We start from the raw sequence: 72,089 nt of genomic DNA on the forward strand, positions 1-72,089 counted from the left end.
CATGCTTACTTGGAAGGGGTGGTGACAGATCATAAAATATTATGTTTCAATGTATCAGTGTTGCATTTGGCTGTCAGAATCTTGATGTGTGGGCAGGTGCTTTCAAATCTGGCTAAGTGCACGCTTTAGTTAGCAATGTATAGCACAAAATTGAAGTTACAAGTGCAACCTTTTAATACGTTTTAGTAGGAAAAGAGCCAAGTTTAAAAAATAACTGTTAGGAAACTTTAAAGTTAGCAAAAACATTTTGAAGTAACACATCCTCAACAACACACATACACAACACACACACACACACACACATATACACATTAACATTTTCATTCATCTGTATTTTTCTGGCAGCTTGTTCAAAGCCCCATGTTTATCTCAAGTCCATATCCTCCCACCCTGTTCCTTTAAAAAAAATTCAAGATTAACAGATAAAAACAGATGTTCCCAAAACTTCTTTTTGCAGAGCAAGTTACTGTACATCGTATTTCAAGCCCCACTCAACCCTTGAAGAACATAAGTTAAATGACTGTTTTCCTGAGGTGAATGCCACCACACCAGTTAATCCTCATGAAATGAGGTAAAAGTTTTTGTTAGGTACTTTTCCTTTTGTTTCTAGAAAAAAATATCCCAGATATTCTCACAGGCCAAAATTGGAGACGCAAATCAGTCAGATGTATTATACAAAATGAACATAGTAGCAGTGCATTCTCAGTGCTGATGTACATTGTTCATGCCACAAAAATTCCCAGAATATTAGTGAAGATGAACTTGCAAACTCTATTATGTTGTGTAGCTCCTTACAGTAAATACCAATACCACAAAAAAAAAAAAAAAAAGCCAACTAAAATTTATGAGTCTGGGAGTTGTTTATTAAAAATAAGTAGTCTTTATGACCACTTCTGTATCCTTTTAAAACTGTCTGACTCATTAGTTGTATTTGCACATTTATGAGTTCTTTAAGAGTATCAGGGGCTTTGGTAACACTTTGAGTATGCCTTCTTCCTGTTTTGTTCGTCAGCCCACAGCTGAATAAACTGACAGTGTTAACATGTGGGATGGGAGCCTGGAAAACACGTATTTGAAACAAACTGTGAAGGGGCAGTGTGTCTTGCTAGTAATAGTTCCAAGTTTTTTTTAAGCAGATCAGATGTCTGACTTAATGACCTGTAAAAGTACTACAGTGGCTACCTCAGAGGTGAAAGGCAAGAATGTTACCCTTTCAATTTTCTGTCTAGCTAGGTAGTGAGGGCAGGGCTTTCATCCAGAAGAAGGAATTTCAACCTGTCTGATATCCAATAGCTCCTTTACTAAAAGGCAGTATATTTAAATGAATGTAACTCATGCTGCAGTGGCAGAACTAGGTTTAAGTTCCAGCAAAGCCATTTGATGTTCAACTTTGGTAAATTCATTTAAACTTGGACAGCATGTCTGCCAGTACTTGCTTGCTAGGAATCAGTATAACTAAAATTAAGATAGAAGCATAAAAACAAGAGTGCACCAATGACTGTGTTGATTCGAAGATATCACAAAAAAACGAACAGCTAAAGCTGGTTGGCCATTTATTATAAAACACGAAACATTAGTTTCTATTTTTATTTTCGTGTACTATAGGACATATACATAAGTATATATATATATATATTTTTTATATACTTTATATAAACCAGTTTTTAATGATGTATCTATGTTTTATAAGGTTTAGATGTTCCAGCAATGTATGAGTTAAACTGAGTTTTATTGAAAACTGAATGTACTAAATACTTGCAATTAACTCATTTTAACACATGACATAAGTTGTATATAAAGAGCGCACTTTTTTAGTAATTTATGAAGTCTGATGAAGCGTCACTGTTGGACGTGAAAGCGCTTACTAACTTTTGGATTCTGTTTCGTGTTTTATAATAAATGGTCAACCAGCTTTAGCTGTTCGTTTTTTTGTGATATCTTCGAATCAACACAGTCATTGGTGCACTCTTGTTTTTATGCTTCTATCTTGACTGCCACTACTACAGAGTGCTTTACCCGGTAATTTTCATTTCTGTTCCTGATAACTAAAATTAAGCAATTCTGAGGAAATAAAATGCACAGAATCAGTATATAGCCCTAGCCTCACTGAGAATGTATTTTAATACCTTTGCATCAAGCAAATTCCTGCTTCTGCTGCATGTTAAGTCTAAGGAGTAATCAGCATATTAGACAGCAATTGTTATACATTATTTTGTCCTCTGTGCTGAGGGTTTAAGAGTTCAGATTTATGTAATAAATATCTGTGATATGTATGAACAAGTAAAATCTTTTTATAAATGATCTTGTACAATATATTTTTCCCAAAGTCTGCACTGAAAAAGGGACATTGACCAAGCTTGACACCTTGTTAACAGTGCAGTAAATAAAGAAAAGTGTTTCAATAACTTGGGGGAGGGTGGAGAGTGGAGGGCAGGCAGTATTTTAGCAACGTCTACATATTCAACAGACTTATCTTCTTGATCTTATCATTATGGTTACAGACCTTAGTGAATGACTTATCTTTTTACTGACCAGCATTTGAGAAAAAAGAGCAATTAATATCGGTGTAATTGCAGTCCTTGGCTCATGACTCCCAGATTAATTTACAAGCCTCTGAACTGGCCCTGATGGCATTCCCAGGGATTCACAGCCCAATAGAGCGGAAGGCACTTTCCTTACATCTGTGAGAAAATGAGGCTTTTCCCAGGATGTGGGATTCCTCGGCCAGCAGCCCAGGAAAGGGGAGAGGCCCTCCCTCCCTTCCTTCCCTCCTCCATGCAGTGAGCTTGAGTCTTACTGCCTGTTGTCTCATACACATCATCCTGAGTAAGTTGCAGGAGTGGTTAGAGATACCAGCATAACATTTGTAGAACAAAACAATATATATCCAGGGTAGTCTGCTAAATTCACTGTCTTGCTAAAAAATGCCCCCCCCCCCTCCATATTACCATATTAGGGCAGAGAGAATGAAGGGGAACTTTCAGTTACAGCAAAATAAAACCATGTGGTGTACAAGTCCTAGCTTCCAGACTGTGTGATAAAGGAAGATCGTGAGAATGATGATTTTACTCACAGCTGTGAAAACCCTTTTTAAGTCATGGCTGGGAGCATCCCTTATCAGGAGCAGCAATATTTGTAATTTAATTCCCTTTACTTATTTATTGTTTTCCTGCTACCAGGTGTTTTCTCACACCTCCTTTGCATCACCTGCCCAGTAAGTACTTTCTGAACAATCCTGTGAAATGATGACATTTTATATTACCCCAAGTTTGAAAATAGTATGGCTTGCTTAAAGTAAGGTTGTTTTTTTACATATTTTTTTTCCTTTTTGTGGTAGACACTTCTGTTTGCTTCTGTCCACCTTTTTTGCCTTGATATTTTCCCTTTCCAGCCCCCCATTACACAAGCTCTTTAAGTCCCTGTTGGCCCTGAGTGGCAGTATCTAATCCACGGTAAAGGTATAACAAAAAAATTGAATTTTTCTCACCCCTACATTTAAGCAGTTATCTTGTATGTTTGTTACTTAACAAAGCAAATGATTCCTAACTTAGTCTGTGCACACTTGTTGAAAGGAAGAAAAGTAGTGAGATGACAAAAAACTTAAAATGTCTTAAAGTAATCATCAGTAATGTTTAGGAGTACAGGAGCTTTCATAAAGGGAACTGTGCATGAACTAAGCACATCAGCATAAAATATAGGCTGGATGATTTGGAGGATAGGCAAAAATATATTTCTACCAGTAGGTTTGTGAAGTATGGCCTAGCATCACATAAATGGCAGTAGATTCAGCAGCAGGGGGAGTATTCATGATGGTATAGAACAGACTGAGCTCCACTGGAAAAGAGCACGTTGAATACAAGTTGCATTACACACTGTCTTCACAGGGTGGGAAGAGGGTAGACTAGATGGACCAGTTTTCATTTTTTTTTAAAAATGTATTGCTTTGTCATCTGGGTAACAGAACTGATCAGTATGGCCCCATTCCAGTCATGACCTGAACCAAAAGAGCATGGGAAAATACTATATATATATATATATATATATATATATGTGTGTGTGTGTGTGTGTGTGTGTGTGTGTGTGTGTGTGTGTGTGTGTGCATATTTATCTGTCTCTTTCTCTGTGACCAATTAACCTGCATATTTTTTTGGAAGTGGGAGGAAACCTGAATACCCACAAACCCCCCTACAAACAGATGGAGAGCGTGCAAATATGCATACTATGAGTGGAGGTCAGAACTGAACCCCAGACACTGGAGCTTTGAGGCAGATAATTAACCCTGTGAGTCACCATGCTGCTCCATAAAGACCAAGAAGTTCATATCTGCCATCATTCTTTATGGTTCAGTATTCAGATTTTCAATATTTTTATTTACGCAATGTTATGACTTTTCTGAAAGCGGATCAGTGAGTATGTAATACTAGACTTCAATACTCATGACTTAATGTATTTTCTGATGCCTGCTATGCTGTACAAGTGCTGGACATGATACCAGTCCATCACAGGATGCACACAGGCAAAAAGACAGATGCACGCACATGTACACAGACACACACGCACGTGCGTGCGCGCGCGCGCACATACACACACACCCACACACACACATACACACATACACAAACTCACATGCACACACACACACACACACACACACCTACTGACAGTTTGGAGAATCATCAGTTCTCCTACTGGTAAGTCTTTGGAATGTGAGAGAGGACTGAACCATCTTGCAAAGCCCCACATAGGCAGAGAGAGGATATGCAGGCTCAGCACATAAGGTACACTAGTCAAGAACCAAACCAGAGAACCAAGCACTGTGAGACAGCAGCACTAACTATTATACCACTACAGCACCATATCTCTGATCAATTTAGCTTAGTAGAGTGAATGAAAACTGTATACTTTATTAGAAAATGCTGTTCTTCAATTTTCTAGGGGTGAAAAAGAAAACACCTCTGCTACTTTATATAACGTTGTTTGGCAACAGTCTCTGAATGAAAAGTCTGACTTCAGTAAAACAGTAATTTCCATATCTTTGGTATTCTACTTGTGTAGACATGTTATGAAGTATCATATGTGCAACTGGTCTAGTTCTGACCTCTTCCTTCTGCCTAGCTGAAACATAGATAAAGCGTCTGCTACCTGTAGGCGTAGCTACATACTAACTGGATAACTGTCCTCACTTCTCCAAAAAACATCTCTGCCTTTTCACCCCCACACCCAACCAGTTCTTTAGTATCACAGGTGAGTACTTTGTCACTGCATATGCAGGAAGGTAGTCCTCAAAGTGTTAACTGTTTCCACAGCAAAAGGCACTCAGACATCAATATCTCATGCTTGCTGGCACCAAAGTGGAGTTAACTGGCAAGACTGCTAAAGAAGGAGATGCTAACCTTTAAGAACCATTTTTTTCCAAAGGCGATTTCACCATCATATCAAAAATCAGAGAGCCCTTAGCATATACTCAGCCTACTGCCTGAAGCAACATAAGTAGAATGAATGTGGCAAACCCTCCCACAATAGTACCTTCCAAGGCTACTGAAAATATCTTGAATTCAGCCCTAAATCAAGGGCACCTACCACCACTGTAGCAATATAGCAATATGTTGGAGCTACAGCTATTACTGTGTCCTTGTTTATTGTATGCTATTACTGAAAGTCAGTCATTAAACACACGCAAGTTATTACCTGTCAGAATATTGTATAAAATCAGTATAATGCAGTATAGCGATATTTTCTATTGCAACACTCTGCTGCATGACTTTGTTGTTTAATCCAGCAAGGTGTTGCAGTATACAAATATTTTATACTGCAACATTTTGCTGGATTACAGAACAAATATGAAACACTGAAACACAGAAATGTAAATTCTGACAGGAGATAGGGACTGTTTGCCCTATCTAGTCTCTCATTTTCTTCTAGGTAAAATGATCCTCTGTACCAAACATATTATTTCTTTCTATCTCCATACAGTATTACAATTGTCTTATGTCTGTTGCATGCATTCTTAAATTTTGCCAGGTGTTTGTGATTCTACAGCCTCTTATTTCTTCCAGTCATCTACCACCCTTTCTTTGAAATAAGTTGCTTAGTGTCACAGTTTTATTTTAATTTATCTTATGTGTGCTTCTGCTGACCAGCTTAGCCTCATTAGGGCTATGGCCGCTTTTCTGGGAAGATGAAAGATGTATTCATACTGACTAGGGGAAATTTGGCCAAGCCACTGGTGAAATTCCTCTGCTCTTTTCGATAAGTGACACCAATTCGGGCAAATGAGCTATGAGTTCAACATTTCATCTGAAGGACAATACACTCTATAATGCAGCACACCAACCCGTTTCTGCACTGCACTGCATTGTCAATACTGGAAAATGAACCCAAGCACCTGGTGTGAGAATAGAAGCCACAGTCATTTGATCATGTAGCATTAAAGGCAAATGTAGTACTTTTTGAAACACTGATGTTAAACCTTCCACCTTGTATCTTATGACTGTGTTCCCTTGTTGTCATGTCTCATTTTTTGAAAGAGTGCATCTGCTGGGTCTCCATTTATTCCCCTGGAGAACTTCAGTGCTTATATAATTTTGCCAGCCCCCCCCCCCCCCCCCCCCCATTGACCCAACAGTTTACACATTAAGATGATGTATATTTAATGTATATTTTGGAGGAGAACTTGTGACATTTTTATTGCCCATTTCTGTTTTGTCGGTCCTGTATGTTAAGGAAAAAATTAGATTTTCTGAAGTGAACACAATACTGCAGATGGGGTTATACCCACTTTTTTATACACAAAGTGGTATTACTTTCATATTTTCTGCTGATGCTTCTTCTTATGCAACAGTGTATTGGACCAGCCTTCTTTGTCACTTTGGCACACTGCCTGCTTACCTTTACATAATTTCATATGAGCACCCCAACATCCCTTTCTACTGCTTTTGTTGCTCTTGCTGTTACTGCTTCCCTTCCGGATGTTTACTCCTTTCACAAGTTGCAGCTTTCCAAATGCACTGTTTTGCATTTTTTTCCACTGAGTTCAGCTTGCTGTGGTTTTGCATATTCCTTCTACCTTGAAAAGTTCTGTGTTATCTCTTCTATGCATTCTTATATCATCATTGATGTATCTTTTTCTGCACCAGCAAAAATAGTATGTTTGCTTCCAGACCTTCTCAGGTTAAAGGGTTAGTCTCATTATTGATCTTGTGACATCGTGTCAGGAACCATACCTTTGTCTGAGTAGACTCCTTTTATTGAGGTCCTCTGGTTCCTTTTTTTTGAACCAGTCTTTACCCATGTTTCCCCATGACCCACTCTTAAGCTGTTTAATTTAGTCTTTCTCATAATGCCATGAAGCATTTGGTGGAGTTCACTGCTGTCTTTTAAATATACCAAAGTTGTCTCTTAGCGATATTTCATTATGTGTTTCTTTTAAAGTCATGCTATCTGTTCAGAAGTCTTCAGCTGCTCTCTTGATTCCACCTTTGTGAAGATAATTCACATCTACCTTTTTCTGTTCTTCAGGAATTGCTTTTTCCTTGAATTATTTGTTGGAAATGTTAGAAGTACTTCCAGTTCCCTTATCCATTCAACAAGAATTATCAGGTGACTCCCTTGAAGCCTTGGTGTCCCTCTGCCTTTAGTTTTTGAAGTTCCTTCACAACCTTTTATTTCTTTTATGAAAGGATTACGATCTGTATAATTTTCCTCACCACTTCTGAGTGGATATAATGAATCTCCCTTCAGTTCCTCTGTAAATACTTAGAAGTATTTATTCATTTGATTAGTGGAATGTGTGTGCTGAGCACAGTTTGCACTGCTGCTTCACTTTACTTGACTCTTCAGTTCAGTTCTTAGCTGGAGTGCTTTCTTTGTAGAGTCTGCATATCTTTCCTGGATCTGCATGGGGTTTTCATGAGGGATTTGGTTACCTACCACATCTCAAAGATATGCCGAAGAAGAATTGCTGTTTATCCAAATTACCCACAGATGTGCAAGACATATGTGAGTAACTGTGTGTCCTATCCACAAGTCTTTTATTCACTGAATTGTACCCTTCCACCAACTCCTTGATCCTTAGAAGACCTTATGTACAGTTGCATCATCTTAGGATGACAGTTTCACCTCCTGCAGACTAGATGTTCTCTTCCAAAATGTATGCCTGGACATACTTTGTTGGGGTGCTGTGATCAACACCCCTCTCCAACATTGCATGGAAGGCTAGGACAGTACCTGTGGTGTGGGAAATGGAGTAGTGATACTCATTTTGAAAACAAGAACAGGAGACTGATTTTCAATTATAACGCCTTCTGTCATAGTGTTGGAAAGGAGAATTTGTCCATAAGATGAGCTTCTGATTCTGCAGAAGCTGTGTGGATTCTGTCTTGAATGTGGAACAATGACTTGACTATTTGCCATTATACAGATATTGGAGGGACTATGGGAGTTTGTCAATATTGTCTACTTATATTTTTGTGGTCATAATGAATTCATATAACCATATATCTTTTGGGATGTGGTGCTACAGTATAAGGTCTCAGGGCTGCTGCTGGCCCTATATGGCATTTGATCCCTAGAGTGAGGAGTGAATGCATTGTCCACATTCTTGGAGTTTAGGGTGGACATAAGACTTCAACAATGGGGTGCCTTATCTGCCCTTTTGTATGGGACTCTTGTTTATATAATATCGAAGTACAGCCAAGATGCGGAGAGTATTCATTTGGGTAATATGAGCTTTGCTTCTTTGTTGTTTGTAGATGATGTTGTCTTTGTAGCCTCAAATGACTGTGATCTCAGCGTGCATTGGAATAATTTGCTGTTAAGTATGATAAAAATCATTCTCTCTAAATCAGAGGTCTTCATTCTCTCCTGACAAAGCATTGTTTGCCTTCTGCAGGTAAAGAGGTAGTATCTACCTTAAGTGGATGAGTTTAAGTATCTTGTTTTCTTGTTCACAAGTAAGGGTAGAGTTGATCAGAAGACTGACAAGTAGATTTGTACAGAGTCGACAATATTGCAGACACTATGAAACTCTCATTTTAACTGTCAGTCTTTGTCCTCATCTCACGTATAATTATGACTTTTATGTAGTAACAGAAATGATGAGAATACCGATTCAAGTGTCAGAAGCAAGGCTCTTTCATAGCATAGATGGACTCACCCTTCCATGACAGAATGAACAGTTTGGCAATCCAGATGGACCTCGGAGTGCAGCCACTGTTGAAAGGAGTCAGTTGATATGACTTGGGCACCTTGGGAGGATGCCCCCTAAGTTCTTCCCATGGGAGGTATACTAGGCAAAGCCCTGCAGGAAGAGGACTACATGCAGATCCAGGACATGTTGGAGAGATTGTATCATTGAGCTTTTATATAAATGCTTGGGGGTCCCACATTATGAACTAGAGAAAGCTGCTAGGAAGAAAGAAGTCTGGTCTACCCTGCTTAGCTACATTTGTGTGTGTTTTGTGTGCAGATGTCTACCTGGAAGCAAATAAAGAGGTGATAAGTACAGGGGCTGTAGATAAATCAAGGAAGGCTAAAGCACTGTGGTACTCTAGAGTGGCAGAAACTATTGCTTTCATGGTGGTGGAGAATTGTTTTAATTGAGAGAAGTCTAAAATCAGGTCCAGAATTAGAAATATGCATGCAAAGGTCAATGAATGGCTGTGGTAGGGAAAAACAATAACAAGAATGCTGTGATCTGAGTTTGTTTGTCTTTTCAGATTTTCCCGGTTAGGGGTCGCCACAGTGGAACTCTGGCCCGCTAATGATTGGCAGTAGATTTTTATGGTGCCGAGTTGCCAGCCCGATGCCCAACCTTCAGCAAAGGCACGCCCATTCATGCATGTCTTTCGGAGGCCACTCGACCACGGGGAGGACATGCAGACTGCACACAGATGGCACTCCAGCCGAGAATCGAACATCAGAACCTCTTGCTGTGAGGTAACAATGCTACCGCTGTATCACCGCTGTTATCTGAGTATTCAGTCTAAAAATGGTCTCCAAACCGCATATAAATGAGGACCAAGCAGTCACACCAAGTAAGATAAAAAAAGCTCCAATACCTACTAAGGTGCAAAGCAACTGTGGTGGTGGTGCTGCGGTAGCGCTGTCGCCTGACAGTAAGACGTCCCATTCAGTTCTCAGTTAGAGCGTCTCCTGTCTGGAGACATGCGTGAATGGGCGTACCTTCATTGAAGGTTGTGTGTCAGGGCTGGCAACTCGGCACATAAAAATCTACTGCCACTCATTAGCGGACCGGAGTTCTGCTGTGGCGACCCCTAACCGAGAAAAGCCAAAAGACACAACAACCTAAGGTGCAAAGCAGTTGTTAAGAGAGTGCCAAGATGAAGTCTCAGGGGAAATGCAAACAGAAGGGATGCTGTCAGATCATTCTGCTGCCCTAACTTTACACCAAGTCTGAAACATTGAAATAAAATTAGATGTTTGTGTTGTGATAGAAACACTACCACCAAACGATTAGCACTACAGAGGAAAGTAGTGCTTGTTTCTTTCTCAGAAAAGAGTGTTGTCTTGGGAAGCTACGTCCATGTGAAGTTAATGTAGTTGTGGTCTGAACACCAACTATGTACCTGTATCTCAGGACAGTAGAACAGAGGAATTTTCTCACTAAACATTACTATCAGTTACTTACTTGTTTATTTCCTAATTTTACGCACCACAGTCATTTTGCATCTTACAAAACAACAAAAAAGAAAAAACACTGATCTATTGAAGGTAGTTTCGGTGTTATGTGAGATAATTTTGTTTCTAAAGGGCAGTGAAGGTCTTTTGCTAGAGAAGCAGGCTGATATGGGGGTGGAGAGAGAATCTGACAGTGTAATTAGAGCAAAAAAACATTTTTTTTTCCCTCAGTAGTTATCATTAGTGATTCCCCCACCTACCCTCTTCACCCACACATGCAAATGATTATTTCAGTCTTTGCATGTCATGCCTGAGCAGAGTTCCACAGCATAGTATCAACATCTGGCAGAATTTTATCTGTATGATGAACCCAGATGTGAGACAGTCCACATGTATGCAGGTGGATGTCTACATTTTTTTCTTTTTTAGTAATATGGTTTCCTGCTTTATTTTCTGTGCTTCCTCTGCAGTAATTGTATTCCGTTAGCTGTTGGTCTTGCTGCTGTGTTTACAAAGGACAGTGGATTTAAAAAGCTCTTTAAAAGGTACCTTTATAGCAACAGTGAGTAGAGCCAGGGAATGGCTCATTGCCTGAAAAGTTGCAGCCTTTGAGAACCATTCTTTACCTCACATTGACATCAGAAAATTTGTGTGGCAAAAAGACGCAGGAGTTTCATGTCAGACAGGAAAAGCTCTGACCTGTCCAACAAGGAAGGACATGAAATCCTGTTCCCATTTGTAACATTTAGCCACATGAAAGACTTCTGAGATACTGGTCAGGGAGTTTGGCTCACATCCCAGCTATTGCTTTGCCTGCCTTCAGCTGAGACGCTATTTGATCATTCTGGCATACAAGTGATGGTTAAGGGTGTACTCTTACTGGAAGAAATCCTTAAGCTGTTGCTTGACAGTAGTTAAACTAAGCAGGATGTCTGCATGCCTGTATGAAATAAAGAAGCACATGGGAAAATAGCAGCAAAGATCCCGATGTCCAACAGTCACTTTCCAAGCCTGAACATGAAAGAATTATCATAGCTGTCACAGCAGTACACTTTACTTCAAAACCTTCAGCCTCAGAGTGTTGAAATTTCTTTGCTCCCAAAAATGGGTGTACTGTCTTCTGATTAATGCTTGTAGAGAATGATGGAGATTGGGAAGGAGAGGTTCAGTCACCTGGTCTGGATGTGCCACAGGGTATCAGTTCATTAGCTGAAGATGGCAGGTACTTGCTGAAGGACATCCTGCATCTACATATGTTTGACTTGATAAAAGCATTGGCTTCGTTGCTTTTGAAAAATAAATCAGTTGGACGTAATTTGGAGCAATTGTAGTTATTTTGGTTTAGGTGAATCACTGCTCGCCTATGAAGTCTTTACAGTTAGTCTGCAAAGGCTCAGGTGTAATTACTCAGGTGATCCCTTCAAAGGAATGCATAGGACTTTATTCTCCTCAGTTGTGCTAGCTACACTAGCCCTGGTGAAAAAAATCTAGTTCAAGAGGAACTGGCTGTTGTGGTGCGTTCTGAGCAAAGGAGGGTAACTTCTTTGTATATAAATATGCAGTAATATTCACTCCTGAATAAACAAGGCAAATGCCCTCGAGAGGTTTGTGTAACCTTGTCTATGAATATATTTTGCATAATTTGCTTATACATTTTGCAAGTAGGTTAGTGGAACAAATACAACTGTGCAAAATTTGTATATGTGTCAAAATGGCTAAACCTTGACATTCTTTTCCATTTCCCCCAAGGTGGAGTGATGTCAGAGGTGACTAAATTAAAGAAAGGGTCTATATTACATAGTCGGAGTTATGTAACTTCAAACACCTGATGGTCGAACCATTATGTTCGAAATTACATAACTTTGACTACCTAAAAAAAATCCAGAACGGACAACAGAATAAACTGTTGTAAACAGGGGGGCAAGCCCCCTGCACCCCCCACATCGCTACTTAAATATACCAACTCCGGGATCGCACCACATTGAAGTGAATGGAAACCTCCGCCTATGGAGATTTCCATTCACACGCTCAAACTTTTACAAATTCGAACATATGGTCTCGACCATATGTGGTTTGAACTTGTAAAGGTTCGATGACGTGATAGGAACCCTTAAAGAAAGAACAATGGTATTATCTCCATACAGGGGAGAGTGGTGCTTGATTTTGGCTGTTTAGGCAATGGCCAAGTTTTTTGGCTGATTTGCCACTCAGCTACTTTCTCTTTATCCAGCAAACCCATATTCCAAAGATTTTTGGCCAAAAAATATATCCGCATGGCAATTCAAGGAACAAATTACTGAAGGCCAGAATCTTGAGCCTGTTTTGTTGAAAAGATAATTCTTAAGTGAAATACACTTATGAGGTTGAAGACATCTGAGCTCACAACTTTTAATTATCTGTATGTTGTACCAGTCTCAAATCTGAATATTATTTATGAGCACAGAAAGTATAGCCACTAGTTGGATGCCTTTTTTTTAGGGGGGGGGGGGGGCTCTTGTAGCAGAAAAACATATTACTGTTTTGTTTGAAAGGCATTGCTCTTGTTGTTCAATCTTATTTTTAATGCATCTGTTAAGGTAACACTACCATCACTTTTTTTCTTCAGCACAGTGAGCCAGGTACTACTACACAGGCTGATTATATGTTCAAACATAACACATTTTGTCTTTGTTATGCTAGTTATGTGATGTCCTTAGGGCAGTAAAATTGCCCTTCTGACAGGATATCAGTGACTCAACAATATTACATAAAAGATTACATGCCCAGGTCCAGGTTAAATTTTTATCTGTTCATTTAGAAACTAGCTTGGGATTTCCTAGTGAAGGAGTTCTAGGCCAAATGGAAACTACACAAAAATCAAAGTGAAGTAAATATGAATGCATGAAATTCCATTGTCTGTAATGCTGTACTACACACTATAATTTCTTAAAAGTATTATGTCCGCTTAGAGTTGGTAAACGTGGAAAACCTCAGGGAACACACATGGCTGATTTTAGGAGTAATCCAAGACCTTTGGTCTGATTCAGTGACTCAGTTAGACTCATAGTGTATATGACAGGCAGTTGTGGGAATCTAACAAAGGATGAGTGATATGTCTGTAGCTCTTTGCATAACAACCGAGGATTCTCGTCAGCTAAAGTGATCAGAAATATGCAGGAGCTCCATTTCTAAACCTTTGATGTGATGTTGTCCTATCCCACCTTCATTTTGTACTGGTTGGGGTTTGGAACCGATCATCGGTTCCGACTCAGCTTGTACAAAAGCTTGAGGACTTCTACCGGCTCGTGGCTATAACCCTGTCCCATCATGCTTAGGGAAGACTACCCAGATCTTGTTTGCCGCTAAACATGATCGGGTGCTTCCATTTAGGCTCTGGCTAAGTGGAAATCTTTTTTCTTCACTATTTGTTAAAATTGTACTCATAACTGTTATAAAGCTTTCTAGAGTGTTAGTAGGTTAGATTGAGCTTAATTATAGTGTTTGCTTACTTGTTTGCTGTTACCTTTGGCCATTGTTTCTTCTTCTAGGCCTTTTTTTTAACCTTCCTATCCCGGCTATTTTTAAAAATGATTATCCAAGCTCGTTTAAGTTAGAGAGCTTGGAAATAAGTTTTCAATCTTGGTTTAACTTTACTGTTCTTTCTCCTGGTAAGCTTGTTTAAGTTAGAGGGCTACCATTGACCCGTTTAACATAGAGGGCCCTCCTTTTTCCCTGTATATATTTTTTCGTATTTAAGGCAGGTTCTTTTAACTTAGAGAACTGCCCCCCTTTGTTTCCTAGTGAAATTTGTGTTGATGTTTGTTGTTGAATATAAAAAAAAATAAACAAACATTTTTTTCTACTACTGCATATTTAGTAGTTGGTTGTGGTTGTTATTGCTGTTGATACTTTATACATAATGTCCAAGGATCCAAAAGAATCAAAACCCTCTGGGTTTAAGCAATGTGACAAATGTAACCAAAAAATGTCGTTGACTGATGGCCATACAAGTTGTGTATATTGTCTAGGTGCAGTCCACTTTCAGGAATCATGTGCCTTTTGGCATGCTTTTCAGTCACAGAGTTTTGCTTGAGAGAAAGAACAAGCTAATTTTAAGAGGTCTATTAAAGACCCCCTTCGCAGAGGCTATAGAAAAACGTCAGAGTTCATCAAAAACTCCAGAATCCCCATCTTCCAGGTCAGAGAAGTCAAGAAAATGATCATCTACCTCTACTGCTCATTCAGAGCTGACATAAAAATTGGCAAAAGAGTCATCCTCAGACCTGAAGGCTTTCGGGCCCGAAAAAAACCTTCCTCCTCGTCTTGTGCTGTGGTTTCAGAGCTGATGGAGTTTCACATTTGGAGCCAGTTCCCAGTTCTGGAGCTGATCTCTCCAACTCTTAGATCTCCATTGCTTCAACTTGTGAGATCTCCCACCCCCTCCTCTCAATCCTCCTGGAACCTCTTCAACGATGATGTGGATCATGTGGTGAGGAGACTTTTACGGACACCGGTGCTGGCCAAGCTACTGTCAACTCCAAATCAGAGGGATTAGGAGCTGACAAAGACTACCTCCCCTTCATGGAGTGCCTGGATCCAATTGTAGTGGAACCATTGGTACCGAGACCTGCACCAGGATCTTTGGGCCTGACTACTGCTCTGACTTCCTCAGTTCCATCTGAACTTGAGGGGTCTAGGAGCCGATGCTCTCCAGTCAGGTCTGGTGAGGAGAGTTGAGTCGGACAGCTATCTGATCTGAACATGCCTCTTGGGCTTTGGCGCGGGTGAGCTTGGCTCCTGCATCGGCCTTGGAGCCCACTCCCTTGGTTCCAGGGATGCCTTCTGGTTATTCGGAGCTGGGAGCTTCCTTGGATCAGGGCCGGGGGGGGGCCTTTGAGCTGATGAGGAGAGTGCTGTCACCACAAACAACTGCTCTCAGGTTCAGGCATTCTTCTCCCAAAGGTGCCAATGTCTTTCTCAGTACTATCACATCCACACAGACGTGAGACCCAAAGCCTCAGGATGCCCCATTGGGTGAAACTCTCTCTTCCGAAACCTCTCTAGAATATCTTTATGAAGAGGTCCCTCGAAAGAGATTATGCAAGAGGAAGCATTTAGACTCCCCAGAGGAGTCCATCACCTCATATGCAGACCTCAATGAGTCAGAAGGGTCCCCATGGTCTCCTCTGCATACATCCTAGAAATACTTAAGCAGAGAGGTGGCTGGAAGCTCATCAGCCCTTCGAGGAGGAGTCTGTATTCTTGGAGGCTTTTGGGTCTCACTCTTCCACCTCTTGGGTGACCATGCCCTTCGACCAGCTCAAAATGTAGTTGAAAGGTGTGGGAGTCTCCAGACTCAGTGGAACCTGTTCCTAGGAGGCCAAATAAATTTATTACCACACCTTCGGGCAAGGAGTTTCTTAGTAAGGGTGTCCCAGTAGATGCTATGGCGGTGGCGGCAGCCACCAAGAAGGAACTTTTAGAGATATCCTCGTCTGCCCATCTGCCGAACAAAGAGTCTCATACTATGGACAGATATGGAAAGCGCATCTTTTCTTCAGTGACTTTTGCTCTGAAATCATTGAATTACCTGACTCATTTTACTAGGCTTCAGAGAGATCTCCTGAAAGAACAAGGAGATACCCTCCAAGGTTCTGTAGCTGCGGGGGTTTCGGACAAGGTTTCCTCTCAGCTCTCCACATTAAATTCAGTGGTTAACTCTTCCATGAGGCTCATTTCTTATGCACCTGATGGAGCGAGTAGGGCAGCGGGTACAGGAATTTCCTTCAGGAGACATTCCTAGATGCGCTTGGTGATTTCGTGGAACCTTTTAAATCTTCCTTTATTAACGCCCCTTTTGATGACTCATCCTTGTTCGGGTCTAAAGTTAAAGACACACTAACCAGGTGTGAATAGGAAGGAAAGACTGTCTCTGCTGTTGGAGTCCATTTCTCCCTACCTACTAGACCTTAACCCAAAGGTCAGACGGGGGGGGGGGGGGGGGTGGTATCAAAAATCCCAGAGAGCTTTCCAGGACACACGTGGTGATGCTTCCCCCAGGGGCAGAGGGGGAAGTACCAATGGAAGATGCTGATCATGCAACAGAGGGGGTCTGCAAAACCAGGGCAACAGGGAATCCTTCCTTGGTAAGCCCTTTCAGCATTCCTGAAAGGAGGCCTGTCTGTCCATCTCTGGAGGCAATCGGTGGTTGCTTATCTTTGTACCCAAAGGCCTGGCTAGAAATTACAAAAGACAAATGGGTACAAATGATTGTATCCAGAGGCTACTCCATTCCTTTTTCCTTTCCCGCCCCAAAACGAAAACTATCCCAAATGTTCCACCCAACCAAAGGGATCAGGCAACTCAATACAAAAGTTGCTAGACAAAAGAGTCATCCAAACAGTCCCAGCAGACCAAATTGTATCTGTAACTTACTCAAGGTTCTTCTTAGTGCCAAAAAAAACAGGGGACTGGAGACCCATTTTGGATCTCAGCAAATTAAACAAGTCCATAAAGAAGTCAAAGTTCCAGATGGTGACACTGCAGTCGACACTTCCCTTCTTGGGACAAGACAATTGGATGTGCTCGATAGACCTCCAGGATGCGTACTACCACATCAAGATGGACAGGAAATCCAGGAGTCATTTGTGCTTTCGGCTGGGAACCAGTCAGTACCAGTTTCGAGCTTTGCCCTTTGGTCTCACTACAGCCCCCAGAGTGTTCAACAAATGCATGGCAGTAGTCATGGTTCACTTGAGGCACCTAGGATTCTGAGTGTTTCTGTCCTTATACAACTGGCTCCTAACTGCCACCACCATAGGTTCATAGGTTGGTACTAGGCACCTAGGATTCTGAGTGTTTCTGTCCTTATACAACTGGCTCCTAACTGCCACCACCATAGGTTCATAGGTTGGTACTAGGCTATCAGCCCTAGGGCCTATACAAGCCTAGCCATAACAATTCCCTGGATATTTCTTCCCACACTATTTACTTCCCTGGACCAAGCATCTACTAACAAGAGTGAGAGACACCACCATACAGCTAAGCTCTCACCTAGGGTTCACAATAAAGTATGAAAAATCTGCCTTGTTGCCATCTCCGTTTATTGTTTTTATAGGAGCAGACCTAGATACAAAACAAATATTGGCCAAGGCCCCCCCCCCCCCCCAAGAAGAGTTCAAGTCCTACGACATCAAGTCCAAAATCTATTTTCCAAGAAAAAAGTGCAAGCGAGGACTGTCCTGAAAGTTTTGGGTACCATGGCAGCAACAATAACCTTGATACCATTGGCACACCTGCACATGAGAATTTTGCAGTGGCTGCTGTTCACTTAGTGGTCTATGCAGGAGCTACCCATGTCTCACCAAATTATAATTACAGAATCTTGCAAGAAAGACCTTCGCTGTTCGCTTCATTACACTCAGGTGACTCTAGGCTGACCTTTTGTTCTTCCACAACAGTTAGTCATAGTGACCACAGATGCTTCCCAGATAGGGTGGGAGGGGGCATTATCTGGGAAGGACAGTCCAAGGCATTTGGGGGATCATGAGGCCCACTTGCATATCAACATCCTAGAGATGAGAGTGGCCCTTCTAGCGCTGCAAGCATTCCAAGACTGTCTTCTGCTAGGATTGATTGCAGTACAGACAGACAACATGTCAGTTGTGTGGTACATAAACAAACAAGGAGGAACCAAGTCTTACTCCCTCTGTCGAGAGGCCCAGAGAGTGTGGCAGTGGGCAATCTCTTCCCAACATTTTCTGACAGCAAGGCACATCCTAGGGAAATCCAACGTGATAGCAGACAAATTCGGCAGAGCGATTCTGATGCCTCACAAGTGGTCCCTAAAGCAGGAAGTAGCAGAAAAGATTTTCCGCAAGTGGGACCAGCCTTGCTACGATCTCTTTGTCACGTACATGAATGCCAAGTACTGCAGCTACTTTGCCCTGATCCCCCCTCTGGGGGAGTCTCCAAGGGATGCACTTGTACATGATTGGGCCCTGGGTCTCCCCTATGCGTTTCCCCTTTTCCATTGATTCCTAAAGTCCTTCAGAAAGCCAGCTCATTGGGAAGGAGTTTAATACTAGTCGCTCCATACTGGCCTTGTCAAATATGGTTCCCCTTTCTTTGGCCTCATCTCCAGGAGGAGCCGTGAATTCTGGACCCAGTTCCAGACCTCCTGACTCATTCGTCAGACATGCTCCACCCATCAGTTCAAACTCTCAAGTTGACAGCTTGGCTGCTCCAGTTCCACACATAGCCAGGCTTCCTAACATTTTCCCTTCAGTGAAACATATCTTGATTTCATCTCATAAGGTTTCAAGCCAGGAAGTTATACACAAGCAAATGGAAGAGATTTTCCCATTGGGCCTTCAGTAATCACATTGACCCTTTCACTGACCTGATACCCTCTATATTAGAATTCTTGGCAAAGCTTTTTAATGAAGGTGCAGTTGCGGCTACTATTCAAGTTCATCTAGCAGCTATAGCCAACTTCCATATAGGAAAATGGGGACTAAAAGTTATGTCCCACAGACTTTGCAAAGCTTTCCTGAGGGGTACTATTTTACTCAGGCCACCCATCAGAGATCCTCCAGTGCCATGCGTCCTAAACTTTGTCTTATCCAGTTTGATTCTTTACCCCTTTGAACCTGCATCATCCTATGACCTAAAGTTTTTAACGTGAAGACAATCTTTTTGGTAGCTATCACTTCTGCTAGAAGGGTATCAGAACTGCAAGCATTGTCAGTAATGCCCCCCCTACATGCTTTTCCACAAAGATAGAGTATCTCTACGAACAAATCCATCCTTCCTACCCATAGTATGCTCAGAATCTAATTTGCATCAATCCATAGACTTACCAGTTTTTCCCCAACTATGGCAACAGGGCAGAGTATAAGCTACACCAGCTAGATGTACATAGGCAATTATGCTTCTGCCTACATAGAACAAAGGACTACAGAAAATCTGACCAGTTATTTATATAATTTTCAGATAAGAAAAAGGGTGCTCCCGTATCAAAAGTCACACTTTCAAAATGTCTTTCAAATTGTATTACCTTTACTTACAAATCTCAAAACAGAGAACTTCCCAGAAAAATAAAAGGTCATTGTACAAAGACTATAGCAACCTCATCTGCCTTTCAAGTGAGACTACCAATTGATACCATTTGTGCTGCAGCAACATGGGTAAGGCCTCATACCTTTATCACTCATTACAAAGTGGATTTGGCCTCCAGGAACAGGCTATCCTTTGGGTCCACTGTTCTAAAGAATATTCTCCCTTGAGCCACCCAAGAAAGATGATGCTAGGGATGCTGTCCCAACCAGTACAGAATGAAGGCGAGATAGGACAACATCGCATAAAGAAGTTATGTACTTACCATAACGTTCCATGTGTGTTGTTCATCTCGCCTTCATTCTTACGTCCCACCCTCCTTCCCCCAGCCTTTCACTGCTAGAGGACCGATCGGTTGTGATTGGCATATAATGTTCTCTGACCTTTCTTCATTGGTCTGTTAGACATGTAAATAGTTTTTTGATAGTAGGTGTAATATCTGCAAACAAGATCTGGGTAGTCTTCCCTAAGCATGATGGGATAGGGTTACAGCCATGAGCCAGTGGAAGTCCTTGAGCTTTTGTATAGGCTGAGTCGGAACCGATCATCGGTTCCGAACCCCAACCAGTACAGAATGAAGGCGAGATAGACAACACACATGGAACATCACGGTGAGTACATAACTTTTTTTTTTTCTATAGTGCTATCAGCTAAAGGTTGTGGTTGAGATTCCTAGGGATCTCATTTGAAAAGTCAGTGATTAAACATACACACACGCACATGCATGTGCGTGCGAGTTAGAATCCTGGTGACAAAAAAAAAAATTGCATTTTTTTTCAGGGTAGCAAGCTCCCTTGTGACTGTCGTGTGTGTGTGTGTGTGTGTGTGTTTGTCTGTCTGTGTGTGTGTGTGTGTATGTATGTGTTGGGGTGCTGTGTCTTACTGTCCCCTCACATAATTATTTGAAGTTCAGTGTTGTATGTCCTCAATAAAAAATGGAGTATCTCTTTCCTGGTGCTGTGCTAAGAGTTCTGATCATGTACCTTTTAAATTGATCAACTGTAAGTCAACATTTTGATCAATGCCTTTTAATGTGGAACCCACACCCTATGACTTCTTGGTTACCCTTATGATAACAATTGCAACTACAGGAAATTTTTTTATGATTACTAATGCTGAGGACTCTTTTGTAAACCATATTGTTCCACTGACTTGGTATCTTCATTTGCTCTATTTGTGCATGCCCCGTTTCTGTAAGGCTGGAAGTGAAATTTCTAAATCAGGAACATATTATTTGCTTGTTCCACTCAGACTTGGAGGTGTACATTACAATACTTACTTAGGGCTGTCATTCATTTACTGTGAGAGATTGTATGCAGAATGTGTTGCAGTACCTCCCCCACCACTGCTGAACAGTCAGTAACTTGCTGGAACTACTGAGAACAGTGTGGGAGGAAAGAAAACAGAAATATGGCAGATAAGGGTTACTGGGCTGATGCTAAGGTTTTGTGTTGCTGCACTGGAGCTTGTTGCTCTTGGCTGAGCCTGTTGTAGTGCAATGTGTAGTGCAAATATTACAGAAGAGGTAAGCGAGACTGTTACACTATGTAAGGGGATAGTAAAAGCTGTCATCTTCCAGGACCAGAGTGCTCTGCCATGAATTTATACTTCGCATGTGTAAACTGCTTCATGAGAAGAACAGTTACAAACCCCTTGCCCTTTCATAATCATGTGTGATGGCCTCTGATGTTCTTGAACAATGCTGCTTGTAAGAAAGTGCCTGTATGTGTGTGCCTGTGTGCATACATGTGCATGGGCATACTGTGTTTGGTGGTGAGGGGGGAGTGCATTCACTCACTTGTGTGTATCTGCCTGACTCTGTGTGTGGGTGTAGGTGTGTGTATGTGTATGTGTGTGCTCGTGCAGATGAGAGGGAAATAATTAAATCCTGCAGGGTGCATGTTCCTTTGTAATAGCTGCTGTCCTTGTGGAAAACAGTACAAGAAAAGCCAGACTGTTTTCACTTCCTCCACAGTGATCTTAAAATGTTCTGTCACACTTTATTATCTTATGTAGCACTGCATGTGGTGTTTGTAGTGCTGTGCTGCATTCTCCTCCCAGTCATTCCAATTACATGTGGCAGCCATATTTTAAGTAAAAAGCTTCATAAAATGTTGTTTTTCCCCATAACATCACCAAAAGTTTAGTGAACTTTACCTTCAGTGATGGCAACACAGGGATATTGTGGGTTGCATCCATAGACTTTAATGGATGTACCACAGAGCATGCATGGGGATCTTCTCCATTAAAATCAGTGGACATAACCCACACTATCCCTGAGGAGATACATTAGAACTGCATGGCTGTAGCCTTAATAAACCGCTTGCAATGCTTTTTTTATTAAGAAACTGCCCACATAATATTAATATGATATGCTGGGAAATGTATTGCAGCACTTAAGTTACAGGGTTTGCAATGTATTAAGCTGCTCGCTGCATTGTTGGATAATTGTTTGAGTACTTTTCTTGAATGTGCATATCCTTTGTATAATATTAGTTTACTTTCAGAGAAAAAGGACTTGTTTACCTCATCCTGTTTACCTGTGCCTGCTCCTATGCTGCTTTTATGTTTCATTTACATCCTGTCCTAGTACACTACTTCATCAAAATGGGTTGCCATAACTGCTTAGAAGCAGAAGTAAAAGAGAGTACAACCCAAGATTTGTATAAATATGGCTGTCAGAGTCATTTCATTAAGGAAATTCTTCCTCTTGCCGCTATTTGTTATGCATTATCTGAACTATTTTAACAGAAAAGATATAATTTGTGGACTGGTTATGCAGGTAACAATCAGCCTTCTGTATAACCTAAAAAAAAAAAAAAACTCACGATGATACAGTGACACAGGCTGTGGATCCTGCAACATCTCATTATGCCTACCTGCTAACAGACTTCCTTGGCAAAGAGGTATAAAAAACTACCCCTGTATTGATGAGCCACGCAGTTTTCAGGTTGATAGATAAGTAGTAGGCTTGCTGCCCTTGCAGGACATCCTAAGCCTAGCCAATTTCACTTTTTGTGCTCAAAATAACCTGTCTCATCTGGTATAGATTGGCCTTACCCATCCCATGGTCAATAATTATATATATATTACCCCTAATGAGAATAGGATCATAACATAAATAATTGGAGGGGACCCATGCATGAGATAAAGCATAACAGCTGTTTCTGTCCATTAGTAGTACAGGATGCGGTCCTGGGGTACATTTTTTGTTTCCTATCCATAGATTTAAGTTGTGCTTGAATATGGACAGGGATGAACTTTGTTTTATGTGGATGGGGAGTCTGTTCAACAGCTGCACTGTCATCTGCGAGATATACCTGTCCCTCCAAACTGTTCTGTTGATGTTACAGGAGAGGTTTAAATCCCTAGACTGAGTATTTATGATGCCATTTTACATGCTGATGTGCAATAAATTAATTTTAATATGTCGGAAGATGCCTTGCATGCCATACAAAGGTCACCTCCTAGCAGTCTGTAGGATACTAAGTATAGTGACAGGGCTTTGAGTCAGTCCATGTAAAAGATGATGTTTAGGCTTTGTATCCTTTAAGTAAGGTATCTCTGTGGGCTCCAGTTGTTGCATGTGTCTGGACAGATATGTGCCAAAGGGGACATTATATTCAATAATTGACCAAATGAGGACTGAGTAAAGGGGTACAATGACATCCTTAGATCTAGACAAAATCCCTTTGTTTATAAGCTGTGCAATATAGAAGAACTTTCTTACAACAATAGACGCATGTTGATCAAAATTTAGGTCATTGTCCACATACGTTTCCAAATCCCAAACAACTGGGTCAGCTGTTATGGGTGTATTATCATTGTGGCAGTTCCCTGGGGAAGATGACTTCTCAAAGGAATGGATACAGTAATGCATTTTTTGGCACTTAATTTCAGTCCATGGCACCAGTTATTTATTTGGGACAAACCTTCCTGCAGGATGGCTAATTCATTTGGGGATTCAGTGACTGTTCCTAGTTTGCAGTGCTCAGCAAATATAGTCAGCCAAAGTCCTGTGGCATTGGCTTTTAATTTGGAAAAGTAGATGCCAAACTGCAGAGGTCCCAGCACATTACAGTGGGGGACTGCACTGGTGACTGACCTCTTTGTAACTTCCTGTTGTGATTATCTGCGATTTAGACAGTTGGGGGAAGGGAGAATAACATAGGAACAAGATGCTCAAGTTATCTCAATGTACATTTTGTGCAGCTGGCCTCTGTAGTCTGTTTAACATAACCGTTTGGCTTGAGAGCTCTGAGTGGGCAAGCGAAAGTGGTGGGGGGGGGGGGTGCTGGCACAGCAAAAAGTTGTGTCTTTCGGCTTTTCCCGGTTAGGGGTCGCCACAGCGGAACTCCGGTCCGCTAGTGATTGGCAGTTGATTTTTATGTACCGAGTTGCCAGCAGAGTTAAATATAAAATGAGGTGCAACTGAATGATTTCACATGTAATGACATACCAGAAAGGGGAAGATGTTGGTTTGACGCTGTTACTTAGGGTAGTGGCTGCAAGAATCACTCAGTGCATGTAGCTTATTGGTTTAGTACTCAGATACCAGCTTAAATGCAGCTTGGCCAGTAATTACTAAAAACAGCAGCTGCAAATATTTATGGTTCTGCTGGAAGCCAGTTGTGTTGTCCACCTAATCAATGAGAGATTTATAAGTTTACAATGTGGGTCAGGCTCTCAGTTGAGAGAGGAACTGAGCAGTTCATTGGGTTAATTTAGTTTGTTTTTCCTTGTGTATTTCACAATGCCTTCATGACGTGACATACTGCATTTCATTTATGTTCTCAGAAAGTGGTTTAGTGGTTTAAGTAAAAAGTCTAGAAATTTGCAAGGAAGATACACAAGTGTATATCTTCAGTAAGAACTCTGAGAGGATATATTAGGTAAGATATCCGGTTCCATTATCCTGTTTGTTAATAAAATTACTGACCTTAATATGAGGCGAGTGTTTCTTACAGTTAGATTTGCATTTGAAATTAAACTTATCAGCTGTTCTATTATAAACTAAATTTCTTATGCATTTAATCTATCATTTTAGTCTCAAGTACTGGGTACAGTTCCAGCTCTGTATTTGTGTACTGGAACTGTTTTTTTTTTTGGATGGACACCCCCTTCTTGAAGAGTAAATATAGCTACAGGCAGATAATTTCAATGTGCTATGAACTTCATTCTGTGTTGTAAACTTGAAATGCTTTAAGAACCTGTTTGGTTTTACTAAGCCTAACTTTGCAACTAAATACTTATGAAAATGAATGGCTCGGCAACAGTTGCAGGCAGACCTCATTTCACTGTTTGTACTTGTAGCTAATACAGCTCTTGAGAGTGTTAAGCCATGTGGCCTGTAGAAGAATGTGTCAATACAACTTCTTCTTCTTCTTTCGGCTTTTCCCAGTGTCAATACAACACTCCAAGAAAATTCTTATAGCACTTACAATTAATTTTGTACGGGACTGTAGCAAATGAGTAGTAATAATGAGATCACAGCCTGTAGGTTATAATGAAAGAAAGCATGCAGACAAATATATACAGACTTAATTATGTATTGATCAGTGATTTCCACTTTCCTGAATGCACTGGTACCAATAAGCTATGCTATTTCTAATGTGATTTATGCAACATTCAAGTGTGTATACACACACAAATAAATAAATAGCTTCTGTGCTTTATTAGGTTATGTGTTAAGATGTGACCAAAGCACATCTGGAGCCAGAATGACATTAACTTCTGATTGCCACCAGAAAAAGATACTAGAATAGATAAATCTAGAATTGAAACCTGCTGCTTTATGTTCTAACACTGTATGTTAGAACAGTTTCCAAACGTGTTTGAATTTAAATGTTTTGCACGGGCTTATTTTAAAAATAGTTACATTTTGCTGACTGGGTAGACAGATGAAAAACAAAGCATCCTTTACAGATGAAGCCCTTCTTTTCTGTCATCAGTAATTACCATTTTTGACAATGTGCAGTGTGGTGACAATGAAAAATGGTACATCTACTTTGGCCATTAGTAAGGCTATGAAAGACAGTTATAGATTTTAGCCTTTAAACTTTTAAAGTTAAGCCAGGTTCACTCCCTTAAACCTACTTAAAATTATCATTTTCATTTGCACTGCAGAAGTAATGAAATATTGGTTTGCAGTAATAGTTTGCCTAAAAAATGTATAGACACAACATTGGATGGCATAATTCAGTCCACTAACAAAATGCTTTCATGGTTAGATTGACAATTTGTTTGTACCTCATGGTGTGTGTGAGGTGGGTGGGAGGGAGGTATACATTGAAAATAATTTTGAGGAAACTGTAGCAGCAGATGTATATCAGGGAAGTAAATCTGTAAAAACAAACCTTCAAAGTGCAACTAGTAATAGCAGCAGTAGTAGTGGCAGCAGAATTTGTGCAGTACATTGTTCACCCTCCAGCAACTCCAGCTCATTGTCAAGGAATCCTATGGGTGATAGGCAAGATTTGTAGTTAACCTTGTAGAACTGCTGTGTAGAATGAAATGGATTGTCACTGGTGTTTTTAAAATTACTGTGGCTGTTTAACAGGATTAATAACTGTGGTACATTAAAATGAAGCAAATGGCATTAAAATATTATGAAGAGGATTTATGTAAGTACTTCAAGGACACAAACATCTTGCATGCTAACATAAAAACAATGTGACAATAATGCTGATTTTTGTTCCACAAAAGCACGAAGAACAAGTGCGTTTACAGAATAGTTTTCCTGCCCACTCCACTTTGCAGAATGGTAGAAAACGGTAAATACCCCGAAAAGGGAATAATGTTGTCATTCACTCTGTATGCACCATTACTAACAGTGAACTTGCACTGCATCTAGAGTTGAAACCACTTGTATTACCCAGGACCAAGTAACCTCAAACAAGAGACTCCCGGATAACCAGCAGTATTACAACATATACAGTGCACCCAGTAACGATGAAAAACATAATTCAGAGTATGGAAATCACTGCAGACACAGCATATTTCACTATAAAAGGCTCTTGATCTTGACATAACAGTTTGATGCCAATGACTGACAGAAGTGTTTTTGATTAAATCCCTAGCCACTGTCAAAAGGTCAGTTAAAATATTTATCAGTTACATGATGCAAGTATTTTTATTGATCACCACTTGAATGAGTGTTTGAAAATGTCCACATTCTTCAAGTATGTAACTGATATCTGTAGCAGAGTCCCATTCTTACTAATACAGAAAAAAATAAGGTCCTTATAAATGTACTCTCAATTTCTACAAGATGAACTGCACCTACACAATCAACACCAACTCCCCTAGAATGCAGGAAGTTTTTAAAAATGTCTGAAACATCAAAACATAAGTGAACACGTTGACAGCCACAATAGTCAAGTTGGTACAACTATGAAAGACTTCCAAGTGGGGGGTGACCCTATCCCAGGATGCATTCACACCAGCCATGCTGTTACAATGGGTATGATTTTTTGCAGAGCTACTTAATCGCATATTTGTAAAACATCTTAAGGGATGCATTTATATCCCTGTCTTGATTTTATGTAGGCAAGTAACTTCTCAAGCATTACATTATATGTACTGGTCAGTGTTAGCAGAGATGTTGCTGGAAAAAGCTGTGGGTTTATTGATTCTGCAGACATGTTTTAGATGATCTTCCTCATAATTTATATTTTGGTGTGTTCTCAAACTTTTGCACTATACCATAGCCTATGATAGGGCGGTACCAGCCCCTCAGTGTAAATTAATTCTTTAATTCTGTCTTGAATCAGCATCCTATTACTGTCACACATCTCCACCTCTTATTCCCATTAAACGTTAGTTCTCTTGCTAGTCCCCAGATAGTGCAGTGTGTGTCCATATCATCAGTGTAGAAAGGCCATCCCTCTTCCTCTTCCACCCTACATGGAGGTTACTTCTCATAAGTGTGCAAGTTTTTCCTGGCTTTCTCCTCACATAATCCGGAGTACATAACCTTCTGCTTTCTTCTATTAAAAGCTGATAGCTGCACACAGATTCACAAGCCACATCTGGTTCATTGTAGTGAGTTATCCCTCTATCCGAAAACCAGGTGACTGCTGTTACTATTCAAATTCCTTGTGAAGCAAATTGCTTATTAATCCCTGCATAGAGTTATTTGGCATTCTGTTCTTAGTGGGTGCTTCTATAGTTTGCTCTTAACTAAGCCACTCCCTATATTCAGTCTGTTTCTAATCACCTCACCACTTTAGTCCCCTGTGCTGAGAGAAGACCAATTATTTCATGTGGTAGCTTGAAGAATTCTTAGACTTGCACCCACAAAGTGTTCTCATTTGTAAATTTTGACACACAGTAGACTTGAAGCTGCTGAATGCACAGTTTTGTTGCATCACTTCACTTCCCCCACTCTTTTATAGACCCCCCCATGAATAAAAAGACTGATACCTTCTCTGTTAGGATACATGATCAGATCATCGGCCCTTCATTCCTTTCCCATGGCTGTCCCTATTTGTCCAAGCCACTTGTCCTGCCTGTGCCTCTAGCAGTGCAGATGGATGCCTCACATCTCTGTTCTACATCTTCCTTAATGAAATTCCCTTTTTTGCTCAGACCCACCTGCCTTACCTTCTCAAACTGGCAATCTACCCACGGATCTTCTTTTATTCATTTAATATTTCTGCCTGACTTTGTCTTCTGTAACCAATTTTTTTAAAGTAACCAAATCCTGTCAGTCGTATTCATTCATTCCATTCTTAATGGATCTTTGAGATGCTTGTCAGTTCTGATTCAGCAAAATTTGTGCTCCAGCCCTAATGCAAAAGGTTACAACAATTCTTCTTTGCCACACTCACAAACAGATGTGGATTCCAGCTCAACATATAGTTAAGTACCCCTCCTCATTTATTTCATCTTTAAATTGCTAAAGGCTAAAACATTATTTGCCTAGTCCTTTATCTCTGATTGTGCCGTACAATTTAGCCTCTTTTTCTCTTCAAGTGCCTTCAGCATTGGGTGTGGGTTTTTTTTCGCGATTGCTTTTCTAGTTTAGAAAGGATATACTACTTTTACCTTTTAAAAAGTGTTTTATATAAATTTTTAAATTTGGTTTAGTTTTGTCAGTGTCTTATATTTTTGTTTATAGTTGATATTCAGAGTTTGGGGGAAGCTGATTACTGATCATGGATAAGGACAAAGAAAAATGTTTTTGAAAGTGTCAAAAATGTGGACACAACAAAATCACACCTCAAGAAACCCATGAGCTATGCGTTGTATGCTTGGGAATAAACCACTTGTTGTAGAATTGCTCCATTTGTAATACTTTTTGGCCCAGAGCATTGTCATACTTCAGGACCAAGCTCATAAGTAAAGGTCTTTTGTCTATGAATCCAAAAACTACTAAAACTAAAATGAACAGCACATATCTAAAGAATCTGAATCTAGGATAAGGCATCCCAAGGAATCAGAGGCATCTTTTGATCCAAAGATTCCCAGTTCAGAAACTGCTTCAACTTCAATGCCAGCACACTGTCCTCCATTAGCTCCAGAGATGTCTGAGTCGATTGTGGTAGAGGTCAAGTGGTCTGAGACTCCTAAGTAGGACTTCATCCAAGAGAGAACTGTCCAGGATCCCTTCTTGACCTCCTTCCACTTCATCATTTCAGTCCTGCAAGAGTACTTCTTAGGCAGATTTGGATTGCTTGATGAGCATCTTCTTGAAGATTCAGATTGAGATGAGAGTCCTCCCATTCTGTTCTGTTCCAAAGGTGCATAGGGCTGGCATTGTGCCTCCTCTTGTAACTCTGTCCCTGGCACGGATTCCTGCACCAATTGACTTGGACCCAATCCTTGATCTGAACTCTGTTTCTTCAGAGCTAACCACAGGAACTAGCTTAGCATTCAAGATGCCTGATCTGATCCACTTTACTCCAAGAGTGACAGAGCCAAGACCACCTTAGGATCATCAACTCAACAGGTTCCTCAGCACCTTCATTAGGCTGTATCAGCATGGCACCATTGTCTGTGCCAGAGATGCCTGCTTTTGAGTCTTATCAGATTCCCTCCTCAAAGCTATCCACACTCTCCACAGTGGGAATGCCCACTTTGGTGCTGCCCATTTCTCCTGCAGGGTGAAGAGATGTCCTGTGATCTGGAAGAGGTTGAAATGGTATTCCAGATTATGAGGAGGATAATTTCACCTCCTTTAAGAGTTGACACACAGACATCCACTCTTTCTTGCCTCAGTCCCATCATGCATTTGTCTCAGAGCTGAGAGTTAGGCCTCAAAGCTACTTCTAAACAGCAGCATAAGTATTCTGAGGAGTTGATTCATAAACCTCAGTCAATGTTTCAAGAAAGAGTAAGTGTAAAAGAAAACACATTAACTCCCCATCGGAGCATGTCACATCTGATACTGACTCAGATGAGAGGGAGGGTTCCCCCAAATCCATTCTTGAAGACTCCACCTTCTGTGAGAGCCTAGAACTTAATACGGCAGAGGGGATCGTAGTCCACTAACCCTCTCCCCCAGGATAAGGAGGTTCTCTTCAAGACCTATTGCTTGACACCTTCTACTACTTGGGTGGTTCCTCCAGCAGATAAATTAATAGATCTCACCATTAGGCAGGCATAGCAGGAACCTGATACATGTGAACTGGTACCTCAGAACCCTGACATAATTCTTAGAATCTCCCCAAAAGATGAACAGCATTGGGGGTAAAGTCCATATGTGGATTCCATTACTAAGGCAGCAGCAACTAAAAAGGAACTAACTTATGAAATAGCCACTACTCAGCCCACTAACAGGGAGTACAGGGCTATGGACAGATTATAGAAACAAGCATATATTTTAGGCTCCTTCGGGCTCATTGTTCTGAACTATACTCCTCACATGCATCATTTTCAAGGGGATCTGGTGCAAGAAGCTGTGACCAGTGTGATAAGCCCACCAGCATCTGACTCAAGGAAATAGTTGGAAACATCCCTAAGCATGATAATTAATATCTCGAACCTCTTCATGCAGCTCATGCAGAATGTAGCCAGTAGAGTGGCCAGGGCAGCCAGTGCAGCCATTGTCATGAAAAGTCATACCTGGCTGTGCCTGTGAAATTTCATGGCCAGCTTTAAGGCATACTTTACAAACACCTCTGGATCTTCATTGTTTGTTCCTTCTATGAAAGAAAAAATGCAGAAGAGTAAATGGGATGGCAAAATACTTTGTCATCTGAGTGACATTTGAGGCACCGCAGAGATGATATAACAGGAAACAAAAGGGCTCAAACTCACTGTGGTTTAAAACATCCAAGTGGCAGCTGTTTGAAATATCTACAGACAGAGGTGGCTGAGGGAGAGACAGCCCCCTCAGTGGATGCAGGCTCAGAGGCCGAGGGTGTCTGCAGAACCAGGGAACACTTTTCTGGCAATCTCAAAGTCACATAAGGGCTGCCTGAATACTCAACTCTGTAGGTGATTGGGGTTTGGCAGTTGGTGCAGCGGTTAAGGTTGTGAGCTGGAATTCCTAGGGTACTGAGTTTGTTTCCCACAGCCCTCACTTGCCTACTGTGTCATCTTCTGCAAGTCACTTAACCAGACATTGCTCCCAGGTTACCCTGAAAAGGGACTGTGTGTCCAGTGGGCCCACCTTGTTAACAAATGGGTATTATCCCCCTACTGTCCTGCATGGATGACCGTCACTCAGGACAGATGGGTAAAAGGATAATATCTAGAGGCTATTCAATACCCTTTTCTCATTCTTCCTACCCGAAATTCAAAATGCTGTTTCGGATGTATCACCAATGAGTTAGAGGCAGCAAATAAGAAAATCGTCTTTTTTCTTCAAAAAAGTGCCATCCAAAAGGTCCCACCAGACCAGAAAGGATCAGGATTTTACTCTAGGTTCTTCTTGGTTTCAAAAAAAGCAAAGACTCTCAGGCCCATATTGGACCTTGGTAGACTAAACAACTACATCAAAAAGACTCGATTCAGGATGGTAATGGCGCAGTCAGTTTTACCTTGCTTCAGGGCAAAAGGTTGGATGTCCTCTGTAGATCTTCAGGATGCCTACCTCCAAATTAAGACAGCAAAAGTGTCTATGAGATATCAGTGATTCTGTCTCAGGAGCAGTGACCATCAATTTACAGCTCTGCCGTTTAATCTCATCATAGCCTCTGGGTGTTCACCAAGTGCATGGCGGTCATAGTATCTCACCTACACCTTGAGAGAATGAGTGTTTTCCCTTATCTGGTTGACTGGCTCCTAGATGTCCCAGCAATGGTGTCTCTGATGAAAGCCAGGGACTATTTGCTCCATGTCTGTCTGCCCTTAGGCATTTCAATAACCTACTAAAAGTCATTCCTGCATTCAGCTCAAATGATTCAGTTCATTGGATGTTATCTGTAGAAGACCACTTTAGTAATGTATCTTCCATCAGACAAAATATAGTCATTGAAACTAGTCATTCAGGGCTTTCTCCAGTCTTCCTCTCCTATGGCGGATTTAGTCTTCAAGGTCCTAGATCTAATGATCACATCTATAGTAATGGTACAAGGTGCTTGATATTTAAGAATTCTGCATTGGCTCCTTAAAGCGCATTAGTGTCTGCTTTGATGACCTGTCTGAGTTCCAGTCATTTATAACCAGTTTTTGCAAACAACAGTTACAGTTATGTCTGTATTCTCCTTGCATGCAGTTTTTTGTTCAGCTACTGGCAGCAGAGGTTACCACAGATGCCTCCTTCCTGTGGTGGCGGTGGTGGTGGGTTATTACATAAGGAGGATGGTCCAAGGGTTATGGAATCCAGAAGAGGCCAACCTGCACATCAGTATCCTATAGATGTGGGTGGTTCTCATAGCATTGCAGGAACTTCAGGTTTGTCTTCCTCTGGAGGTAATTTCTATGCAAACAGAAAATATGATGGTGCTTTGGTGTATTAACAAGCAAGTGGGACCAGGTCATATCCGCAATGCTGAAAAGCAATAAGGGTTTGGCAATGGACAATAACCTTGCATTGCTTTCTAGTGGCAATGCACATCCCAGGGTCATTTAGTTGACTTGCGGACAGGCTAAGTAGGCCAGTCCTAATGCTTCTCTCAATCCAGCTGTGGCACAGCAAATACTTTGTCAATGGGCCACCCTTGTTGCAGTCTCTGTACTTCCCCGTCCAGTACCAATTGCTGCAAGTTCTTTGCCATGATCCAGCCACAGGGATTGTCCCTGAGAGATGACCTGATTGACCAATGGCCTCCTGAGCTTATGTATGCTTTTCCACCATTAACCATGATTCCAAGAGTTTACAGAAAACAATCAAATGCAAGGCATCTGCCATCCTCATTGCCCCCCTTCTGTCCCAGGCAAATCTGCTTTCCCCTTCTCAGGCCTCATCTCATAGAACCATCTCTGAATGTTAGATCCAAAGCAAGATTTGCTTTCCCAGCCATCTTGGAAGCCTCACCCAGACCTTCTCATCCTCAGACTTAACTGCGAGGTTTCACCAGTTCCTTTGATTGCCAACAAGCCAGCCCTTTCTTCTAATGTATGTTAACATATTGTTTGGTTCACAGAAATAAAATCCACATGCAAGTTGTATTGCAGTTTACTGTTTGGAAATTCTTCCAAGACATTGACTCCTTTTCAGCCTCCATCCCAGATGTTTTTTTAATTTCCTAGCATATATTTTTTATTCAAGATCCAGTTTCTCCACCATAAAAGTCCAATTAGCAGCTATTTCTATAGGTCACCCTGTGCCCAAAGCAGATGTGTAGGCTCAGCCAGTGCTCTGCACCAGTACCATGAACTAGCACCCCACCCTCTCAGCTCTTCAAGTGAAAAGCAAGAAAGAAAAAAAAAGCCCTTCACTGCAATTAGCAATTGGCTTATTGCAGTTAGATCCATGTCATCTACCAGCTCTTCCACTGAAAAAAGGCTGTTCCTTCTACTGGCGGTCCCCCCATTGCTCCAGCCATTCAGGCCCTGTTTCTATGCCATGCCCCGACCTTCCTTCTGCGGTTTATACCCTTCCTGCACAGAGCACTACAGCGCTCAAGTTTTACTTTAAAAAAAAGATTTTTCTCTCTCTCTCTCTCTTTTTTTTTAACTTTTAAACTTCTGCAAACTGCTTGCTACATTGTAACAAGCAGTTACTGCAGTTTAGATCACGCACGGAGTGCTACAGCACACAGATTTGAATTTTGACCACAAATGTAATATTGCCTTTTAAAAGCCAGTATTACATTAAAGAGAGATCCGGATGCCCCCCCAACACTTTCTGACTGGGGCAGTTGCCTCTTTTGCCCCACCCTAACTGCACTACTGGCCCAAAGTCACCATTTCTAGGTGGCATTCAGAGTGCATTTCCTATATCTAATTAACCTATAATCATTCTCTACAGGGCAAACCTAAGGTACATTCCACTAGGTCAGTATGTACCTCCACAGCCTTTTTCATATACCCCTCAAATGAAGAGATTTGTGAGGCAGAAACCTGGACATCAGTGCTACTATCCATGATGGTCTCATGTCATAATGCTACCCAGAAGTTCAGGTAGCTTGAGATTGTGACCCATAAGTTGGACTGAATGACTAGGATATGAAAATGATAATGATATACTTATCAAAACAGCCATGTCCATCCAGTACAATAGCCCTCCCTTCATCCCCCTTCCTGTTGCCACTTGTGGGACCTGAAGGATATTTTCATTCATTATCATATATTACTCTAGGCTTTGTTTTCCTGTCCTTAATATCAAACTTAATCTGAGGTAACTGCACTAGAGAATGATTGAATGGGGGAATATTTCTTAAAGGGTCTCTAGGCTGGAGCATTAATTTTGCCTGGTTGGATCCAACAAGTGGCTCAAGGATCCATAAGTCATACTGGACACATGAATGAAAAGATCCAACATTTATGGCAAGTATATAGCTTCTGTTTTTCCTCCTACATTCCCCAGTGTATTTGAAATATCTTTATTTAGTTGGCTACCTGTTAATTATCCCTTTTGTCAGTTGACTTTTCTAGGTCTGCCAGATAACCTTTGGTACATTTTTTTGGCTGTCTTAGAGACCTCATTATCTGTCTTGTATGCCTTTTTTGCCATTTACCATATTCTTCCTCCTCATGAAGCTAGGATAGATTTATCATCTCACACTTTTTAAGTAACAACATTTAATTTCTTCTTCATGTCTTCCTAGTTGCATTCCTGCATTTCTTTGCTGTCCTCAAATCCTAACTTCCTTCCATGTTCTTTCTTTCTGTAGCTTCTAACAAACCCAAGTCTACCCCCATAGTTCAAACATTGGTTTTGCTAACATATTTCAGCAGTGTGGCATGAGTACTACTACACAGTGGCTCTCCTACCCATGCACACTGATATATACTAGGCCAGAGGTTACTTGTTGCTTTAGTCTCTTGAGATTCAGCTCATTCCCTCCTTACCTTGGATATTGGCAGCGCCTCCTATATCTCTGTTGGATGACAAAAGGTCTCCTGTGACTCTTGATGCTGTTGTCATCTTTGACTATATGCTAAGCCTACTCCTTTCCTGAATCTGATGTCCTGTTTACTACAGGCATTCACAAGCCACACAACCATCTTAGGTACCTCTTCAAATCCCCTTTTTCCTCATGTCCATTACATACAGATTTCCTCCCTCTGTAATCCTGCATCTAACATATCATTCTTTCTCCCAAACGAAGTACTTTTAAGTCCTGTTCACTTCTTGCTACTGACCATCCTGTCTAATTCTTCTGAGTTCAGTGCTGATTTCCCAAGTCTCAAATCATTATGTGGAGATATAGAGGCTAATTAGTCTTGGTGCTTTAAAATGCTTCTGCAATCTCAAGAAGTGAAATTGGAAAACGTGACATGAACTTAAGAGATATTGTTTTAGTGGATGGTTTCCTGAGTGGTTAAAAATAATATAGATAGTAGTGGGTATGCAGTGCTTGCATAATGTATTGTATTGTAGTACATTCTTTCTAAATTCTTTATGGATATCAACAGGGAAAGTGGATTGTAACTTACATTTTTGAATGGGTTAGTAAAAGTCCTTTCAGGAAAGCGGTGTTAAATGAGCAGCTTGAGTCAACAGAAGTGGCTTCCATTGGTCAGATGATTTAAGTTTTTTATTAAGTAATAGTAAAGTGAGTAGAGAAAATCAGCGGATATCTTTTTTTTATGATTCAGCAAGATGGTTCACCGGATGGCCCCTTTTCTTTAAGACCTATTAATAGCACTAAAATGTGAGAAAGAAATACACAGTAACAGATAAAGTTTCATTCAGCATCATCGTGCAAGGGAGCTACCCCATATTAAAGCTGGAGACATGACAATTGCAGATAGCTGTACTTAACTTGGAAGAAGTACTGATAAAACTAAACATATGAAACTGCACTGGATTTGCTTGGTATAACAAGTGCTAGCTATGGATTTGTAGATGTATTCCTAATTGACAGAGGTAAATTCAAAGCCTAAGGTCTCCTAGAAGTGCAAGCCTTGAATGTTCAAGGATTGTTGAGAAGGCATTATGGAAAGAGTGGAGAGGTCTTTAATGAGGAGCCTAGGGAGCTTGAGAAGATTTTAGAAGAAGTAACTTTTAATCTGGGGAATAGGAGGCAGTGTTTGCCCACTGAATGATTGGTAGCATCCTGGCTTTTCTTTAAATGTGATACGGTTGTCTTCCAATGTAAGACCTTGAACTCTGAAGTTGCAAACCCAAGTAAAACTTGATACAGTTATAAAAAGAGCTGTCAAAATCTGTGGTACGCGGTATTTCAGTATTGTTAACTAAACCTGTGTGAGTATGGTCTTCCTCTCAGTAGTGAAGACAATAGGGCATCCTTTTCTAATTTCTAGTATATGCTCTTCCCAAATCTGGACAATTTATGAAAATTAATTGATACTGTTGGTTAAGGAAAGAGCAAATACCTACATGTATTTAAGCTGGAGCATTGAATAAAGAAATTCAGCCAATGAGTCAGATGCCAAAGAACACAGCTTCTTTTTGACGTTTAGGGTACAACCCCAGGAGTTAGACTAGGTATGCACTTTGACACGATTAGTAGAAAGAGCTTCTTGTAGGAGATTCTGTGCTGACCACATACATTCATGTCAGTATTAAAAAAAGTGTCTGATCTTCAGGAATGCAGAATTTTTCTCTGCTTTAAGAAAAAAAGCTTATTTTGAATGCTGATTGGTATCCCTTAAGCCAAAAATAAATAAATAAGTGGAAAACAGGAAAGGCCATAGTGGACATACATTAGTCTGAGTTGCTGAATGATGGCAGAGATAGTGCACATCTTTTATTCTGGGGTGCTGAATGATGGCAGAGGTTTCTCCTGTCTTCTAAAACTCTTAACAGTCCGGTTAATTTACCTTTGTCTTCAGTACAGTTTCAAATAGAAAGCTGATGGAAATATGGAGAACAGGAGTTGGCTTAAATACAGTAAGATGGATCAAAAACTGGTCTTCATTCTCCTAAACACCACATTTCACTTCTCTGAAGTCACAAGAAAAGGAGTTCTTCCTGTGTCTTTTGTTTTTCTTCTTCTGTATCTGCCATCCATCATTCCCTTTTGTAATATATTGTACTCATTCATTCCTCTTTCAGTGAGAAACAGTTGTGAGAGATTATCTAGACAGCCATCGAGTTTTTTATATGCTATATGCTCTATGTTCATAGCTCCTGGAGCAACTTTGATGTGCAGGTGCACCACAGTACTGTCTGTCAGATATGGCTGTTTCAGTATGTGCCCCAAACCTGCCTATATCATACAAACATATTGCTTGCTTGGGTACGTGTCAACCCCTTTCAGTATCTTTAGTGTAATAAACTATGATGCTTCTTTACCAAGATGGGTGAGCCAGTATCAGCCTCTTCACTGTCTCCAACTCGGCCAGCTGTTCCAGCACCCAGGTCACTGGTTGATTTTTGGGTCACTGTCAGGGCTTTATCCATGTGAACCAAAGAGCTTGCAGAGGAGAATGGTGAACTGTGGGGTACCTGAAGAGCCACTTCTGGAACTAGTGCTATCTAGCTTAATCTTAGTTGTGGAGGATGGGAGTGCAGTCAAAGAAGGTATCTAATTAGGCCAATGGATGGCAGATGATTTACAGTGAGTAATTGAAAATGTATGTACTTGAATTACAACAATCCTTCAAGTACAGTCCAGATGGGGAGGTGTTGTGGCAAACCCCAGTTACAGTAACAGTACAAGAAAAGCTCCAGACAAAAGATTTACCAGTAGAGAGTTGAAATGTGAACATAAATTCCACAAACATTAGTATTTTTTCCATATTTATATATATATATATATATATATATAATATATATATATATATATATATATATATATATATATATATGTATATATATATATATATAGAGAGAGAGAGAGAGAGTCCTGTGATGAAGAGAGCACATAATTAGTGATATGATTTTAATTAAAAACAGCAGCACTGTAGAATGTTTACTGGTATGCCAAAGTTCATGACATGGTAGATACAATGATTTTAAAGTACTGATTGTAAACTTAGTGTCCTAATTGGTAAATTAAGGCAAATATGTGTATAAAAGTCATGGTCAGTGACAGTGGAGTATGACTATAAGATACTTTTTTAAAGTGTATGTTTTACTGATATTTTGTTTTAAAGAGACAAAACAAATGGGATGTTTGGGATGTATCCTGCCAAGGACTAGACATTAGGGCAGCTTCCAAAGCTTTAAGATGCCTTTTATGTGCCTGTATGTCTGAGGAGATGTGAGCATGTCTGTGTAAAAATAGATGTACAGGCACCAAAAATTCACAACCTTCTTGCCATTGAGGCTACCAGCAGGACTCAGTCTTAGCTTCTTCACAGGTTTGTCTGTCTGAAACTTTCTCAGCTGGGAAAAAGTATCCCTTTGAGGACTTCTTCCTGTTTTTAAAAAGTGCATCTCTTTTGTGATTTATGTCTGAGAAATGTTGATGTAGTTGATAAATTCCCTACAAAGATTATTAACTGGTCTGTATTTTTTTCTTTTGTGGAGGAACACGAGATTCACTTGTGTTCTTTGTCAGTCTTTTTCTCCCAAAACCCTTAGAAGCAGGTGTAATTCCGTATTTAGAAAACCAGAAGCTGAAGGCTTTAACTGCAAAGTCATGGTGCTGGGTTCCAGTTCCTCTTAACATACCTCCTCCTCCTCCCCTCAAGAAAAGCAAAGCTAGTAGAAAAGCTTCTGTTGCCCTTCTGACACCCTGTCTCCCTGTGCCTGTGATGGACGACTCCACTGTGGCCATGTGTAAGCTCTCAAGATCATTCATTGACTGCTTTTGATTCCTCTGATGTTTCTCTTCATAAGATCTCTAAAAGCCAGTAAGCATGCATGTATTCCAATGCTGCTCATACATCTGCTTTTGACAAAGGAGAACCACTTTTATTAGGACTGGAGGAAGAGGCTAATGTCCAAACTTGACAGAGCCATACTGAAATATCGGATACCTCTTTAGATAACCGGAAGTCAGAATGCCCCTTTTTCCTTGAAATTACAAGAAGAGGACTTACAAGCTGTAGCATATATATGCTCCTTTTACTCCGTCTTCAAATGAATTAAAAGAAGAGTGGATCTGATGTCTTTTTTTTGTCCGATTCAACCTTTGGGTTATTGAATCAGATTGGATCTGGCCTTGGCACGTTTTTGAAGCTTTGGTTCCCAGGCTCTTAATTCCTCCCCTGCCCATAATTCCTCTCTTACCCCAAGTACCTCGTATCTTTTTTGCCACCTGATCAAGAAGGATGTGTTTTCGAGGGCTCTTACAAATAATTTGCAGCTAAATTATTTTTCTGTCTCAGTGCCATTTTTGGTAGTTTCTTTCCTCTTTCATCTGCCCTCTTAATCTCTATATACAACATTTTTAAAAAAAATGTACGTTTATATTTAGTAATTACTGTCTTATTTTTTCCCCTTCTAGCGCTGTTTATTTAAATCTATTGTTAAAGCATAATTTATTGGTGGTGTGTGTGTGTGTGTGTGTGTGTGTGTGTGTGTGTGTGTGTATTTGTATACATATGTGTATATGTATATGTATGTGTTTCTGTATGTATATATGTTTGTGTGTGTGTGTATATATATATATATATATATATATATATATATGTGTGTGTGTGTGTAAAATATATCTATATGTATGCTTGTATTTGGTTAATGTGTAGTGTTTTTATTGTGATAGGACCGCCTTGTGCTGTGGTCAGTACTTTGCCAGTACCATAGGAGACAACATTCAAGGATTCAAAAAACTTATGGCCTAAAACCACAACATCCTGCTACAGGACCAGCACTTCCTTTGTGTCTATTTCCTTGGGACAACTCATCTCAATGTTGAATACAAGGCATGTTCCTATTTTAGTACCAGGCTCTTTGAGATCATAGATACAAACTAGTTTTAAAAGGTCTGATCCCTTGACAGACAGGAGTATCTACCCAGCTTTTAATGTCTACCTCTACTCCTGTTTCCCCAGCCAAAACAGAGGAAAACCTAGACAAGGAGAAACCTAAGGGAAAAAAAAGAGAAAGAAAAATCATGAGAAAAGAGGTCAGATGAAACTAGGAAATGGTCTCTGGGCCCATCAGAACCCTTGCGCCCCTCACCAAAAATTCCTCAAGAAATGGAGCCAACTCCTCCTTGGATCTGATCACTGACACCTCTTCCTCATTCCTTACTGGAGCCAGTGAGTCCTTGGCTCCATTCACTTTTCTTAAAGGAAAGGCGCTCATTGAGACCACCTTCAGTGGCTAGATCTTCCAGGATCATTCGATCGTCAAGAAGCCTTTCCAAGGCAAATGTTGACAAGATGATGCAGAGGTTCCTTCAGATGCAAATTTAACTAAGGGTTCTTTTGGCACTGTCCACACAGGATTTTCTGAGAATGCTTTCAACAACCCCACCACTAATATCTCCTATTCTGCTCCATCCTTCTGATTCAAGGCCCATGGGTCTGAGCCTCCCAGGAGCACAAACAAAGCCTACAGTCTTGACTGTTTCGACTCCAATAGTATCCATTACTCTCTTGACTCTGATTCATCAGTGCTAAGACTTGAGGTATGGATTCAAAACCAAAACTTTTAGAACAGTCTCTTTCTCTTGATACTTTGGCACTCTGTGGCTCAGCTCTGTTGTCGACTTTACATCTAGGGTGGATCGGGTCGTGGTTACCTCTTCCTATATTTCTCCTTGATGGCTTTGGAAGCCGTTTGTCTCTGATCTTTGTCTTGGCTTTTGAGGCTTTCAAAAGGGTTCATGCTAGACCAAGAGAAGATGTGTTTTCCATACACTTTTATTTGTCCCAACCCCTTTTGGGCATAGCATCTGACTCTGCATACCCATGTAGACAGGGACAGTCAACTTGAATCAGTCTCTGCTTACCATGTGAGCTCCCTGTCTAACTCTGACCTGTCTGCAGAAGTCCCATCAAGGCAGGGTCCTAGAAAACACACACAGGAGACATTTAGATTCCTCCCCAGAATCAGTCACTGAAGTCACAGACTTTGAGGACAAGGATGGATTCCAAAGATCCCCTCTAGAGGACATCACTTTTGGTGACATTTTGGAATTGATGAAACAGTGAAGGGATTGGTCCAGTGATACACCCTCCCTTGAGGAGTCTGTCTTCCTCAAGGAATTTGGAGCTGGCTCTTCTTCCTCCTGTGTAGTGCAGCCTAATGACTCGCTTATAGACCTGGTAGCTCAGCGGGCTTGGAAGGATCCTGATATAGCAGAGCCAGTTCCTAAGAGGCCAGATAAAATCTTGGTCACACCTAAGGACAGGGCATACTGGAGAAAGGGTCCCCTGGTAGATGCCATGGTTGTGGCAGTAACCACTAAGAATGAACTATCTGAGAAGAGTGCATCTGTCCATCTTCCTAACAGGGAATCAAGAACAATGGACAGGTTTGAGAAAAGGATGTATGCATTGGTGACTTTCACACTCAGAGAGCTGAACTACTGACCCCACGTGATTTGTTTCCAGAGGCACTTGACTAAAGTTACCAAGTTCCACTCGGGTAGCCTACTGACAGACATCCAGAAAACAGAGGAATCCCAGTTGTCTTCCTTACAGTTGATGTCCAGCATATCCATGTGCATGCTTTCTAATGCAGCTGATGATATGGAGAGAGCAGCAGGAACCATCATAGCCATCTGCTGACATACCTGGATGCGACTGTGTGATTTTTGCGGAAGGCCTGAAGATATCCTTCCTGAATTCCCCTTTTAATGGCTCTACACTTTTCAGACCAAAGGTTAAGGAAACTTTCATCAGGAATGAGAAGGACAGTATGACCCTTTCTGACACTGGAATTTACTTCTCTACCCCTCGGAGAACCTTTTCCAGGAACCAGAGGAGTGGCAAGATGTGGTTCAGGAAATCTGAAGAGTTCAGCCTGCAGATAGGCTCTCCTGAGGCAGAGGGAGAAACAGTTTCAGTAAACATGGTCCTAGTGACACAGGTGGACTGCAGAGTCAGGGATTTTGTGGTCTGTTTTCTGAGAAATCCTTCTAGTGCTTCTGACAGATTGCCTGACTGCCACACTCTGGAGGGAGTTCAGGGGGAGTGCTTATTCCTGTATCGTCAAGCCTGGTAGGCCATCACAGTAGATACTTAGGTGCTGAGGATAATCACCAGAAGCTACACAGTTCCCGTCCTCTAAAGAAAAAAAGGATTTCAACAGTTCCACCCAATCAGATGGATTATGCAACAGCAGAAGTCTTAAATCTATTGTAAAAAAAGTCATCCAGCAGCTTCCCCAAGACCAGTTAGAAACCACAATCTATTCCAGGTTCTTTTTAGTCCCAGAAAAGATGGGGCACCTAACGGCAATTTTGGACCTGAGTATTCTCAATCCAATTGTAAAACAGATGAAGCGCTGGATAGTCACGGTTCATTCCATTCTGCTTCACCTGTGGAAGCACAATTGGATATGCTGTATAGATCTCCAGGGTGCCTACAGCCATATCATAATAGTGAGACAATCAAGGAGAGTTCTCCATTTCCAGCTGAGAGCCATTCACTTCCAATTCAGAGCACTGCCCTTTGGTCTCACACAGTACCCCCAGGTGTTCACCAAATGCATGGCAATGGTTGCAGCTTACCTCAGACTGCTAGGGTTCCAGGTGTTCCTTATTTAGTTGATTACTATTCACCACTCCCGCCAGGAACATTTTAGTTCAACAGTGGGACTTATTACTCCCGCTTCTCCAGAAACTAGGAATCACAGTCAATCAAACAAAGAGCCAGTTGACACCCATACAACAAATAGAGTTACAAATAATAAGATAGCCAACCTCCCAGAGTTTGTGATTGTATCTTTACATCAGGTAGCCTTTCAAGTTCTCCAGCAGCCTTCATTCAACCCTGCAAGACTTATTCTGCGACTGCTAGGGGTGATGGCTTTGACAATAACATTGGTTCTCCTAGCCAGATTTCACATGAGAGTTCTTTAGTGGACCCTTTTCTGTACAATGGTCTCAGTTTTCTTATCCTATTCATGCTCATATTCATCTGATGCCCATTTTCAGGTCTCAGATCAGATGGTGGTTGACCTTGACAGCTCTTCTAGAAGGTCAGCCCTTTTCTCTACAACTCCTCCCATGGCCATTGTAACCATGAATGCTTCCCTCCTGGGATGTGGGAGTGTAGAGCATTTCAAAGGGAAAACAGTCCAATGTTATTGATTGTCTTCACATCAATGTCCTGGAAATGAGAGCAGTTCTCTTACCATTGTAGGCTTTCCAGGACTCCCTCATACTACATACGTTAGCAACAAGTGCAGTAGTTACTTTGCTCTAATTCCCCTAAAGGGACAGTCACCAAGAGATGCTCTAGTCCACAGTTGTCCCCCAGATTTCCTATATACCTTCCCCCTTTCCTCTAATGACAATGTTTGTTCAGAAAGCTAAAGGTACAAGGCCAAAGCAATCCTCGTTGCTCCCTATCAACCCTGTCAGGTTTCGTTCCCATTGGTTCCCCTTCCTTTTCCATAATCTAGTACATCCTCCCTGGACATTGGACTGTGGTCTAAATCTTCTGACTCAACCATCTGGACAGCCTCTCGCAGTCCCAGACACACTGAAGCCAACTGCATGGTTCCTCCAATTTTTAATGGTGGCCAGAGATGCCAGGCTTTCCTGTCATTTAGTTCATATTTTGTCAGCTTCAAAAAATCCAGTACTAAGAAAGTTAACTTCATCAGATGGAAGAGATTTTCAGTTTGGGCAGCTTCTAAAGAAACAGAGCCTTCCTCGGGTCTTCTTCTTTCTATTCTAGACTTCTTGTCAGATCTTTTCCAAAAGTCAAAGTGCAATTAGCTGCTATGTCCAGTCAGACTTCTATAGCTTCACTAAAGTTTTCAAAGACCAATCTGAAAGGAACCTTCTTATTGATCTTGTCTATAATGGATCCAGTCTCCCCAGGGGACATAACTGTCATGCTTCAAGTGTTAATAAAACTTCCCTTTTAAAACGCAGAAGTCCATCTTCCTGGTGGCCATCACTTCAGGGAGGAGGATCTCCAAGTTGCAAGCACTTTCTTATACACCCCCTTACTTGATCTTTCATAAGGGTAAGGTTTCTTTGAGAACAAATCCTTTGTTCATTCCAAAAGTGGCATCTGAAATTAACCTTAATCAAACCATTAATTTATCAATATTCTTTGCAAAGTTTTTTTAATAAAGCAGAGTATGCTTTGCATTTATTAGATGTTCACAGACAACTTAGATTTTATCTCCACAAGACTAAACATCGTAAGGAATTTGACCAACTGTTCAAGAGCAAAGTTATGCCAGAGTGTTTCTAAAGTCACACTGTCAAGGTGGCTTTCAGATTGTATACCCTTTGTCTATGAAAAATTAGGTCTTTCTTTAACCAAGAAAGCAAAAGCTCATGTCTGTTGCTTCGTCGACTGCCTTTAAGCTTCGAGTTCCTATCGACAAAATCTGTGTTGCAGCAACTTGGTCCATGGTCCGCACATTCATATTCTATTACAAGCTAGATGTACAATACAGATCCGTAAATCTTTTGACACCACCATTCTCAGGAATATCCTTCCTGGTTACCTCTGAGGAATTTTTGGTACATATGCACTGAAGAAGGGAGTTCCTGTTCCCATAAGCTTTGTATGTTTTTATAAATCAGTGTTTCTATAGTTTAGGCATGTTGTTTTCATATATTTGCTGCACTTGGATTTACTGGTAGTGGACCATGAAGTGTATATCTAAGGAATCTGTTCCAAAGGTTGAATCAGATTAAAAAAGACATAATTGGATACAGAAGTTATGTACGCACCATAATAATAGAAACATGTTGCCTTCTTTTCGCCCGGTTCCCTCCCCTCTTCCAAAATTCTCATCCAGTGCTCCTGTTTGATTGCGTAGACCTATCCAGTAATGTTTTCATTTTGCAACCTCATTTGGTATCAACCTTTCTGGGTCATATCTTGGTATAGATTATAAGGTATTTCCTTTGTTGAGATAATGCTAATTGTTTATAGAAAAGTAGGGAAACTTGATCTGGAGTATTTGGGGAAGAGAGGGATTATAGGTAGGGGAGGAGTTGGAGCCCTGAATCAACAGCTTCAAAAAGATGCAGAGGTCAGATCCAGTAACACAAAGGTTGAACTGGATGAAAAGAAGACAACACAGACCCATTGTTATGGTGAGTACATAACTTTCATTTTTCTTTTGCCAAAGGTTTATTCAATGCACTCCAATCTCTTCAGAGTTTTCTCCACATACTAAACGAATGAGGTCCCCTTCCCTTCAGATTCTAATTCTGATGTGCAGAAGTGGGTTTAAATTATGCTTGCAGGTTTCTACCTCAGAAAATTGGGAATCTGAGTCAGAAGGAATTCTTTTTTTTTTTTTACACAACTGGCAGAATAAAGGAATTATTTAAGTGGGAAGAAGAACAAATTTCAGACTCTGTAGAGGTATTATGACTTGTTGCAACTAGATTTTGTGCAACCAGTGATTATTCCTCCAGTTTTAGCATCCTTGGTAGACACCCTTTATCTGGCCACAACTCTCCATTTAGCCAACCTCCAGCCCCTGAGAAAATGACAACTTATAAAAAGTACCTCAGTCTCATAAATTTCTTTTAAGCAATCCTAGGGTCAATCCTTCTGTTTGTTTCACTGTAAAAAATCAACTTCTTCAAAGTAACATGGCTTCCAGCCTCCATTCCTTGAGATAAGGATGACAGTGCCTCTGACAGAGCTTGAAAGAATGTATATGCGTCTGCTTTTTATCCTTCCAAACAGTTAACTGCCAAGCCCACATGTCAGAGTTCCTTTTGATTTAATTTGATAACATGAAGTTTGTTATGACCTTGCTAATTAAGAGGCTAAGGCATCTTTAGTCTCCCTACTTTCCTCAGTTATCACAAGTTGCAGAACACTCTTAGGTGTGCCTATGGTGCTGTTGGTGATGTTCCAATGCTGCAGCCACTGGGTCTGTTATGCTGAGATTTACCTGGTTGTACACATAAAATCTACTACAGGATGTCAAAGTAGAAATTTTGAATGCAACTTGGGCAAAGTTTTATTTGAGTTTTACCCTTCAGAGGTTCTTAAGAAATTTAATGAGAGCGGGGAAATTTAATGCAAGTGGTTAAACAAATATTTTAGTCTTCTATCCCCAAATACAGCAGGAATTTCCCTTCTAGGCTAGTCCCCTTTTACAAGATGTCTTTTAAACACTATCAACAAAAGACAAGTAAACAGCCATTTAAAAAGCAGTGCCAGGGCAGTTTCAAAAAGAAAGGAGGGCCTTCTCAAGCCCAAGGGTAGTGCAAAAAAGGTAACTGACTATGCCCACCTTCAGCCTGCTCCCTTTCAACACTGTGACAGTCCTCTACCTGTTTATTCATATATTTCTTTGGTACCAGGTTACTTCAGGCTCAGGTTTTAGGAATAATTCACAAAGGGTATAGATGGCAGTGGAACTTGCTTCACCTTCAAGGAATACCATCCCATCTTATCAACCAAACATCTCTGTTTCCTCCAATTTTGGATTAAATGCTTTCTTGGGGGTGTAGTAGAATCTGTTCCAGTGGAGCAGAAAGGAGAAGGGTTTTATTTCTTTCCCATGGATGTGAATGCTCCTATATGACTTTCCACCCTTTCCTCTGATCTGATAACCAAAGTCATTTTATAGATCAAATGACTCTCCGATTACTCTCTTTTAAACCAGGCAAAAGTGGTTTGCCTTTATTTAGAAAATAAACAAAGGCAATTATTACAAGCTCCCTTACCGGATAGACTTGCTCACAGAGGACAATGACTGATCCAACCAGCCTTCAAGTTCTTCATGTTGCAGCGTGAATGATAGAATTTTAATACCTTTTAGGCACTTTTTGATGACATGCACGAGGTATTAAAAGAGGCTAATAATCCTGCTGTACTAAAAAACTGTATGTGGTAAATTAAAAGTTATGTTCTACCTCGTGTCACAGAAAGAACCAGGCGCCCATTAAGGTACAAACCCCATTGGTTCAGAAATATTAGTGCAAGTTGCTAAATTCTGTCTTTTATTACTCTGCTATTAAGATTCATCTGGTGGCCATGTCTGCCCATGGATCCCCAACTTCTTTAGCTCAAGTGAAGCAGTTTCTAAAAAGGGGGTGAAACAGGTGAAAACAGGTGACTCCTCTTTTGCGATCGAAACTTTGTACTGGCAAAACTTACATTTTTCCTTTTTAACCAAGTCACAAGGCAGATTTAAAGTTCATAACACTGAAAACAGTATTGCTTACTGCTCTGATCTTGGCTAGAATAGAATTTGAGTGGCAAGTGCTTATGGCAGGTGATTCAGCACTATCTCACAAGAACTAATCCCGTTTTAATTCAAACTCTGCAACCACCCATGACACTGATCTGTTCATCAATTTGTACTCTTTCCTGAGCCAAAAATAAGGGAGAGAGAATTCTATGTACACTGGATGTCCACAGACAATATGGATGCTACACTGATAAGAGAAAGGACTTAAGAAGTTCTAGTCAGTTAAACAATTAATGCTAATGAACTAAAACAATGAGTAAAAGGTCACACAGAAAAAACAACTGGTTAAAAAAAAAAAAAAAAAAAGAAAAATCTAGCAAAGCTAGACTTTCCACTGTGTGATGCCTTAAACCTCATATCAGAGGCAACATGGGATATATGCAAATTACCCTTTAAGGATATCAGGTGTTTTAGCTAAAAGTCAAACATTCCTGTTATGCTCTGCTGATGATGCCATAAGAAGGCAGAAACATGCATGTCCACAACAAGAGGGGTTTGGCTTTATTGGCTTGAAATTGTCCATAAATAGACTTAAAAGTAAAAGAAAAAGTCATGGACATTCAGAATTGCCATTTAGCTGAACCACCTGGTGTCCTTAAAGGATAATTTGCATATATCCCATGTTTCCCCTGATACAAGAGGTTTAAGGTATCACACAGTGGAAAGTCTAGCTTTGCTAGATTTTTTTTGTGTTTTTTAATGCTAGTGTTTTTAATGCTAGTGAAGGTAAAAAAAGGACAATCAGTATCAAATCAGATTATTTCCAAATGGTTGCCCCAAGCTGTTCACTTTTGTTATTCTCAACATAGTAAGTTCTTCCAAGGAATATTGAAACCCATTCCACCTTGGTTATGGTTACTTCTGCAGCCATTTGAAAAGGATGAGGCTCTAGAAACATTCTAGATGCAACAACTTGGTCTTCTGTACAGCAAGCACTACAAGATTGATTAATTCTCTAGAGCTAGGGAAGGGTTTGCTAGGACTATATTCCAATGGTTGTCTCTCTATCTCTCTAGCTCTCCTCTCCCCCGACTCTCTTATCTCCTGTCCTCTCCATTGATACACTTCCAATATGTCTTAGGCTACTGCAACAGTGATCTAATGATGAACATAATACAGTTGTGTAAGTATGGTATCACTGCTTCAGTTCAAACACCCTCTCTCCTCTTCCTCTTCTTTTTCTGCCAGGATGGAGTTTCCTATCCTTACTCTTTCAACAACAACAACTCTTTCTACTAGCACACACTTCTGTAAGTGTGAAGCCTCTGTTTTGCTTGGGGGTAAGAAACCTCTGATTTTTTTGGTCTCCATATATGTGTATACCTCCCATGAAAGTGCAGGCTTGTGGAAGGTGCTATCCAGCTTTGGAAGCAAGCTAGACATCTAATCCTTACAGGATATATGCCATACATCTTAGGCTACTTAAAACTGTAAATAATTTGCTTACATAACTGTATTTCTTTTTAGGGTGCTCCTTTTGTTAACTTCACAACTTATCTACAATATTTTACAGCAGATGTGCATTCCTTTGGGATGCACCTCCTAACCTCATATCTTAACTGTTTTACATCTCAATTTTAAATCCATGTGAGGGAATACTTGTACCCCTCAGTGCATACGCATTAGCAGTACTTTAATAAAGTGTGTAAAAACAATATTCTGTTTACTAATAAATATCCATTACATCTGATATTATCCATTTCATTCTTCCTCACTACTGGGTCTTAGGAACCGATATCTGGTCCAATACAGCCATTCCAATAGACTGATACTTCAAATCTTGAGCTCCTCCCACTCCCATAATGCCCTGCATCTTCTCTAATTCCTCATATCTCGTTTGCCGCCTTCCTGGTTAGACGTGATTGCGATTTGGCCTCGAGCTTCCAAGATAAGTGTAGTTCTTCTGTTTCTTCTGTCTGTATTCTATCTTAAAGTTTTTTCTAAGTCTAATGTTCAACCTCCCCTCCCGACTTGTTAGGTTTCCATTGGCATTAGGGCTTTCCTCTCTCTTTCCATGCTCCTTCTTTTCTGTATGGTTATTGGCCTACTGCTGTAACCTTTATCTATCCTATTTATTAAAAAAAATATTTCCCTGTATCTTTATTTTTTACATGTTACTGTTATTTGTGTTAGTTGTAGAGTTTGGTTGGAGTAGTGTGTGTGTGTGTGTGTGTGTGTGTGTGTGTGTGTGTGTGTGTGTGCACATGGGGGCTCCTGCCTACTTCCCATGTGTGTGGTGTGTTTGCGAAAATGGCAGACAGTCCCTCTGGTTTTAAACAATGCACCTCTTGTAGGCACAAAATTCCAAATTCATATGCCGCAAGGGGTGTATCTACTGCCTGGGTTTTGTACAGGATTCAACCTCCGTGCTTTAGGTGATCAAAGAAACAAATTAATATTGAAATGGCTGCTGCCCTCATCTGAAGCTATGATGCCTAGCAAACCTGGAGCTTCTAAGGAGCCTAAGAAGTGTGCCCCCAGCTTCCCTGGAGGGATTTGCCTCTGGTGCCAGAGAAAAGGCAGAAATTGTTGGATCAAACTTTGTTGGATCAGAAAAAGAGCAGGCATTCTTGGGATCTGAGGGGCTCCTTGGATCCAAAAGTTATTTTTGCTGGATGTGACTCCTTCACAGATCAGACCTCCATTGGATCCAGAGGTTTCAGATCCAAAAGTGCTGTCGGATCCATCGGAGATAGTGTTGATCTGGAGTTCCCCATTTCTAAGTAAGCCTTCTTCGGATCCGAAGGCCACAGATCAGAGATCTCGGAGCCATATGCTGAGACACAGCAAGTCACCATCTCCAGCTAGATCTACTCATTCTTCAATCTGCTGTAGGTCCTCTAGGCTTTCCTGTTCTGAGATGGACAGGATGATGTGGAGTTTACTTGAGGTTCAGATCAAGAGTGGGCTTTTACAGTCTCCATCCTATCTTGGATCCACGAGAGCCCTGTCAGCTATTCTAGCCACTCCTCTTCTGATCTGACCATCTGCTGCAGAGACATCAAAACAGAGGATAGTACTTTCCAAGATTTAGGCAGTGTCCCAGACTAGCTTGGCTCCAATGCTTTCGGAACAGAGTGGGTCTCAGACCCTAGACGTTGGCACCCGCTCCATGGGGGTGATTTCAGCTACAATCTGGTTGTATCCGTCCCTCTCCTTGGGGCTTCAGCTCTTGACAGTTCAGGGCTGGTGTTGTCTGGAGGTTTTGAATCTGGGGTGGTGTCTTCCTTTTCTCCTCCTCTGGTGATTTCAGATCCAAAGAGGGAGGTTGAATGATCCGTGGGTTAGTCTGCTTTTCAAGAGGCAGAGAGGGCATTCCCTAGGCCTACAGATGCATCTCCTCAGCCCCCCCAGAACCTATACAATCCTCATCTAGTCTGAGCCTTGGTCCCAGTCAACCTGTCCACAGTCAGCCCATCCAGGAGGTCCTCCAGCCTCCCCCTCTACAGGGGGACCTTTGTTCTTCCAAATCCTCCCCTGACTATCTCATGGAGGAGATGCATCGGAAGAGGATGTGCAAGAGGAAGCATGTAGACTCCCCTTTGGAGTCTGTGACCTTGGACACAGATTTCAGTGCGGGAGAAGGATCCCCTCGATCACTGCCTGAAGACATCTCCTTCGAAGATATCCTAGAGATCCTGAAGCAAAAGGGTGGATGGTCTTTCCAACCTCCTTCTTCTGAGGAATTGGTGTTTCTGGAGGCTTTTGGGATGGCCCATCTATGTCCTGGGTGATGCCAACTGCTGACAAACTCATTGATCTAGTTTCCTGCCGGGCTTGGAAGGAGCCAGATACTGTGGAGCCTATCCCTAAGTGCACCAACAAGTTCATAAGTCCCCCATCTGATTGCCCTCATTGGAGTAAAGGCATTCCAGCTGATGCCATCATAGTATCAGCAGCCACAAAAAAGGAGCTAGCACAACAGAGCTCCTCTGTCCACCCCACGAACAAGGAGTCTCGGGCATTGAACAGGCATAGGAAGCGCATCTACACTTTGGCTACTTTTACACTGAGAGCGCTAAATTATTTGGGTCTATGTCAGTTATTCAGATGCTTAAAATGTCGAATGTTATATGGTCGAGACCATATGTTCGACATTTCAAGTGTTCGAAAGTTGACTTTTAACGGCGCCGTACAGGTTAGAATGAGAGAATTTCCCTTTTCTGCTCTGAAGTGCGGTCTTGGAGTTGGTATATTTAAGTAGGGGGGTGTCAGGGGCTTGCCCCCTTGCTCGCACTGTTAGTGTATGTTTTTCTCTTTTTTTTTTTATTAGATATTCAAACTTCCAAATATCGACCATATGGTCTCGACCATACGGTATTCGACATTTTGGAAATTCGAATATTTGACATACACCCAATTATTTGGCACATTTCACGTGTTTTCAGAGGGATTTGGTCAAGGAACTCACCAACTCTCTGTTAGAGTCCATGTTGGAGGAGGACCTTAACAAGGTTTCCCTCGACTGTCGACTCTAGCTTCTTTGTGTAATTCATTGATGAGGTTGATTTCCAGTGCTGTGAAAGGAGCCTCTTGAGCGGCCGGATCAGGCATAGTCCTCGGGAGACATGCCTGGTTGAGGCTTTGCTGCTTCATGGAACCCTTTAAGGCATCTTTTACCAATGCCCCCTTTGATGGTTCTTCCTTGTTCGGACCATTGGTTAAAGAAACATTTACCCACATTCAGCAAGAGGGAAAGACCCTGTCTACTGTGGGGATCAAGTTTTCTTCCCCTTTCAAGGAACCAGAGTAGTGGGAAGAGAATGTGGTTCAGAAAGTCACAGGGTGCTTTCCAGGATTCTCATGAAGACTGTTCATCCAGAGGTAGAGGATTAGGATTAATGGGAGACACCGCCCTAGAGGAAGAGGAGGTCCGCAAAATCAGGGCTTCAGAATACCTTTCTCTGAAGAGCCCTATCAGCGCTCCTGAAGCACTGCCCGAGTGTCCAACTCTGAAGGCAGCCAGGGACAGGCTTTTATTGAACTTAAACACCTGGACAAAACTAACAAATGACTTCTGAGTGCTAAACATAATTTTCAGAGGTTATTACATTCCCCTTTTCCTTCCTTCACCACCCCCTGAAAAGAATCTCCGCGGCGTTCCACCCAGTCAGAGGGAGTACACCATACAAGACGTTCAGAAACTTCTAGAGAAGAGTCATCCAACACATCTCAACTGACCAAAAAAGATGCAAAACTTATTCATGCTTTTTGGTGCCAAAAAAAGACAGGGGACTTACAGCCGATATTGGACCTGAGCAAGCTAAACCTGTATGTCAAGAAATCACAAAGCAGGCTGGTGTTACAAGAAACAAGGATAAAATTTATTCTTAAGTGCTTTCATCACAGATTACAGTTGACTTCTTCAGAAAAAACAGAGTGCCTCCACTCCACTCCTTAAATACTCATTACAAACACATTCCAAACCAATTTGTAAAAAACACCATAGGCATTTAAAGGTACAGACTCCCTGTTTGCTCCACAATTATATATGCAAGATAAAAACAAACTAACTGTAAAACATGATTCAACATGTACTTTAAACTTAGTATTTTGACAAAAAAATCATAAAGTGAACAATTGAATAAAAAATCAACAATTAGATGAAAAAACCAACAATTAGATAAAAAAAAATTAGCTTTTAACCTCAAAAAGCTGGTTATTGAAACCATTTCATTCAACCCTGGAAAAATATTGGTGTTGACCCTTAATTGCCATAACAGTTCTTTGTATTCAAGCCAGTAATCCATAGGACCTCCTCTCTCATTCAGACACGTATTTACCAGAATTTATTTACCAGAATTTATATGACATTAGGGAAAATGAACGTAAAACATTCACTGGCCAAGCACGTCAGTACCCACCCAGGCCACAATTTTAAATTCACAGTTCTTGAACAGCTGACTATGGATGAGAGAGGAGGTCCTATGGATTACTGGCTTGAATACAAAGAACCGTTATGGCAATTAAGGGTCAATGCCAATATTTTTCCAGGGTTGAATGAAATGGTTTCAATAACCACCTTTTTGAGGTTAAAAGCTAATTTTTTATCTAATTGTTGAATTTTTCATCTAATTGTTGATTTTTTATTCAGTTGTTCACTTTATGATTTTTTTTGTCAAAATACTAAGTTTAAAGTGCATGTTGAATCATGTTTTATAGTTAGTTTGTTTTTATCTTGCATGTATAATTGTGGAGCAAACGGAGTCTGTACCTTTAAATGCCTATGGTGTTTTTTTTACAAATTGGTTTGTAATGTGTTTGTAATGAGTATTTAAGGAGTGGGGTGGAGGCACTCTGTTTTTTCTGAAGAAATCAACTGTAATCTGTGACGAAAGCGCTTAAGAATAAATTTTATCCTTGTTTCTTGTAACACCGGCCTGCTTTGTGATTTCTCAGTTTGTGTTACTTGGTTGGGTGTTCTGTATGTCAAGAAGTCGAAGTTTCACTTATTCTGTCATTAGTAAGCAAGGACAATTGGATGTGCTCTATAGATCTCTAGGATGCGTACTATCACACAAAGATCAATATATGCTCCAGGAGACACTTCCACTTCCGGCTGGGAGCCAGTCATTACCAATTCAGAGCACTGCCATTTGGACTCACCAGAGCCCCCCCCCCCCCCCAGGTGTTTACCAAATGTATGTTGGTAGTGGCAGCTCACCTGAGACTGCAAGGATTCCAGGTGTTTCCATACTTAGACAATTGGCTCCTAACTGCACTATTGAGAGATCAGCTGGTTCAAGCAACGCAGTACCTGTTGCACGCTTTCAGTCAGCTGGGAGTCACAATAAATTTGGCAAAGTCCAAACTAACACCTATGCAGAGGATAACATTCATAGGAATGCAACTGAACACAATCACTCAAGTAGCAGCTTTACAGTCACAGCATGTGTCATCGCTGAGACAAGTTCAAGTCTTACTTGATACCCCAGTACCCCCAGCAAGATTTATTCTAAGAGTTATAGATTCCATGTCGGCTGCCATACTTCTAGTACCATTGGCAAGATTCTGCATGCGAGTGTTTCAGTGGACCCTAGCAGTTCAGTTGTCCATTCTATATCACCTGTTAAATGCCCCAGTCAAACTGACTGAAGTCTGCAAACGTCATCTTCAATGGTGGATGCTATTGGATGACCTTTATCTGTGCAGGCCCTTTTCTCTTCCCTCTCTAATGGCCACAGTGACCACGGATGCTTGGGGCATTAGGAAGGAAGATTGGTCCAAGGCACATGATCCCTGAGAAAGACCAAATTGCACATCAGTATTCTAGAGATGAGAGCAGTCCTTCTGATGTTGCAAACTTTCCAATACTGCCTACCTCGAGGAAGGATAGCAATTCACACAGACAACATGTCAGTAGTCTGGTATATCAACAAACAGGGGAACCATTCATACCCATTATGTAGAGAGGCCATGACAGTGTGGGAATGGGCAATCTCTTCATACTGCTTTCGTATTGCAACACACATTTTCAGGGTGACCAACATTCTAGCAGACAGACTCAGCAGATCTATCTTGAGTCCACACGAGTGGTCCCTAAATCAATCAGTAGTAAATCAAATCTTTCACCATTGGGGTCAACCTTGCTGCAGGCATTTTGCATCTCCCCTAATCATCAAATGCAGCAAGTATTTCACTCTGATTCTCCCAAGTGGGGAGTCACCCAGGGATGCTGTAGTGCGCAATTGACCTCTGGGTCTCCTGTACACCTACCCTCCAATTCTTTTGATTCTGGAAGTTTTACAGAAAGCCAGCAGGTTAAAGAGTACTTTAATCCTCACTGCTCCTTTCTGGCCTCATCAGGTGTGGTTCCCCTTCCTATGGTCTCACGCCAGATATCGCCATGGATATTGGATCCCAGACAGTGTCTGATTTCTCACCCATCAGAACACCAACCCTCCAATCTCAGATCCCTAAGACTAAACTCTTGGTTCCGCCACTTCCAGTGATTCTAAAAAAGTCTAGACTGGCCTCCCTGGTCTGAGAAATCATACTTGCTTCTCAAAAAACTTCTGCAAAAAAGGTGTACAGCTGCAAATGGAAGAGATTTTCAGTTTGGGCATTGAACTAGAACATTGATTCCTTTTCAGCTCCCATCTCAGCTGCTATTTTTTCCTGAGTTCTTTTTTCACGATGGAGCCAGTTTTTCCACGATTAAATTACAATTGGCAGCGATTGCTAATTTCCATGTTGCAGAGGATTCAAATGCACTAATTTCCATCTCAGCATCCGTATTATTCAAGGCCTTTATGAAAGGAATTGTTCTTCTCAGGCCCTCCCTCCTTGGGATCTGACCTTTGTCCTACAAGGTCTCACTCAGAGATAGGGTTTCCACCTTTCATCGTGGCTAAAACCGGAATAAAGCCACACCCATCATGTCATCAATAACCTCGCCCACCCCACTCCTCCCCTGCCCACATTCCGCCCATTTTGTGATGTCATAATGACATCACTCAGTGAGGAACGCCCTCTTTTTATGTTCCTGCTGCCTGCTTTTGGCTGATTTACTATGCTTTTCTGTAAAAAAAAAAAAAAGCATAGCAAATCAGCCGATTTACAAACTCCAGTAGTGTGTCTCCTTTTTGAAACAGAATACCAGAGTTTGCACAGTGTTTTCCGGACTACTGGAGAATCGGTTTGATTTCTGGATAGTCCGGAAAAAAACGGGGTGGTGGCAACCCTTCTCAGAGACCCTTTGAACTGGCTGATTTCTGTGACATAAAATTTATCACCTGGAAGACCATTTTTCTTGTGACCATTACTTCAGCCAAAAGGGTATCTGAAATACAGGCTTTATCTTCTAAACCACCATATATTACCTTTTTCAAAGACAGAGTTTCTCTGAGGAGGAATCCTTCTTTTATGCTTAATGTGGCCATAGAGGCAAACATAAACCAGCCCATTTATCTTCCAGTCTTTTTCCTAACCATTCCAACAAGAGTGAAGGGTGAATATATGCTTCATCTATTTGACATTCATAGACAGTTGTGTTTCTTTCTGCACAGGACAAAGGAACATAGGAAATCTGAAAAACAATTCATATCCTTTTCACCCAACTGGCTTGGTCAAACAGTGTCAGAAGTATCTGTAACTAAATGGATCAGTAATTGGATTTCTACTATCTATTCCTTAAAAGGCTTACAGTTGCCCCGTCCACAGAGAGCCCATTCTACCAGGTTGATGTCCACTTCTTTGGCCTTTTCAGCTAGAACATCTATTGATGAAATTTGTGCTGTGGCAACCTGGTTGAACTCACATACCTTTGTCTCGCATTATAAGTCGAATATAGTCTCCAGAGACAGAGTATCCTTAGACTGCTTGGTGCTCAGGCATATCCTTCCATAGGGGCCACCTAGAAAATCAAGTAGCTGGGGACTGTGACCCTGTAGTGAGGAAGAATGAAATGGACAACATCAGATTTATGAGTTATGTACTTAGCATAACTTAGCATCTGTGTTGTCCAGTTTCATTTTTCCTCACATCCCACCCAGCCTTCCCTCTTCCAGAAAGTCCAGAAGTATCTAGAGGAATTAAGAATCCATAGATTCCTAATTTGAGCTCCAGATTAGGGTAATGTCATAGTGTTTATAATTTATGTTTCTATACCTATTTCTGTTTTCATTGGGGCAGTAAACTCAATCTGAGGAACTAGAGGAGATGCAGGGTGTTATGGGAGTGGGAGGAGCTTGATATTTGAAGCATCAGTCTATTGGAATGGCCAGATTGGATCCAATATCAGATCCTAAGACCCAGTAGTGAGGAAGAATGAAACTGAACAACACAGATGCTAAGTTATGGTAAGTACATGATTCCTAAGTCATGCCATGTGTCCATAAAATGTCTATGCACTATTTAATGAACAACTATTTGTCATGTGTGTATAAACTTTAACCTGACAATAATTCAGTTCATCTAAATGCTTCTCAATCCTTGATGTTTGGCTTTAATTTACTTCCTCTCCTACTCTCTGCCAGTTTTGACACTAGGGATACAGTTAACTTTATTATGCTTCCTCTCCTCCCTGCATTAAGCATTAGTTCTCCTTTTTGTGCCTTCCACCAGTTCTTCACTCTGTCATCCTAAGCCCCCCTCCATGTTTTCTGACTCTTATTAACTCTAACTTTGCATTGCTTCCCTGTTTTTTTAAATGTTCATTATCTGATAAATCTCTGCACTCCCAGTAGCATACATCCTCTTGGTCTTCATAGACTTTCACCTTCATCTCAACCCCCTCCTAATATTCCTGTCTTACGGTATGCAATGTTAAGTTGTCAATCTCGCCTTCATTCTTGCTGGATGGGTTCGGAGCCGATCCTCGGCTCCGACTCGGCACTTGCTTTAGCTTAGGAACTCCTTTTACCAGCTCGAGGCAACCCTATATCCCATGATGCAAGGCGGAACTACCTCAGATCTCGTTTGCCGCTTAGCGAAAGAGGTCTCCTTTACCAGCAGAGGTAAGTGAATTTCTTGTCAAAGAAAGAGAAGCTTAGTTAGGGTTTTATTTTCCCCTTTTAGTCATAGTATAGTCTGTAGTGAATTACAGCCCACCCTATTCCCTTGTTTTTCAAACTTTTATAACCTTTTTAAACCTTTAGTGTAAAAGTTTTAGTTAGGCCTAAAACTCCAGTTGTTAATCCCTTCCTGTGTGTTGTGTGTAGGGGATTAATTTTGTGTGTTTGTTGGGGTTTGTGTGTGTTTCTTCCACCTAGGATATGTCTAGGGAAGGCAAGGTCTCAGGCTTCAAGAAGTGTGACTCGTGCTGTCAGAAAATGTCTCTGACAGACGGTCACACTTCTTGTGTTTATTGCCTGGGGCCTTTGCACCTGCAGGACTCCTGTGCTTTGTGTCACTCCTTTAGCCAGAGAGTCCTGCAGGAAAGGAGGAATAAACTTATCCTCCGTGGCTTACTTAAGCCAGAAGGTTCTCCCTCTAAAGCAGGGTCTGGGAAACCTTCTAAGCCACCGAAGGCTCAGGCTTCAGTTTCCAAGCCTCCTCCGGTGGCTCCGGCTCCGTCGGAGCCGAGATCGGCTCCGGCTGGAACCGATGTATCTGCCTCGAAAGTAGTGGGTTCGGTGCCGGCTGGTTCTGATACCTTATCTACTGTAGCCTTGTCGGCTCCGGCTGGAGCCGACACTTTATCCAGCATCGGAGCCGAGAAACCTTCGGCTCCATCTGGAGTTCAGGGGACTTTGGCTCCGATGGCTCCGTCCCGAAAGAGATCTCGGTCCCCTTCTTTACTGAGTATCCACTCGGCTCCGGGGTCTCCTCTTTTGTCGGAGTGGAGCCATCGGAGCCGATCTTCGAGATCTTCCAGGCTGTCTGACCACGACTTGGAGAGGGTGGTAAGCAGGCTGTTGAAGTCTCAGGCACTGGCCCAAATGCTCCATAGCCCGTCTCAACAGACTTCGGCTATAGCCTCACCCCTTGAACTTCCTCCTCCGACTCCACATCAGAGTTCGGAGCCGGAGCTTCTCGGGACAGCAACTGTTTCGGTGCCGGAGCCGATACATCCTTCGGCTCTGTCATCCTCGGCTCCGATCTCCTCCTTGAGACCTTCCTTGGAGGGATCCGGTCGTCGGGTTTCCCTTGTCGGCTCCGAGGGGGCTAGTGGCATCGGACCCTTGTCCAACCCCGCTCTCCCTCTCGGGGCTTCGGCTTTGGTAAGCTCGGCGCCGACATCGGCCTCGGAGCCTTCCCTCTCAGTGGAGCCGGGCATTCCTGTTTCCTCGGAGCGGGGATATTCCGGCCTCCCGGGAAGGAGCCTTTGAGGTGATGAGGAGTGTCCTGGCCTCTGAGCCTGGTCAACGGTCCATCCCTCTAGCTCCTCCCTCATCAGTGCCTGCAGACGCCTCTTGCCAGCCTCTTGCTCTCAGGCCCAGGGATCCATCGCCCCAGGTTTCCCCATTGGGAATTTCCTCCTCTTCCGAGGTTTCTCCTGATCCTGCAGGGGAACCCCCTCGGAAGAGGACGTGTAAGAGGAAACACACAGACTCCCCTGAGTCTACTACATCTGATACCGACTTAGATGAGTCTGAGGGTTCCCCACGGTCCCCCTCTGAGGATGTCTCCTTTTCAGACATCCTTGAGCTCCTCAAACAGAGGGGGAATTGGCCCTCCATTGACCCCTCCGAGGATGAGTCTGTATACCTGGAGGCTTTGGGATCCCGACCCTCCACCTCCTGGGTGTCTTCGCCTTTCGACCCACTGATGCAGGTAGTGGCTCTGAAGGTGTGGGCGGCTCCAGATTCTGTGGAACCTGTCCCCAGGAGACCATCCAAATTCATCATGGCCCCTTCGGACAAACAGTTCCTTTCCAAGGGTGTCTCTGTGGATGCTATGGTGGTGGCGGCGGCCACTAAGAAGGAACTGGCGGATCCTTCAGTACCTGTCCATCCTCCTAACAAGGATTCTAGGACCATGGACAGGTATGGAAAGCGGATGTTTTCTTCAGCGACTTTTGCTATGCGTTCGCTGAATTATCTTTGTCACTTCACCAGGCTTCAACGAGATATTCTCAAGGAACTGGGTGAAGTAGTCCAGGATCCTTCTGCTGCTGGGGCTCAGGAAAAGATTGCCTTGCAGCTTGCAATCCTGAATTCCATATCTAACTCCTCCATGCGGCTCATATCCTATGCGGCCGATGGAGCGAGCAGGGCCGCAGGCACAGGAGTTGCTCTTAGACGCCAAGCCTGGATGCGGCTTTGTAATTTTGCGGACCCCTTTAAGGCGTCCTTCACTAATACCCCCTTTGATGGTTCGGCTTTGTTCGGACCTCAGGTGAAGGATACCTTGACCAGGTGTGAGCAGGACGGTAAAACTCTTTCTGCCGTTGGAGTCCAGTTTTCCACTCCTTCAAGACCATATCCCAAGGGTCAGAAGGGGGGGAAGATGTGGTTCCGTAAAGCCCAAGGAGCTACACCGGACGCACGTGGTCAGTTTACCCCAGAGGCAGAGGGGGTAACAATAATAGACGCCGCCCTAGAGGCAGGGGGGGTCCTCAGAACCAGGGCAACAGGGAATCTCTTCCTGAGAAGCCCTTTCAGCATCCCTGAGGTGTTGCCCGACTGTCCACCCTTTGGAGGCAGTCAGGGGAAGGATTTCGCTGTACCCAGTAGCCTGGCAATCCCTATCTCAAGAGATGTGGGTACAGTCGATCATATCCGAGGGTTACAAAATCCCCTTCGAAAGGTTTCCCGTACCTCTACAATCCCTTCCAGACATCTCACCCGGTCAAAGGGATTTGGCAGAACAGGAGGTTTCAAAGCTCCTAGAAAAAAGAGCCGTCCAGACTGTGCCGGCAGACCAGGTAGGATCCGGCGTCTACTGAGATTCTTTTGGTCCCCAAAAGGACGGGAGATTGGAGACCAATATTAGACCTGAGCAATCTAAACAGATTTGTCAAGAAGGCAAGATTCCGGATGGTCACGCTTCAGTCCATTCTGCCCTTTCTGGGCAAGGACAACTGGATGTGCTCTATAGACCTTCAGGATGCGTACTATCACATAAAGATTCACAGACGCTCCAGAATGTTTCTCTGCTTTCGGCTAGGGACCAGTCATTACCAATTCAGAGCACTGCCCTTTGGCCTCACTTCAGCCCCCAGAGTGTTTACCAAATGCATGGCAGTGGTCACAGCTCATCTGAGACGTCAAGGATTCCAGGTGTTTCCCTACTTGGACGACTGGCTCCTCTCCGCCACCACCAAGTGTCAGCTTCTTCAGTCCAGAGACTACACTCTACAGCTTTGCAGGAGTTTGGGAATTTCAGTAAATTTCGAAAAATCTTCTCTGCTGCCTTGCCAATCTATCACCTTTATAGGTGCAGAAGTAACACCGTCAAAATGTTAGCCAGACTAACAGATCAAAGAATTCTGGACATCCAAAAATTTGTTCGGCTTCTATTGCAAAGCAACAAGATCAAAGCCAGATTTATACTGAAGGTTCTAGGTCTTATGGCTGCGGCCATTGTTCTTCTACCACTGGCTCGCTTCCACATGCGTCTTCTGCAGTGGATGCTATTCACGCAGTGGTCGTACCACAGTCTCCCGATGAGGCACGAAATCTTGGTCACACAGTCGTGCAGAGCTCATCTGAACTGGTGGATATCTTCCCCTCTTCTTCATCAGGGCCGACCCTTTATTCCCCTCCTCCAGTTGCCACAGTCACTCGGATGCCTCTCTGATCGGGTGGGGGCATTATCAGGGCAGGATGGTCCACGGGACGTGGCAACCCATAGAATACCATCTGCACATAAATGTCCTGGAGATGAGAGCATTGCTTTTAACGTTGCAAGCCCTCAACGACTTTCTTCCCACGGGGACTATTGCAGTACAAACGGACAACATGTCCGTGGTCTGGTACATCAACAAACAGGGCGGGACCAGGTCCTATCCGTTATGTCGAGAAGCTCTCAGACTTTGGCAATGGGCGATCTCTTCTCAGCGGTTTCTGATAGCAACGCACATCCCCGGCAGGTCCAACCTATTAGCGGACAGGCTGAGCAGATCCATTCTGATGCCTCACGAGTGGTCTCTCAATCAATCTGTAGTGGATCAGATTTTTCTGAAGTGGGGCACTCCTTGTTGCGATCTTTTTGCTACTCCTCAAAACAACAAGTGCCCCGATTTTTTCACTCTCTTTCCCCTTCCAGGCCAACCCCTGAGAGACTCTCTAACCCAGGATTGGCCCCGGGGACTTCTGTACGCTTTTCCTCCCTTTCCCTTGATTCCACAAGTCATTCAGAAAGCCACCGTTTTGAGAGCCAAGTTGATCCTCATTGCCCCATATTGGCCTCGACAAATTTGGTTTCCGTCTCTGCATCGTCACCTTCTGGTGCAGCCCTGGCATCTGGACCCAGTTCTGGATCTCTTGATCCACCAGTCGGGTCAGCAGCACCGGGCCATTCATTCTCTCAACCTCACTGCTTGGTTGCTCCACTTCCTACCCTAGCCAGGCTACCGATGATTTCGAACTCAGTCAGAGACATTTTAGTGTCTTCCTTGAAGTCGTCCACTAGGACTGTTTATGCTAGCAAGTGGCAACGTTTTTCTATTTGGGCAAATTCCAGAAATATTGATCCCTTTACTGCTCCTGTACATTCGGTTTTAGATTTCCTGGCAGAGGTTTTTCATTCAGGATCCTCGTCATCTACAGTCAAAGTACAACTGGCTGCTATTTCCAAGTATCATGTTGGCTTGCATGACAATAACATTATGTCTCATAGATTATGCAAGGCCTTTCTGAGAGGAGTTTTTCTCCTAAAACCACCTATAAAGCATCCTCCTCCGCAATGGGATCTAAACTTAATGTTGGCATCCTTGATACTACCTCCCTTGAACCGTCTGCTTCATGTTCTTTGAAGTTATTGACCTGGAAAACTATATTTTTACTGGCTGTCACTTCTGCAAGAAGGGTTTCGAGATTCAAGCTCTCTGCATTCGTTCCCCTTATTTGGTTTTTCATAAGGACAGGGTATCATTAAGAACTAACCCTTCCTTTCTCCCCAAAGTCGTATCTCAAACCAACATTAACCAATCTATAGACCTACCAGTCTTTTTCCCAAACTATTCCGACAGAGCTGAACAGAAACTGCATTTTTGGATGTCCATCGTCAGCTCAGGTACTATTTGCATAGAACTAAACAATTCAGAAAATCGGACCAATTATTTGTCTCCTATGCAGAAAACAGGATAGGTCTTCCAGTCTCTAAAGTGACCTTATCCAGATGGTTGACTTCCACTATTTCCTATGTGTACTCTCTCAGAGGCAAGCAGCTATCTTCTAAGCCAAAAGCACACTCAACCAGGAGTCTATCCACTTCTGCAGCTTTTCAGGATAGACTACCCATTGATACCATTTGTGCAGCAGCTACTTGGGCTCGCCTCATACCTTTGTCTCTCATTACAAGTTGGACTTGGCCTCCAGAGATAGGGCCAGTTTTGGTTCCACAGTTCTCAAGAGTCTGTTCCATTGAGCCACCCGGGATACAGGTGCTAGGACGCGGTCCCATCCAGCAAGAATGAAGGCGAGATTGACAACTTAACATTTAGAAGTTATGTACCTACCATAACGTTCCATGTTAGTTGTCTTCTCGCCTTCTTTCTTAAGGCCCTCCCTCCTTCCCCTGGCCTGGACAGATCTTGAAGAGTTCCTATTAGGTTGTTTTCCTCCTGAGCCTTCATATGAGGACTTCTATTAGGAACTTGTGTTCCTAATTATGTTAGGATAGTCTTTAGCAGGGTAGGTTAGCTACCAAACGAGATCTGAGGTAGTTCCGCCTTGCATCATGGGATATAGGGTTGCCTCGAGCTGGTAAAAGGAGTTCCTAAGCTAAAGCAAGTGCCGAGTCGGAGCCGAGGATCGGCTCCGAACCCATCCAGCAAGAAAGAAGGCGAGAGAAGACAACTAACATGGAACGTTATGGTAGGTACATAACTTCTAATTTCTTCACCACCTGATAAAGAAGCTCCCCCTCAACATCTGTGTTTACTCCTTACATGGCCACCCACCCATTTTCATACTTCCATGATATTATTATTCCTTATCAGTCCATACATTCTTCAGTTTCTTAACAGTCCCTGATTACCATAACTTGTACCTCACCCTGAAATTTACCCCTCTTCTGACATTTCCTGTCTCAGTCCCCATCAAATGTGGCTGATGTGCATTACTTCATTTTCATATTTTGCATTATTTTCCTATAAATAGGTAGTGGGTAAACCATGGCCTAAAAATAAATGCCAAGAAATGCAGCATTGTGTTTTTTGACAAAAATGGGCACTCATGCATTACCACATGGGTAACACCCCTTTGAAAGTTTAATCAGTCATTAGGGACCTGGGCACTTTTATTCATAATGAGTTATCTTTTCTATTACCATGTATCCACTGTTAGGAGATCCTTTTACCTAGCCAGACTTATCACCAGGGGTATTTTTTTTCCAGACCCAAGGAAGTTATAATCCCTCTTGTCTCTTCCATCATCAGGCCCATATAGAGTATATTGGCCCCTTTAGTATGTACTTGGCTTAATATATGATCCATATCGAGAGACTGCAGTGTTTACTCAGTAAGGTGTTCAAGGGTATGTCTTCCTTGAGCTACCCAGACTGCCTTAAAACACTTTTGTATTTCCTACAGACAGGTGACTTTTGTCTAGTCTACAGAGCCTTGTAGAATCCAATCCTGTGTGACCTGCAAATCTGCAAAACAACGAAAACACTAAACACTAGCTGAAGAGATTTTAACTTCCACTAAAACATAAATACTGTGTAAATCTAGTCACTACACCAAGGCTAAACAACTTTATTTATTAACAGCCTTTATGCTAATTCAAAAGTACGACTCCAAATGAGCGTCTGTAAAACTAAAAAGAAGTTTTATTGAGAATATAAAATCATATATAGTCCAGGATTTCTTTCAAAAAAACTTTTAGTTCCAATGAAACAAGCAAGCTTTCTGCCGTTGTAAACTTGCAGTAAAATTGATGTAAGATTCTGAAGTTTGATTTAGTATTCACTCAAACCATCCGGTGCTGTTAAACCATTCAGTTCTCCTTAAAATTAGCAGTTCCTTTAAGATCTTTTGTTGCAATAGAGGTCCTGCAAGTACTAGGAAAAGCGCCTCAAAGTTTGAGCAGCTATACACATAAGCTCTATTGACATAAAGTCCTTCAGTGCTGTTAAGTTACTTTATGCTTCTCTTACACAGCAGAGACTTCCAACATCATTCGCAGGAATAATTTCTCTCAAAAAAAACAGATGAAAATATATAAAATAGATAAAAACCGCTGGTTGCAAAAACATCCAGAATAATCCAAAGCAAACATCCCAATGTTCATACGATAAGCGCTTTCGGTAAAACCTTCATCAGATCGTTAATAAAAAGGGACTCCATTGCTCATTTTTTAAAAGAAACCTTTAACCAATAGTAGCCCATTGCACTGACAACACCTCCGATGACATCAATAAGTAAGACCATAAATGGTCTGTGACACACCTCCTTAATCATCCAGTAGTAGGTCTCCTAGCCTTCAGAACTGGTTTTAAAGGAATAACATTATTCAGCCCCGGAGGGCGATCTGCTCGCAGATTCACAATCCATTTAGTTTCACACAACCGTTCTGTTATTTAAATCACCTCTTTTATTTCCTACATAAATTTTCTCAATAACTTTAAACACAAAACTATGAGTAGGAAATCTAGAAATATGCAACGCTAATGCATTGTGTGTATCTTCTCTACGTATATCACTCAAATGCCGAAGCATTCTTTTTTTAAGCATTTGATTAGTTTTGCCAACATAAAATGATGTACAGTCTTTGCAGGTGGCCAAATAAACTACATTTTGAGAAGTACATATGGCTTTACAGTTAAAAATGAAGTCTTTGCCCATGCCTGGATGTTTAAAATATTGCTAGAATCAATGTATTCACATGCAGAGCAATTCCCACATTGGAAGGTGCCTTTACGCCCCCCATTATCTTAGGTTTAGAAAATCCATCTTTCATACATATAAGTCTCTTAATATTCTTTTTGTTCTTATAACAAAAATGTCTGTCGCACACTATGGCCCGAAGTTTTACATCTTGCGTCAAGATTAGCCAATACTTATGTATAATATCTTTAATCTGTTTGTTGTCTGTGCTATATGTGATCATCAAACGCATAGAAGATATTCCTTGATCAATCTTTTCTAAATTCACTTCAGGATTCTGTGACCGATTATTTAAGAATCTGCCCATTGTTGAATCTGTATCTTTCTTAGAGTAGCCACGTGTATGCAGTTGTTCTTTCAGATCAGTCATTTCCTGTTGTATATTTACTTCTTGTGTGCATCTTTTTGTAATTCTGGTTAATTAATTTTTCATTATATTGTTCGTAACATGCCTTGGATGCATACTGTTCTTGTGAAGATAGTGATTTCTTCAAGTAGATTTCCTATATAATGAAGTTTGAACCTTTCCTTCACAATCAAGTAAAATATTAACATCCAGGAAGTTCACAAGGTTACGTTAGTAATAGTGAGTAATACATTTGTTTATATTGCTTTTATTTAGTATATACTCACTATACATGGCAGATAAATCCAATGTTACTGAGAAACTGGTAACTGGTAAAATAAAAACTGCATTCATGTTCATGTCACCTAATACAGGAACAGAATCTATGGGAGGAGCTGTTAACCCCTTGTTGCATGTAAACTTTGAATGTTTAACTGAGGCTGCTTCAGCTGATACAATTTCCTACTCATAGCTTTGTGTTTAAAGTTATTGAGAAAATTTATGTAGGTTTCTTTTAAAAAATGAGCAATGGAGTCCCTTTTTATTCACGATCTGATGAAGGTTTTACCGAAAGTGCTTATCGTATGAACATTGGGATGTTTCCTTTGGATTATTCTGGATTTTTTTTGCAGCCAGCGGTTTTTATCTATTTTATATATTTTCATCTGTTTTTTTTTGAGAGAAATTATTCCTGCGAATGATGTTGGAAGTCTCTGCTGTGTAAGAGAAGCATAAAGTAACTTAACAGCATTGAAAGACTTTATGTCAGTAGAGCTTATGTGTATAGCTGCTCAAACTTTGAGGCGCTTTTCCTAGTACTTGCAGGACCTCTATTGCAACAAAAGATCTTAAAGGAACTGCTAATTTTAAGGAGAACCGAATGGTTTATCAGCACCGGATGATTTGAGTGAATACTAAATCAAGTTTTAGAATCTTACATCAATTTTATTGCAAGTTTACAACGGCAGAAAGCTTGCTTGTTTCATTGGAACTAAAAGTTTTTTTGAAAGAAATCCTGGACTACATATGATTTTATATTCTCAATAAAACTTCTTTTTAGTTTTACAGAAGCTCATTTGGAGTCATACTTTTGAATTAGCGTAAAGGCTGTTAATAAATAAAGTTGTTTAGCCGTGGTGTAGCGACTAGATTTACACAGTTCATATCTTCTTTACTTGTCGTTACTTGAATAGTGAGTAATACATTTATTTATATTACTAAAACATAAATAGGATTCACTGGTGAGCTAGATAGATATACACTCTAGAAAATCCCTCTTTTATGGAATAGATTTCCTTTGTATAGAAGCAAAGTCGCTCCCTAGTCCTCTTTAAGCGTAATTCAGATGAATGGCTGGGCAATCATAAATATATTTGGGTCTAGCCCCTTAAGTCCTCATTAAAAGAGATTCGAATTAGGAGTAAATTAGTCATGTCAATGGCTACCTACAAGCTGGGATATTCTGGATAGGTTACTAAGGATGCTCTGGATCAGTAGTGTAATATTTTACATATGAACCAATAAGTGCATTTAGACATTGCCTGGATGATATTTTCTGCTCCTGCTAGATGTTTCATAAATGCTAGATGTTAAGTTGTCCATCTCGCCTTCATTCTTGCTGGATGGGTTCGGAGCCGATCCTCGGCTCCGACTCGGCCACTCTAAAAGCTCGAGAGTTGGTTCCACCGGCTCGAGGCTCCCCTTATATCCCACAATGCTAGGCGGTAATACCTCAGATCTCGTTTGCCGCTACAGCGATCGAGGTGTGTTGTTTCTACCGGCTTCAGGTCAGTTCTTTTAGATCAGTCTAATAGTTAAATTAAACCCCTTTAATTAAGTTTTTACTCATTATTCCCTTAGTTAAGTGGATTTTGACCCTTTCCTACCTTTTTATCCACCCTTTTTACCTCACTAATTTCTCAAGTGATACAGAAAGCCATCACTCAGAAAGCTTCCTTGATCCTCATTGCCCCTTACTGGCCTCGACAGGTTTGGTTCCCCTTTCTGCACCATTTTCTGTTGGAGCAACCCTGGCATCTGGACCTAGTTCCAGATCTTTTGACCCATCAGTCGGGTCAGTTACATCGCTCCCTCCCCTCTCTGAACCTCACTGCTTGGTTCCTCCAATTCCAACCCTAGCCAGGCTTCCTCTAATATCTCACTCAGTTCGAGATATTTTAATAGCTTCCCATAAATCCTCCACTTGGAAGATTTATCTTAGTAAGTGGAAACGTTTCTCCTATTGGGCACAAGGAAGGGACATAGATCCTTTCACTCCTCCCATTCAATCGGTCCTTGATTTCTTAGCCGAACTATTCCACGCAGGTTCGTCTCCTTCTACTCTTAAGGTTCAATTGGCAGCTATATCTAACTTTCATGTTGGAATGTCAGATTCTGCGATCATGTCTCACAAGCTTTGCAAAGCTTTTTTGAAGGGAGTTTTTCTTCTCAAGCCTCCTATCAGAAATCCTCCTCCTTCTTGGGACCTTAACTTAGTTCTCACATCTTTGATTCTTCCCCCTTTTGAACCTGCAGCTTCGTGTTCAATGAAATTGCTATCCTGGAAGACACTCTTTTTGGTAGCCATTACTTCGGCTAGAAGAGTCTCGGAGCTTCATGCACTCTGCAGCCGATCCCCTTATCTTTTGTTTCATAAGGATAGGGTATCCTTACGGACCAACCCATCCTTCTTACTCAAAGTAGCCTCTCAGGCAAACCTAAATCAAAACATTGACCTTCCTGTGTTTTTTCCTAACTATTCTAACAGGTCTGAACAAAAATTACATTGGCTAGATGTTCATCGACAATTAAGGTATTATTTGGATAGGACCAAACAGACCAGAAAGGCTGACCAACTGTTTGTTTCTTATGCAGAAGGCTGAAAGGGCCTTCCAGTTTCGAAAGTATCACTCTCCAGATGGCTTACATCCTTGATTTCCTTTGTGTATGAGATTAGGCATCAAAAGTTACCAAACAAACCTAAGGCTCATTCAACTAGACCTTTGGCTACTTCTATAGCTTTCCAAGACCGGCTGCCTATTGATACGATTTGTGTGGCAGCTACATGGGCTACTCCTCACACTTTCATTTCTCATTATAAGTTGGACTTAGCTTCTAGACATAGAGCTAACTTTGGTTCCACTGTACTCAAGAGTCTGTTCCGATAGGCCACCCGGGACAAGGTGCTAGGGACGCGGTCCCATCCAGCAAGAATGAAGGCGAGATGGACAACTTAACATATAGAAGTTATGTTCTTACCATAACGCTCCATGTTAGTTGTCTTCTTCTTGCCTTCTTTCTTGCGTCCCACCCTCCTTCCCCCTAGCCTGGACAGACCTAGAGGAGTTTGATTGTGACCTTTTTTTCCTACCACCTCTATTTGTATATATGTATATACTGTATTATGTATATATTCCTTCATCAGGTTGTAGGTCACCTTCCTTCTGTCATTTTATAGAGGTGGGTTTCCCCTTTCCAGTGTTTCTGGATTTTTTCCTGTCTGGGCCTAGCTTACAAACGAGATCTGAGGTATTACCGCCTAGCATTGTGGGATATAAGGGGAGCCTCGAGCCAGTGGAACCAACTCTCGAGCTTTTAGAGTGGCCGAGTCGGAGCCGAGGATCGGCTCCGAACCCATCCAGCAAGAAAGAAGGCGAGAAGAAGACAACTAACATGGAACGTTATGGTAAGAACATAACGTCTATTTTCAACCGCAATTCTTTCAGACTAAGATCAGTCGCAGAATGCCCTACTTTTCTTTCCTTGAGCAGTTTTCTACTGTTTGTGAACTTGAGTCATTGACTGTGCAGATGAGAGGTGCAACCACTTTAGGCACTTGCTTGAGTGACCTGCCGAAATACATCTAGTATTTGTCATTGCATCCGAGCTGTCCAGAGCCAAACCTTCAAGCACATCTACCTGATCAATCTACCATGCTCTTGATGTGTTTTGAAGATAAAGACAGTGCGAAGTCATACCTCACAACAAGTGGTAGCATTGGAATGTTGCCAGTAAGTTTAAAGGACACACATCAGTGGCCTTTGGGCTACTGAAGCAGTTTGAGGGACTGGTTTGAGAACATAGGGATTACGTTTTGCTTCCACATTGTAGAGCTAATCATATCGAAAGTTACTCTTTGTTTGCCTCACTCCTACATGCATCATAATTGTAGCAATACTAAAAGACATGCCAAAGCATTTTTTAAGTTTTAGCATTGCTTGACCTTAATTCTGGGGTCACATAATAGTATTCAACAATAATTTGGATCTTTATAGTTGCATGTAATTGTGCTTATGCTGTGTTAATTTTAAATAGGTCTGTGTACTTCTTTTGTTATGCATTTACTTTGTTGATGGAATTGTAGCATGCTGATTCTAAAACCATCCTGTATTCCCTGTCCTGTGCCATATTTAGATTTCATATGATGTCTTGCTCTGTGACCCCCTATGGGTTGCTTATAATAGCGTTACTTTTACGATGTGCAGAACTAGACTAATCAATCATCAGACTGGTTACTTTAGTTGCTATCTTCTAATTCTAAGCAAAGCAGCACTCTTGCTACAATTCTCCTCAACTATTCCCCTTATACTTTAGTTGCCAGATTAGAATATCAGTCTCCTGCACCAGCCAGAATTTTTATGGACATCTAGATGCTGTCCAAAGTGTCATTCTCCAATCTCTGTAGTAGGGATGGGTCGCTCATTGGATGGTCAGATACCTGACCATCATATCCTCAACAAGGTATTAACTAGAAGCTCTTCCCTATGGGTATGGATAGCAAGACAAAACCAGTAAAAATGTTTTTAGTCCCCTTAGTTTTATAACCAGGTCAGACATATTTTTATCAACCAGAGGAGAAGTTGTGGACAGTAATTAATAGAGTCGAAGGATTTTGTTTGGGAGGGGAAGAAGGCAAGTGTCAAATGTGATAAGTTGATCTTCTCAACTAGGAGGTTTAGTATTACTTGATTTTAAGGCTCTTTCTACATAACACAAGCAGAAATCCAAAATTCAAAGTAAAAAGGTGTAATGATGAATTCAAGAAATAAGGAAAGAATGGGATTTTGGAAGAAGATCCTTAGGAAGAATAACATTCATATAGAATATTATATTCATAAAGTAGCAAAAAGTATACTAAGAACTAAGCCAACACGGGAATGGAGAAATGAGATTCTGCCAATAGGAATGACTGCAATTTGGGGTACGGATAATAGAAAAGAGGGGAATGGAATTTATTGGAGGACGCTGACAGTGGAACCAAGGTGTTGGGAACAAAAAATTAGAAAAGACATTTGTCCAAGTATAGACAGAAAAAGGGATAGGAGAATCTTAAATGAAATACCTACACTGGTTTAATTTTTAATTGAATCTAGAACAGAAGCTGCTCTTAAAAAAGAGGTAATTAGTAAGGGATTTATAATATTGTATGATAACTATAGGAATCGATCAAAAGATGTAATAAACAATTGGGAAGACACCTTGGGTATGCAATTCACAAAGAAACAATGGGAGGACATATGTATGGCTCTCAAATATGCAACAAAGTTTGAAGATTTAGAATTTTTGCCTGGAAGTGTTTGCATAGATACTTTTATACTCCAAGCAAACTCCAAAGAACTTTTCATTAGGAAGATAGCAAGTGTTGGAGGTGTGTTCAAGAAGAAAAAATAAATAGGAGCATGAGTGTGATGAGCAGAGTTAGCTGTCAGGAATATTGGACAAGCAAAAAGTGTAACTAAGGAAATCATTTTTGAACTGGGATACATGATTTGAAATGCCCATACATAGTAAGACTT

This window comes from Protopterus annectens, chromosome 8.part0 (genome assembly GCF_019279795.1).
Source record: "Protopterus annectens isolate FY-2018-M chromosome 8.part0, PAN1.0, whole genome shotgun sequence".
NCBI lineage: Eukaryota > Metazoa > Chordata > Ceratodontiformes > Protopteridae > Protopterus > Protopterus annectens.